The sequence below is a fragment of the Spinacia oleracea genome, chromosome 1 (genome assembly GCF_020520425.1).
Source record: "Spinacia oleracea cultivar Varoflay chromosome 1, BTI_SOV_V1, whole genome shotgun sequence".
Lineage (NCBI taxonomy): Eukaryota > Viridiplantae > Streptophyta > Magnoliopsida > Caryophyllales > Amaranthaceae > Spinacia > Spinacia oleracea.
The window spans coordinates 44843131-44915219 of record NC_079487.1 but is presented as its reverse complement, the minus strand read 5'-3'; the positions used below and the strand labels follow the sequence as shown (position 1 = coordinate 44915219).

Genomic DNA, 72089 nt, shown 5'->3' with positions numbered 1-72089 from the left:
CGTATTTAAATTAATTCATGATTTTAATTTTAGTAAAATAATTAGAATAAATAAAATTTATTATAATTACAATATTCAAAATTAAAATCCAAGAAAATAATTTAAATTATTAATTTTTAAATTAATTAAAATTACGTAAACTGAAAATTTCAAATTAAAATTTCAAAACGATCTAATCGCAACGCAACAATCCCACGCATCGCACGCCCATGGGCCACACGCACACAGCCATCGCTGGCCATGTGCGCGCAGCCCATGCGCTGCGTCGCATCGCTGCTGCTCACCATCGCAAGGCATCACGCGAGCTAGTGCTCGCTGCGCGCACCAGCGCTCGACGCAACAAGCATGCTGTCGCAGCCCATCGCTGGGCGCAGCGCTCGTCGCACGTCGCAATAAGCAAGCTGCTTGCCATCGCTGGGCGCAGCGCTCGTCGCACGTCGCAACAAGCACGCTGCACGCCATCGCTGGGCGCAGCGCTTGTCGCACGCACAATAGCGCTCGCTGCGCGCGAGCGACCGATGCTGGGCGTAGAACTCGTGGCACGCGAGCTTGCGCTCGCTGCGCGCGAGGCTCCGCACGCTTGCGCGAGGCAGTGCGCGCTGTGGCGCAGCTCGCTTGCTGCCCACACGCGACTGCTCGTGCCTTGCTCTCGCCCTCGCCTATTCGCCCATTGCACACAGCCCACGACACAAGGCAGGGCTGCTGCCTTGTGCTCGTGCACCATGGCCTTGCTCATTGCATTCGTACCGCATGGGCGACGAGCTCCCTTGCTCGTCGTCACATGCCCGCACTATACAACACCCCTTAAGGGTAACACGTAGCGTCCATTGCTTTGTGCGTGCAAGTTATATGAGCGAATCGCATAAAATTTAAAATTTATATTCAAATTTAATGACAAATTAATAAATAATATTAATTTCATAATTTTAGGGCGAAAAATCGAAAATTTATTATTTAATTGATTTCCGATTAACATGGATTCAAGTCTAGGTCATAAAAATTTAAAATTTAACATTAATTTACAATTTTTATGGTGGTTTTTAATCATAGGTGTCTAATTAAATTATAACTAATTATGAAAATCAAATTAATTCTAAATTATTCCAATTTTCAACAAATTAATTATAATTACAAATTAGATTGCATAATTAACAAGGCTAGGCATTCAAACTTGTCAAACATATACAGTAGGTCAATCAAAAATTCAAGATCTATCAACAAGAATCGCAAATATTTAATTTAACATCTTAAATTTACGAAATTTTGCATTCGAAAAACTAAAACCTCCGAAAAGTCATAGTTAGGCTTCGAATTTGAGAATTCTGGGTTCGGCCGAAAATTACTATTTTTGTCAAAATTTTAGAATGCCTTTTACATGCGGAATTGACACAAAAATCACTCGATTTGGATGAGCAACGAAGAAACTGCCGAAAAACTGCGTACGTATAATTAAATAAACGCAATTTGCAATTAATTAACAATTACGAAAATTAATCACCCCTTTTAATTCTTGCAAATTTGTAATATTTAACCATGTTTATGCAATTTAGATTATGAAAATAATAAGAGGCTCGTGATACCACTGTTAGGTTATGATACATATGACAATTCATAAATCATGCGGAAAAAACCATAAAGCCAGGAAAGCATATTATTTACACATAATCATTTAGCATAGTTTAGATGCATATACTTTGTTGCGTGCCTTCCCTAGCTGCGCCCGAACCGAACAAGAACAAGTCTTTAGGACTCCAAGTGTCGTCCCTCCGTAGATAATCCACAGCACGTCCGGATCCGCCTTAAGCTTGACCAACTAGGATCGCCCTTAAGGTACTTAGAATTTTCGGCTAGTATAGGCAATTGTATGACTGAATTTTTGCTCTCAAAAATCACTTTGAATACTTGAATACTCTATACAAAATAATGACCCTAGGCCTTTATTTATAGAGGTATGGAAAGGGAATCGTAATCCTATTAGGATACGAATTAATTAAACTAGAATCCTAATAGAATTCTTATTTAATTAATTCATCCTTTTAGGTTTAGGAATTTAATCATTAGTCGAAACCTGATAGCTTTAGGATTCGTATAGCACACCAACACACACACGCACGCACAGCAGCCCACGAGGGGCGCCATGCGCGCGCGCGCAGCCCGCGAGCTCGCAGCCCATTGCCACGAGGCCCACACGCTGCCGCAGCGTTGGCGCGCGCTGGGCCTGCCTTGCGGTGGGCCTGGAGCAGCCTTGGCTAGTGCGTTGTGGTTCGCTGGCTTGTTTGGCGATGGCCCGGCTTCGTGCTGGGCCTTCGTCTGGCAGGCCTCGTCCGATGCTAATTCGTACGATACGCTTCCGATTAATTTCCCGATTCCGGAATTCATTTCCGATACGAACAATATTTAATATTTCCGATTCCCGGAATTAATTTCCGTTTCGAACAAATATTTAATATTTCCGTTTCCGGAATTATTTTCCGATTCCGATAATATTTCCGATTCTGACAATATTTCCGTTTCCGGCAATATTTCCGATTCCGGCAATATTTCCATTTCCGATAATATTTTCCGATACGTACCATGTTTCCGTTTCCGCCAACATCTACGACTTGGATAATATTTATATTTCCGATACGATCCATATTTCCGTTTCCGGTAATATCATCGTTTCCGGAGCATTCATTACTTGCCTGTGACGATCTCAGCTCCCACTGAAACCAAGATCCGTCGATTTCGAATATCCATAGATGGAGTATTTAATGCCATTAAATACTTGATCCGTTTACGTACTATTTGTGTGACCCTACGGGTTCAGTCAAGAGTAAGCTGTGGATTAATATCATTAATTCCACTTGAACTGAAGCGGCCTCTAGCTAGGCATTCAGCTCACTTGATCTCACTGAATTATTAACTTGTTAATTAATACTGAACCGCACTTATTAGACTTAACATAGAATGCATACTTGGACCAAGGGCATTATTTCCTTCAATTAATCCACAGCTTACTCTTGACTGAACCCGTAGGGTCACACAAATAGTACGTAAACGGATCAAGTATTTAATGGCATTAAGTACTCCATCTATGGATATTCGGAATCGACGGATCTTGGTTTCAGTGGGAGCTGAGATCGTCACAAGCAAGAAATGAATACTCCGGAAACGATGATATTACCGGAAACGGAAATATGGATCGTATCGGAAATATAAATATTATCCAAGTCGTAAATGTTGCCGGAAACGGAAACATGGTACGTATCGGAAAATATTAATGGAAATGGAAATATTGCTGGAATCGGAAATATTGCCGGAAACGGAAATATTGTCAGAATCGGAAATATTATCGGAATCGGAAAATAATTCCGGAAACGGAAATATTAAATATTTGTTCGAAACTGAAATTAATTCCGGAATCGGAAATATTGAATATTGTTCGTATCGGAAATAAATTCCGGAATCGGGAATTTAATCGGAAGCGTATCGTACGAATTAGCATCGGACGAGGCCTGCCAGACGAAGGCCCACAACGAAGCCACAACGCACCAGCCAAGGCTGCGCCAGGCCCACCGCAAGGCAGGCCCAGCGCGCGCCAAGGCTGCGGCAGCGTGTGGGCCTCGTGGCAATGGGCTGCGAGTGCTCGCGGGCTGCGCGCGCGCGCATGGCCCCCCTCGTGGGCTGCTGTGCGTGCGTGTGTGTGTTTGTGTTCATATACGAATCCTAAAGCTATCAGGATTCGATATATGATTAAATTCCTAATCCTAAAAGGATAAATTAATTAAATAAGAGTTCTACTAGGATTCTAGTTTAATTAATTCGTATCCTAGTAGGATTCCAGTTCCTTTTCCATACCTCTATAAATAGGTGCCTAGGGTCATAATTTATAGACACAATTGAAGTATTCTAAAGGTAAGATTTTGAAGAAAAAATCAGCCATACACTTGCACCTAATAGCCGAAATTCCTAAGCAACCTTAAGGGCGATTCTAGTTGGTCAAGCTTAAGGCGGATCTGGACGTGCTGTGGACTATCTACGGAGGGACGACACTTGGAGTCCTAAAGACTTGTTCTTGTTCGGTTCGGGCGCAACTAGGGAGGGCACGCAACAAAGTGTATGCATCTAAACTATGCTAAATGATTATGTGTAAATAATATGCTTTCCTGGCTTTATGGTTTTTCCGCATGATTTATGTTTTGTCATATGAATCATCACCTAACAGTCCCAACGAGTTATAAAAGGCTTTTTGGGAATCTCTAACCTAATGCAAGAATTTATTAAGGATGTTTCGCAGAGAAGAGATGAGTTTGAGGCTATATTGCCACCTATGATGCATGACATTGAGGAGTTGAGTATTGGAGAGTTTGTTCCTACTCGTTCCTCTTTGAGTGAATTCCTTGATGATGGTGATGAAAATCTATTTTCTCCCTTTTGCCTTGAAGTTCTTAAGTCGATTCAAATTGAGGATGAAAGTACGTGAATGTGCCAACCAAAAACAATTTCCTCAAGGTATTGCGAGAATTGAGGATGTGGAAATCCCATCTTTGAATGAAGGATCCTATGTTGAGATTTCTTATGCTCTTTGTGATGTGGGTGAAGTTGTTTGTGAAACTTTTGTTCCCACTCCCTTCCCTCATTCCCCATTCCGAAAGAAGAAACTAAACATTTATCCTTCATTTCCCATCTCTTTTCCCTTTTTATCCCAACTCCCACCGCTTGAGGATTCTTTTTCCTCTATTGATCCTAATGATTCTCCTTCCTGAAAGGAGCAAGAAGAAGGGAGTATTTCTTTTGTTTTTCCTTTTGATTTTTCTTATTTTTGGCTCCCCATACCCCGTAGGCATAGAGTTGCTTTTAACTTTGTGCATGCTTCTCAAGAGACTCTTGGGTACTTAATATTCTTAGATATGTTTGCCATTGCATATGACAAACTATTGCGATCGTTGTTGGGGTACTTACTAGAGGTAAAAGTCGTCAAGCAAATGACGTAAAAAGAGCGTTTCTCCGGAGGCAACCCGTGGGTTTTGGCCATTTGGCCCATGTATACTAATTTTTCTTGATTTTTGAGTTTTTGTGCCTCTAGCTTTCTTGATGTGGAAATCTTTGCATCCATCTTTGCCATGTCCGGCTATTCTTATTGGTGAGTTCGTTCGTTATTACGGTTCTTTGCGGGACTTGCTCCCACGACATCTCCAGTAATATCCTTCTAACTCACATGCATTCTTTGGGATCGGGCACTTTTCTTGTGGGGCATTGGTTGGATGGCTAGCTGTGCCCCTCCTAGTTTCATTTTAGGCCTTGTGGACATGGCCTAATTCAAGCTTGGGGGGAGATTCTATTGTTTGGGTTGCTACTTTGATCTCCATGTGATGGATTGCTTGATTTTGTGAATATTTTGTGATTTTGTGCATATTTCTTGATTAGTTTCATTGATTTTCTTTATTTTCCTTTTCTTTTTACTTCCTTTTCTTTTCCTTATTTTCTTTTTCATTTTCTTTTTCTTTCTTTTTCCTTTTCGATCTTAGTCAAGGCAAGTTTTTCTAGTTTTTAGGATTTATTCTTGATTCGGGCATAATAAAATTGGTACTTGTAGGTTAGAATGCTTTTATTCCTAATTGGTAGATGTGTGCACGGTTTTCAATGTCTTGGTTCGAGTCTAAGATTTGGATGTTAAGGTAGTCGGCTAGAACTTTGGGTAGCATGAGTCTTGAACCCTTGGTTTGTGGTAAGACGGTATCGTTCTCTCTAGTGACTTGAAACCGAAGAGGGTAGTATTTGCTCCCATTTGTGAGGGTCATGTTAATTTTAGCCAAAACACATGTATACATATATTGAGTGGCATGGATCCTTGGCTTGACTTTCTTATATCCCGAATTTGACTTTTTTCTTCTCGAGACCGCGACCAAACTACTTTAGGGGACGATAGAGGCATTTCTTTCGGTGACTATTTTCCTTTTAGTTTAGGACTTTATTTTCCATTTTTCTCATATATTTTTGTTTGTACTTTCCCCCTTGCTAGCCATTTGAGCCTTGCCCCTTCATTTCTTATAAGCTCATTACAAGCCTATTAGCCTTTGTTTTATTTTCACCCTTAGAAGTGATAGTGAAGCTTTGTGTTATTGTGCTTGATGGTTTTGAATGATTATACCAATGATGAGGAATGATTGTACTTGGTTGGAATGACAAGTTTTGGAAATGTGATGTATATAGTGAATAAAAAAGGCAAAAGGAGAAAGGAAAGTTTTGAAAAAGCCAAAAATAGAGAAAAACAAGGCAATGAGAAAAGTTTCAATTGAAACACAAAAAAAGGAGAAAATCAAATCAAGAAAAGTTTAAAAAGTGTTTTAGTTTTAGTTTTGTTGTTGAATAATCTTGGGGGTGCCCCAAACAAGTGGTATGAGTTTGTTTTGGTTCTATTTGCTTGAGTAAAATTCATTTTGCGTTTCACTTTAGGATTGAGCACCCATTTCCAAATTTGTTCCACGACCTTACCCCTAGCCTATACGTTACACCATAAAAGCCCTCTTGACCCTTTTAAGTTGAGTCATTATCGGTGGAGGGAGGATTTGGTCAAATTTATGGAATGGGATTGTCATGCTAAGATGTCGAGTAACCTTCTCTCCTCTCTTGCAATTCTTGTCTTTTCCGGCGCCTTCGCGGCGTCACGAGAAGCTATCTTTGAGGGTGAATAGGATCTAGAGAGTTGGCGCGGTAAGATCAGAAGGGGGATAGGCAAGTGCAAATCCTTAGTTCTCTTTGCTTCACACTTGAATCCTTCACTCGACTTAGGAAATTGGTTAGCGTGCATTCGTTTATTGGTTAGTAATATTAGCATTCTTTTGTGCCCGTTCCATAATAAAGGCCCTTTTCTTGAATATTGTAGTTTTATTTTACTTTCTTTTCTATTCTTTTCTTTTGTTTTCTTTTTCTTTTCTGCCCTTTTTCTTGGTTTGTTTTTCCTTTTAGGTCTTGCGTTGATTGTGTTTTTGGAAGAGTTATGGGTTGAACTCTTTGGAAATCCTTGCGAGATCCCACTCGCCCTCATGAGCGATTGTGGGGTTTAAAGAGCTTGTTGCGTATGCTTAAATGCAATCGTGATTCCTACGAAAGTGAGTTAGTGTGCATTCTTGTAGTTCTTATTTTCGTAATTTTGATTTTGAATAATTATGCTCATTCTCCTCCCCGTTTCTCATTCTAGCTTTGCTTGAGGACAAGCAAAGGTTTAGCTTGGGGGAGTTTGATGAGCGACATTTATGTCGCTCTTAGCTTAGGATTTTAGTTCATTTTATTAGCATTTTATTATTATTTTTGCTTAGTTTTATCGTTTTTAGTTCGTTTATCGCATTTTTGCATTAATCTTAACATTTTCTCGTCTTGCGTAGATTTTAGTCGTTTTTGCTTTGAACGTGCCTTTTTTTCGCATTCTCATTGCGTAAGGGTCGTTTTGAGCATTGACGTGTAATGTGTCATTATGCTTGACGATGTTTAAAATGATTTTACGATTTGGAAAATTGCGATGCGAATTAATAATACGATTTTCTATTCTTAATAACATGTATTGCGATTTGTAGCGACGTTACGTTGCTTATTAATTTGCAGCGACGAGATTCTAATGTGCAGCAATACGCGGAGCCACAGCTGCAACTCAAAGAGCTAGCAAGGCAGAACTGCAGCCCCGCAACATCACAAGATTAGCAGCACTCGAGCAGCCAAACACGAGCATTTGTTACATCTTCTTCCCTTGCAGTCCCTTGTAGCAGCTACAGCCTTGCAGTCACACGCGTAAACAGCTCCAAACATCACGCAGCTACACAACAGCAGCAATCGAGCAAGAAAAGCGCATCAGAACAACAGCCACAACTTAGCAACAACACGAGCAGAACTGCCACACTTCAGTGCTGTGCGATCGAACAGTCAGGTTGTGCGGTTGCACATGCCTGTTGTGCGATCGTGGTACAGTTAATTAAAAAAACTCACAAAATTTAAGGAAAAAAGGTGAGAGGAATGACAGATTGGAAAGTACGATAGTGAAAATCTACAACAAAGCTAATGGGAACTCGAGGAAGACAAAAGCAAACTTTACAGATACAACAAGGTTTAAGGCTCAAGCTTGATCAATCATGCTAATTATGTAATTCAAATTTTGAAAATATACGTGTTATAAAATGAATATATAGATATAAGTAAATGAACAAAATAATTTTACTCATTTGTTTTGTGTTTATGTTTTTGAAGGAGTTGGATGAAGTGTAAAGTCATGAACAATCCAATTGACTTGCGAAAAAATCATAAATTGCCAGAATCAACCCAATCTCTGCTTGAAACAAAGGTTTTATCAACCTCCAATCCTTCGAATAAAGTGTTGGAAGGTCCTCATTACTTGAGACATAGCGGGGCCTAAGATTCGAACGGGTAAGATGCTTACAAAGGGAAGCATCCTCTACATGGATAATAGACTAGTATGTCCTCCACCACACCCAGCTGGATGATTTCCCTACCACCGTCTTGAAGCCCTTCCGGCTATAAAGGGAAAACTATCCCTGCGAAGAAATGGTAGAAGGAACAATATCCACCAGCCTAACAAAGGCGAGAAAGAAGGGGAAATGCCATTGAATTCCCACTTGGCTATAAAACCAAAAATGTTGGCCCATGAATTAGGTGTTAGTTGAGTCAAACCAATGTCACACCCCCTCAAAACGTCAAGGACAAAGGGATGAAGGGGAAACCTAAGTCCTAGCCTAAACGCCGCAATATAGACTGCGACTTCACCAGAGGGTAAACGGTCCACAGTGCTTCGTGCATTAGGACACTTGAAGCTGAAGCCGCGGGGCCAAAAAGGGAACCGCGCAAAGTCGTGCCCCTGCTTGGCTAAATACCGAAGCCACTTCCCACTAGGGAGGGTTTTGGACGGTAGAAGATTTGAGTCTTTCCTCCCAGGAATTATGGGAGAGGCTGCCTAGGTACCTCGCTATCAGAGGAGCTTGGCGGAGTCATCTTCAAAGTCCTCTCTTGAAATCGGAATGCGGCGTGCCACGCTCTTTCCTCTTCTTGGAGGATCGGACATCCTATCACTTCCTCTCTCTGGGCTCCTAGAAGATTTAGGCTCTCTCATGGTGTGAGGGAGATTTGAAAAGGGAAGACGAACCTCGCTAGAAGTCCCCATGCACCCACATTGGTCGTATGCTTAATCTGAGCCATGACTTCCTGCATAAGGAACAGGAAGTCTAACTTAAAAGAGTAGGTAGACAACGGAGACCTCGCAAATAAGGAGAGAGCCGAGGAGCACTCCCATGGAAAAAAAAACGTCGCTCCCCAGATTCCAAAGTAAGGAAGCTCGAGAATGTGAAAACAAAATAGAGAAAAAAAGAAGCAATGATAGAAGAATACCTGTGAATATAAAAAGGGTAGGAGTACTGCTGATCTTGGCTTCGAGCAAAATAACAAGAAAAAAAATTAAGAAGAAGCTAAGAACTCACAAAGAACACTTTGATCTTTGAAAAAACAGAAGAATCCTCTCAAAAATCTCTCTAGCTCTTTGAAGTTATCAAAATGAAATGAAAGAGAAAAATGAATTGAAACCCTGGTTTATAAAGAAAAACCAAAGTCTGGTCAAGGCCGACACGTAGCGCCCAAACCCATGCAAACTCTACAAATAAATCAAGAAAAACGCACTGAAGACACAGAGCATCCTTCTTGAGGGGCAAATAATGTGGCATAAAACACTTGTCCACCCTGAGCTAATCGTAACGCGACATGTGGCACCAACTACGCCTAGGTGTCATGTATTCCGTATAAATTACAAACCATGAAGTTAAACTATGAGCCAGAATGTGGTAATGAAGGCCCAACCTCAAGAGGCTCACTAAGTCCTCTATCCAAATACCTAATAAGGACACATGTCCTCATCTAGGAAGTTAACCAATCAGATAGCTAGGTTTTGGGAACAAATCCCAAAACCCTAGCCTTATAAATAGCCCAAATCCCAAGGTGAAAAGACATTGAATTCATTATCACCTACCTTAACTATTTTGCTCTACCTTCTCTCTAGAAATACTTTCTCTCTCTAGCAAATACTTACTTAGGCATCGGAGGAAATATTCCTACGGAATATTCATGTTTTGTAGGTTGTAAGAAGATCGTGCTAGCGCATACCTGTTACCTCCGTTGAAAGGGTGACACGTCAGTATCAACAAAACTTCCCACATCATACGTCATGAAAAGTCTTCTTCGGGGTCGTTAACTATTTTCTGGTATCGTTACATTTTATTATTAGACCTTGTGTAATCATAATTATATAAATATGTTATTAAGTACAAAAAATTTATATTTTCAAGTATATCATTTTTATAATGGGGACAATAAATATTTTGATAGTCTCATAACAGTAACGCGTTGCCATAAAATCATAGTTAAAATTGACCATTGTCGCAAGGGGGTATCTACACATTAATTTTTGCAACATGAATTCCTCTAATCTTTTTTAAATGAGTTTTTTTAATTTGTTCAAGTATGATGTCTTTATAGGTGAAACGATCTTATATATTCATATATTTTCAAGTTAATGAAAAAAAAATGCAAATAGATTAGAAGCTCAAGCAAAGTAATTTTAGTTTTATCATGGTGGTGAATCATAATTTTTGTGCTTTAAAAGATGTAAACAACTTAGATTATTAACACACCCATAAACATGTTAGGTGTTACACGTCTCATTTAGAAAAGTACACACTAAGTGCGATCTACAAATTCATTTTTGATGTTCCGATCTAAACAATTTATATATTTACAACATATTAATTTTGGAGTGCAGTAAAAAAAAATCTACATGTTATGAAGGGTTAAAGTTAAGCGTACGTCATGAAAAAAATCATGTTCGAGATCGTGAACTATTTTTTGGTATTGTTAAGTTCTATTATTAGCCCGTGTGTGTTTATCATAAATTATCAATATATTATAAATTTAACCAATTTTATAATTTCTAATATATCCCTTTGATAATGGGGACAATAAATATTTTGTTAGTCCCCGTAAAAGTAACAAATTTTCATAAAATCTTAGTTAAAGTTGAAAAAGTATATCCAATGTTTAGATTTCGTTATAAAGGAAATGCTTTCATAAAATCTTAGTTAAAAGTTAAAAAATGGTTTTTAGCTCTTGTCAGATTCAAACATAGGTACACACAAGTAGGATAGAAGTTCAAGCAGTGTAGTGACCATTATGACAAGCGAGTATAATTGTATCAATACATCACAAGAAGTATAATTTGCAAAAGAACTTTTTATAATCTTTTCTAATTGAGTTGTATTTTATGTAAGTATGATTTCATTAAAGTTTAAATGATCCTACATACATAATCATTGTCAAATTAAGCTAATAAAAAAATTGTTTCGCGAATAGATTAGAAGGTCAAGGAAAATATTTGTTCTATCTTGGAGGAGGATCGTAACTTCGCGCAACAAAAAATGTAAACAATTTAGATTACTAACACACCCATAGAAATTTGTGTAAACAATTTCCTGCCATAGTTAAGTTTTACTCTAAACATTTGTGTAATCGTAAAAGAAATTATAATGTAATTTAAAAATTAAAATCAATTTGATGTTTCCAAAAACCAACTCATTTTGGACACCAAAGACAAATAATTACTTGATAGTCCCTATAAAGACAACGATTTGACAAAAAATCATATTTTAAATGTTAAAAGAACATCCAATATTTTGATATTTTCATGACAAAAGGATCCTCTAAAATTATTTTTTAAAAAAAGTTTTGGTAATTTAAGTCTTGATAAGAATCGAACCATACTTCCTTTCTACATCCTTCGATAAAGTATTGATTCTTTTTTTAACTTTGGATCATATTTTAATGGATTAGCTACGATTTTACAGGATCATTTTAATTTTAAGAATATCACAAAGTGAAATAAAATCACACACAATCTAAATAGATTAAATCTATTTTAGTTGCAAATATTGTGTATTGATACCCCTTTGCCATAATAGTCACTGCTATGCTTTTTGAGCTTCTAATAATTTACGCGCACCCGTGTCAAATCCAAACAACAAAAGCATTATTTTAACTTTCACGATGAATTTATGGGATAATTTTAAGTTTTTGGAGAGAAAAAATAATTTTCTAATTGTGGAGTACTTTGACTATGAAGCTATGAGATCAATTAATTACGGAGTACTTTGACAACGTATTAATTTTCTAAGTTACTAACAATTTATTTACAACATACTAGAATGTGGTCGTGCATAAGCACGGGAAATATAGAGTGTAGCATATAAAATAATGGTACACAATCAATTTTAAATCGATAATAAATTAATAATTACAAATAAACCCTCCTAAAACCATATTAATAGATTATTGTACAAATATGATATGGTTTTTAAATGTAAGAAAATAAGTAACTTAGGAATAGCAAATAGTACACCATTGTACTTAAAGTAATTAAAGTCCAAAAATAAACGGAACATGGCATCAAATATCAATTTCTTTAAAATGTTTCAATATGGTATGTTCAAAAGCATATAAATTAAAATAGATACACTTTTTAGGAAAATGGTTTTCGGCGGGAAAAAATTGCACTAAGAAATTATACGTGTAATATATTTACTTTATTTTATTAATTTAGCGCAATTGGAATATAGGTATGTTTTTATTTTGTGATAGTAGGCAAATCGACCTTTTTGACCTTTTAAATTTAGTTTTCATGTTTCGAGTAAAACTTTTATAGTTATATTGTACCGGCTAAAACTTTATATTTTTTATTATTTTTTTATGACGGAAAAAAAATTATGGTACTTTTCTTTTTAATATGACACACTTTATTTTGACACAAATATTAAGAAAACGTGACAAAAGAAGGTACTCCCTCCGTATTTATTTAAGAGATACACTTGGTCGGGCACGGGTATTAAGAAAAATAATTGAATGAAATAAAGTAATAAAACAAGTGGGTTGGGTAGATATTTTAATAAGAAAAATAAGTGGGGACCATGTCATTTTAGGGAGTGGGGGTGGGGGTGGGGTGTATATATATTATTTAATTAGATGGTGGGGTTGATAAGTTATTAAAAATGGCAAGTGTATCTCTTAAATAAATACGGCCGGAAAAGGCAAATGTATCCCTTAAATAAATACAGAAGGAGTAATAGATAATAACTAGTATAATGTGAAGGAAATAATGCCCTTGGTCCAAGTATGCATTCTATGTTAAGTCTAATAAATGCGGTTCAGTATTAATTAACAAGTTAATAATTCAGTGAGATCAAGTGAGCTGAATGCCTAGCTAGAGGCCGCTTCAGTTCAAGTGGAATTAATGATATTAATCCACAGCTTACTCTTGACTGAACCCGTAGGGTCACACAAATAGTACGTAAATGGATCAAGTATTTAATGGCATTAGATACTCCATCTATGGATATTCGGAATCGACGGATCTTGGTTTTAGTGGGAGCTGAGATCGTCACAGGCAAGAAATGAATACTCCGGAAACGATGATATTGCCGGAAACGGAAATATGGATCGTATCGGAAATATAAATATTATCCAAGTCGTAGATGTTGCCGGAAACGGAAACATGGTACGTATCGGAAAATATTATCGGAAATGGAAATATTGCCAGAATCGGAAATATTGCCGGAAACGGAAATATTGTCAGAATCGGAAATATTATCGGAATCGGAAAATAATTCCGGAAACGGAAATATTAAATATTTGTTCGAAATGGAAATTGATTCCGGAATCGGAAATATTAAATATTGTTCGTATCGGAAATGAATTCCGGAACCGGGAATTTAATCGGAAGCGTATCGTACGAATTAGCATCGGACGAGACCTGCCGGACGAAGGCCCAGCACGAAGTCGGGCCATCGCCCAGCAAGCCAAACGCGCGCCCAGCCAAGGCAGCGCCCAGGCCCACCGCAAGGCAGGCCCAGCGCGCGCCAAGGCCATGGCCTCGCTGCGTGGGCTGCTGCTCGCACGCACACGCATGGGCGGCCCTCGTGGCTGCCGTGTGTGTGTGAGTTTGTGTTCATGCATGATTCCTAAAACTATTAGAATTAGTATATGATTAAATTCCTATTCCTAAAAGGATAAATTAATTAATTAGAGTTCTTGTAGGATTCTAAGTTTAATTAATTCGTATCCTACTAGGATTCCAATTCCCTTTCCATAACTCTATAAATACGTGCCTAGGGTCACATATTTTAAGAGATTAATTCAAGTATTCAAAGTGAGTTTTGAGAGAAAAATTCAGTCATATTTCTTACCTAAGAGTGCCGAAAATTTTAATACCTTAAGGGCGATTCTAGTTGGTCAATCTTAAGGCGGATCCGGACGTGCTGTGGACTATCTATGGAGGGACGACACTTGGAGTCCTAAAGACTTGTTCTTGTTCGGTTCGGGCCCAGCTAGGGAAGACACGCAACAAAGAGTATGCATCTAAACTATGCTATATGATTATGTGTAAATAATATGTATTCCTGGCTAAATGGTTTTTCCGCATGATTTATGAATTGTCATATGTATCATAACCTAACAGTGGTATCACGAGCCCCTTATTATTTTCATAATCTAAATTGCATGAACATGGTTGAATATTACAAATTTGCAAGAATTAAAAGGGGTGATTAATTTTCGTAATTGTTAATTAATTGCAAATTGCGTTTATTTAATTATACGTACGCAGTTTTTCGGCAGTTTCTTCGTTACTCATCCAAATCAAGTGATTTTTGTGTCAATTCCGCATGTAAAAGGCATTCTAAAATTTTGACTTTTCAAATTCTCAAATTCGAAGCCTAACTATGACTTTTCAAAGGTTTTAGTTTTTCGAATGCAAAATTTCGTAAATTTAAGATGTTAAATTAAATATTTGCGATTCTTGTTGATAAATCTTGAATTTTTGATTGACCTACTGTATATGTTTAACAAGTTTGAATGCCTAGCCTTGTTAATTATGCAATCTAATTTGTAATTATGATTAATTTGTTGAAAATTAGAATAATTTAGAATTAATTTGATTTTCATAATTAATTATAATTTAATTAGAAACCTATGATTAAAAACCACCATAAAAATTGTAAATTTATGATAAATTTTAAATTTTTATGACCTAGACTTGAATCCATAATAATCGGAAATCAATTGGATAATAAATTTTCGATTTTTCGCCCTAAAATTATGAAATTAATATTATTTATTAATTTGTCATTAATTTTAAATATAAATTTTAAATTTGTATGCGATTCGTTCATATAACTTGCACGCACAAAGCAATGGACGCTTCGTGTTACCCTTAAGGGGTGTTGTATAGTGCGGGCATGCGACGACGAGCAAGGGAGCTCGTCGCCCGTGCGGCACGAATGCAATGAGCAAGGGCATGGTGCACGAGCACAAGGCAGCAGCCCTGCCTTGTGTCGTGGGCCACGAGCTATGAACAAATGGGCATGGGCGAAAGGCAAGCCAAGGCAGTCGCGTGTGGGCAGCAAGCGAGCTGCGCCACGACGCGCACTGCCTCGCGCAAGCGCGCGCAGCCTCGCGCGCAGCGAGCGCAAGCTCGTGTGCCACGAGCGCTGCGCCCAGCGATTGATCGCGCGTAAATTGCTCGCGCGCACAGCGAGCGATGGCTCGCGCGCACAGCGAGCGATGGCTCGCGCGCACAGCGAGCGCTGGCGAGCGCGCACAGCGAGCGATGGCTCGCGTGCGTCGAGCGCTGGCGCGCGCGCAGCGAGCACCATAGCGTGCGATGGCTTGCGATGGAAGATGCAGCAGCTATGCGACGAGCGCATGGGCTGCGCGCACATGGCCAGCGATGGCTGTGTGCGTGCGGCCCATGGGCGTGCGATGCGTAGGGTGTTTGCGTTGCGATTAGATCGTTTTGAATGTTTAATTTGAAATTTTTCAGTTTACGTAATTTTAATTAATTTTAAAATTAATAATTTAAATTATTTTCTTGGATTTTAATTTTGAATATTGTAATTATAATAAATTTTATTTATTCTAATTATTTTACTAAAATTAAAATCATGAATTAATTTAAATACGACTGAAATTAAATTAAACTTTTTGGATTCAATTATAAATTTATATGAGCTTTAAATTTTAATTAAATTTGTATGTTTCCGGTTAGACTTGAAATACATTTTTATGTTTAAAATTAGTAAAGCATATGAATTTATTGGTTTAAGTGGGAGCCCTTTTAGTCATAAAACTCTTGATTAGGTCTACAAATCCTTAAGGTTAAAACAACTTGATTAGAATTAATAAGGACTGAATAATTGGTAGATTATTGGTGCCCTTGATTAATTGCTGCAAATGTTTACGTGATGCATAATGTGTTTTACTAACCAGCTATGTGGGCCATTCATGATAATGAATGGGTGAATGGTATATATTGTATATGTACTGTTTTGCAGGTTATGAAGTGACTAGTATGGTCCAAATAGGATAGAAAATATGGTCTGCGTACCATTAATTTGAATGTAATTGGTCTAAAGTACCAAAGTTATTTTTCAATTCAAATATGGTCTGCGTACCATCAAATAGTTGTAATTAGTTATAGCTTATCCTATTTGAAGAAAATGGTGCCTCCCACGGAGATTATCAAGACGGACTTTGAAGTCAAAGCTTCAAGATGAAGTCGGGCCATACTAGATCACATTTATCTTATGCATGTTTTAAGTTATTTATTGCTTTTAAATATGTCTTAAAATGCATGAGATCAAAAGCTTGATTATGTTGCATGATTAAGGATTTTAGTTCACTTAAAATCTAACCAACATAGTAAGAGCCTTAAGTTCCAAACTTAAAAATTGAGTTAAAAGGTGTCATGCCAAAATATACACTTGCTTGGATATCCTTTACATCAATCTAGTAATAGTTTTCGCTCAGCGAGGTGTTACTTATTGGTCCTAAAGGGGCAAGGTACACAAATAATTGTGAGTACATGTTAGTTTTGGTGAAACTCAACGATATAAGTAAGGAGTCCTTTTATGTCGTGGCAAAATCGATAGGTTTACCTAATAAGTTCTTAGACGTACCTATCAACCAAGAATAGTTTCTAGACTATTAGCAAAAGGCTTTTGCTTACCTAAGATGTTTTAGGATTAAGTCGACAAACTGTGCTTAGTTCTTCAATGATTTTAGGATCTTGGAATCATTTTATTCACACCTGCCGGAACACATAACTTGAATAAAATGCTTAATAAACATTGAATTATGCATGTATGCTAGAATTTAAGTTTATTAAGAGAAAATGTGAATGGTTATTTATTTGTTTATTCTTTTCAATTGTAGTTTTAATATGGCAAACAACAATCAAAACATCATCATGGGTTCTGAGCTTATGGTCAAGCTGAACCTGGCAAATTTTCTTGAATGGGAAGCTAAGCTAGTTGAAATAGTCAAACTCAATGGACTTGAGTATGTACTGTCACATCCCATGCCAAGCTACTATGCCAGAGACATGACCCCTGAGAGATTTTACGCCTGGGATGCGGATCTCAAAAAGGTTATGAGTCTCATGCTGAACAATATCCCTGATGATTGGGCTAAAAGGTTTGTAGCTTATGAACCTTTTACGCTCAGCAAGAATCTGAGGGATATCTGTCGTGGAAGTACGGAGGACAGGGACCTGAACGTCCATGAGTTGATTGAATCAACATCTGGTCTAAAGGTTGGTTCTCCCAACAGGTGTTATAGGATGGAGGTCCAAGAAACACATGTTCAGCTCCTTCGCACTAAACAGAGGGTAGGCGTCCCACTGAGGTTCCATGTGGATCTTATGTGTTCATACTTTGATCGCCTAAGTCTACTAGGAACACCAATAAGCGAAAGGATGGCAGTCTCTATCTTGCTCAATTCACTACACAGTGGGTTTGGTCGCTTCAAGCAACTATACCTAAGTGAACCAAGAGAAGAAACAGTTGCAGAATTTGTTCACCTTGTCAGAAAGGCTGAAATAATACTGGACTGTGAAGCCAAAGATTTACTCAAGGCTAGAAGGAGACCGTTCAAGAAAGGTGGAAAGTCCAAGGGCAATGCTAAATCAAAGCAGGACAAGTCCACATAAAGCTGTCTTTATTGTGATGGAATAGGCCATTACAAAAGAGAATGTCCAAAGCTAAAGGAAGATCAAAAGAACGGAACAGTCGTTCCATCTTCAGGTATTTTCGTTATAGACTGTATACTTGCTAATTCAACTTCTTGGGTATTAGATACAGGTTGTGGCTCACACTTATGTTCCAATCCACAGGGACTAAGAAGAAGTAGAAAGTTAAGCAAGGGTGAAGTCGACCTACGAGTGGGAAATGGAGCACGGATTGCTGCATTAGCTGTAGGAACTTACTATTTGTCGTTGCCCTCCGGGCTAGTTTTGGAACTGGAAGATTGTTTCCATGTTCCAAGTCTTACTAAAAACATCATTTCAGTTTCTTGCTTAGATGCTAAGGGATTTTCTTTTTTAATAAAAGACAATAGTTGTTCGTTTTATTTTAAAGAGATGTTTTATGGATCTGCTAGATTAGTCAATGGACTTTATTTATTAGATCATGACAAACAAGTATATAACATAAATACCAAAAAGGCCAAAAAGGATGATTCAGATCTCACCTATCTGTGGCATTGTCGATTAGGCCATATAAACTTGAAACGCTTAGAAAGACTTCAAAAGGAAGGAATTCTAGAACCATTTGACTTAGAGGATTATGGTAAATGCGAATCATGTTTACTTGGCAAAATCACAAAGCAACCTTTCTCTAAAGTTGGAGAAAGAGCAAATGAACTATTGGGTTTAATCCATACAGATGTATGTGGACCAATGAGTACAAATGCTAGAGGTGGTTTCAGCTACTTTATCACTTTCACTGATGACTTCAGTAGGTATGGTTATGTCTACCTAATGAAGCATAAGTCTGAATCCTTTGACAAATTCAAGGAATTTCGGAGTGAAGTAGAGAATCAATTAGGCAAGAAGATTAAGGCACTGCGGTCTGATAGAGGCGGTGAATATCTGAGCTATGAATTTGATGACCATCTGAAAGAATGTGGAATTCTATCAGAATTGACTCCTCCTGGAACACCACAATGGAACGGTGTGTCGGAACGGAGGAACAGAACCTTGCTAGACATGGTCAGGTCAATGATGGGTCAGGCCGAACTTCCATTAGAATTTTGGGGACATGCACTAAATACAGCTGCACTCACTATAAATAGAGCTCCGTCTAAAGCTGTCGAAAAGACTCCATACGAATTATGGTTTGGAAAGCCTCCAAATGTGTCTTTTCTTAAGATTTGGGGATGTGAAGTATACGTCAAACGATTAATTTCAGACAAACTTCATCCAAAATCTGACAAATGTATCCTTGTGGGCTATCCAAAGGAAACAAAGGGGTATTACTTCTACAATACATCTGAGAACAAAGTGTTTGTTGCTCGAGATGGTGTCTTTTTGGAGAAAGATCACATTTCCAAAATGACAAGTGGGAGAAAAATAGACCTCGAAGAAATTCGAGTCGAACAACAAACTCTAGAGAATGCTCAAGATGACATTCAGGATGAAACTCAGAGATCTTTAGAAGAATCTGGTGAGAATCATGGTCAATCTACAAATGTTACCCCGCGTAGATCGCAAAGATATAGATCTCAACCGGAAAGGTACTTAGGTATTTTGACGAACGAGAGCTATGACGTTCTATTACTTGAAAGTGATGAACCTGCGACTTACAAACAAGCTATGACGAGCCCTAGCTCCAAGCAATGGCAAGAAGCCATGCAATCTGAATTGGACTCCATGTCTGAAAATCAAGTATGGGATTTGGTCGATTTGCCAGATGGCTACCAAGCCATTGGAAGCAAATGGGTTTTCAAACTGAAAAAGGACAAGGATGGGAAACTTGAAGTTTTCAAAGCTAGATTGGTTGCAAAAGGTTACAGGCAAGTCCACGGTGTGGACTACGATGAAACCTTTTCACCAGTTGCAATGCTAAAGTCTATTCGGATAATGTTAGCAATCGCTGCATATTACGATTACGAAATATGGCACATGGATGTCAAAACTGCTTTCTTAAACGGCGTTTTAACAGAAACTGTGTTTATGACACAGCCTGAAGGTTTTGAGGATCCAAAGAATGCTAAAAAGGTATGCAAGCTAAAGAAATCAATCTACGGATTGAAGCAGGCATCCAGGAGCTGGAATATACGTTTTGATGAAGCAGTCAAGGACTTTGGTTTCATCAAGAACGCGGACGAATCTTGTGTATACAAGAAGGTCAGTGGGAGCAAAATTGCTTTCCTAGTATTGTATGTCGACGACATATTACTTATCGGAAATGACATTCCTATGTTGAACTCTGTCAAGATTTGGCTTGGGAAATATTTTTCGATGAAGGATCTAGGAGAAGCACAGTACATATTGGGCATCAAGATTTACAGAGATATATCTAAAAGGATGATCGGACTTAGTCAAAGCACTTATATCAATAAGGTGCTTGATAGGTTCAAGATGGCGGACTCCAAGCGAGGCTACCTACCCATGTCTCATGGAATGACTCTAAGCAAGACTCAGTGCCCAAAAACACTTGATGAGCGTAGACGAATGAATGGGATTCCATATGCATCATTGATTGGTTCAATAATGTATGCTATGATATGTACACGCCCGGATGTTGCGTACGCACTCAGTGCTACGAGCAGATACCAGTCAGACCCAGGAGAGGCGCATTGGACTGCTGCCAAGAACATTCTGAAGTACCTGAAAAGGCACAAAGATGACTTCCTGGTCTATGGTGGAGATGATGAATTAATTGTTAAAGGCTATACGGACGCAAGTTTCCAAACCAACAAAGATGATTTCAGATCACAGTCTGGGTTTGTCTTCTGCCTCAACGGAGGAGCAGTAAGCTGGAAAAGTGCTAAGCAAAGCACCATTGCGGATTCTACAACTGAAGCGGAGTACATTGCTGCACATGAAGCAGCAAAGGAAGCTATATGGCTAAGGAAGTTCATAGGTGAACTTGGTGTATTCCTCTCCATTAAAGGACCAATAGCCCTGTATTGTGACAATAACGGAGCTATTGCACAGGCAAAAGAGCCTAGACACCACCAGAGAGTCAAGCATGTACTTCGTAGATTTCACCTTCTACGAGAGTTCGTTGAAAGAAAAGAAGTCGAGATAAGCAAGATTGGAACTGATGACAACATATCAGATCCATTAACTAAACCTCTGCCGCAGGCGAAGCACAACTCGCACACTGCAGCTATGGGAATCAAGCATATTGGAGAATGGCTTTGATGTCTCTATTTAATGTTTTAAAGTTTTAGAGTTTAAATCTTTGTAAAACATTATTGGTTAATCATTCACAATAAATGAAAAGAATTCATTTTTCCATTTAATTTGTGGTTTATTAAATGATGAGTCCCTTCAATTTGACGATATATTCAAGATAGACTGTCAGGACCAGTCCTGTGACTAAGAAATGTCTATCAAGTGAACTTGAATGTCAAAGGTTGAAAATGGTCCCTAGTCGGAGTTTTCTATAAAATTGGACGCATAGAAAACGTTAGACGATTAGAATGCAAGATGACTAGTAGTTCTGTTTCTTGAACTATGTGGACATGGCAATGTCATAATCATTTGCATAGATACTTACTTTGGGAAGACTAGTATCGGACAAGACCTATGAAACTTTACTGTAAGAGATGAAAGTCTGTCATAAGTAAATTTCATTAAATTATTAGACACTAAATCCTCAATACCTGAGTGATTTGAGATTACTTGTTTGAGAACTGGTTGCTTTGACGTTGACCAACCGTCGCACCGTAAAAGGAGGCTATAAAGGCAACGCTCAGGTAATCACCTATCAAACGAAGTCTAATCTCAAGATCGCAAGATTGGGATTGTCCTCCCATAAATCGGGATGAGATGCTTAAAAGTTGTACAAGGCCACTCGGAGAGCTAGAAACTGTGAAATGCATGGCCGTGCTCGGATGAATCATAGGCTATGATTATCTGTTTATTTGATCAGTTGAACTCTGAAACCGAGGAACACCTCTGGACATAATAAGGATGACAACTCTTACCTTATGTTCAAGAGCAAGCATCGAGCGACAAAGGAATTAGGAAATGCACACTTGTCCCTAAGGACAAGTGGGAGACTGAAGGAAATAATGCCCTTAGTCCAAGTATGCATTCTATGTTAAGTCTAATAAATGCGGTTCAGTATTAATTAACAAGTTAATAATTCAGTGAGATCAAGTGAGCTGAATGCCTAGCTAGAGGCCGCTTCAGTTCAAGTGGAATTAATGATATTAATCCACAGCTTACTCTTGACTGAACCCGTAGGGTCACACAAATAGTACGTAAACGGATCAAGTATTTAATGGCATTAGATACTCCATCTATGGATATTCGGAATCGACGGATCTTGGTTTCAGTGGGAGCTGAGATCGTCACAGGCAAGAAATGAATACTCCGGAAACGATGATATTGCCGGAAACGGAAATATGGATCGTATCGGAAATATAAATATTATCCAAGTCGTAGATGTTGCCAGAAACGGAAACATGGTACGTATCGGAAAATATTATCGGAAATGGAAATATTGCCAGAATCGGAAATATTGCCGGAAACGGAAATATTGTCAGAATCGGAAATATTATCGGAATCGGAAAATAATTCCGGAAACGGAAATATTAAATATTTGTTCGAAACGGAAATTGATTCCGGAATCGGAAATATTAAATATTGTTCGTATCGGAAATGAATTCCGGAACCGGGAATTTAATCGGAAGCGTATCGTACGAATTAGCATCGGACGAGGCCTGCCGGACGAAGGCCCGGCACGAAGTCGGGCCATCGCCCAGCAAGCCAAACGCGCGCCCAGCCAAGGTAGCGCCCAGGCCCACCGCAAGGCAGGCCCAGCGCGCGCCAAGGCCATGGCCTCGCTGCGTGGGCTGCTGCTCGCACGCACACGCATGGGCGGCCCTCGTGGCTGCCGTGTGTGTGTGAGTTTGTGTTCATGCATGATTCCTAAAACTATTAGAATTAGTATATGATTAAATTCCTATTCCTAAAAGGATAAATTAATTAATTAGAGTTCTTGTAGGATTCTAAGTTTAATTAATTCGTATCCTACTAGGATTCCAATTCCCTTTCCATAACTCTATAAATACGTGCCTAGGGTCACATATTTTAAGAGATTAATTCAAGTATTCAAAGTGAGTTTTGAGAGAAAAATTCAGTCATATTTCTTACCTAAGAGTGCCGAAAATTTTAGTACTTTAAGGGCGATTCTAGTTGGTCAATCTTAAGGCGGATCCGGACGTGCTGTGGACTATCTACGGAGGGACGACACTTGGAGTCCTAAAGACTTGTTCTTGTTCGGTTCGGGCGCAGCTAGGGAAGGCACGCAACAAAGAGTATGCATCTAAACTATGCTATATGATTATGTGTAAATAATATGTATTCCTGGCTAAATGGTTTTTCCGCATGATTTATGAATTGTCATATGTATCATAACCTAACATAATGCCCGTGCGATGCACGGTTTATAATCCTAATATTAAATTTGCATGAAATCTAAGTTGCAGTTGCAGACAATCTATAATAAAAAACAGAGCTTATAAATATTTTTCTATTTAAAAATTAATGATGAATAAAATATAATAAAATATTTTGTTGCCCCATTCGTACAATGTCTTATTTATTAAAAAAAATAATTAAAAATAAGGGTACAAAGATATGTTTGTTTTCGTCCCCTCTCATCACCTGTGCAAATAAAAAATTATTCTCATTCTCCCTATACTTCGGTAGTCATACTCCTCTAACACTCCCACCGTCCATCTATTTTATTCGACTATAAATGACTTTGAAGCGGGTGAAGCCTCCACAACCGTACAAGGGTAAATTTTTTATCCCCTCCACCAATTGTAGGTATAGTACCAAATCCAATCCCATTCCTGCTCGTATTAATTATGAGATACGAAATAAAATTCATCCTTATTAACTACCTCATTATCCGATCACTTAACACATACCCCCACCATTTACTTTATTCAAATATAGATGACTTTGAGGCGGGGAGGGGCCTCCACACTTGTAACCACCTAAGATCTTATCCCCCTCCTTGCCACCCACGATAGGAACAATATATAGTACCAATCGGGCCACCCCACCCACTCCCTTTCTTGAAGGGTAAACAATAAAATTCATCCCCGTTCAATCACCCTCCCGTGTATCTACACCGGCCTCAAACCCACCCCTAAAATCAACATTTTTTGTTTAGGTAAGAGAACTTTGAATTTTAAAACTCTGTTCTAGAGACTTCTACAATTTGGTTGTCTGGTTAGAGTAATTGAGTAAATAAACAACACATTATAATATGTAGGTTAGTATTTTTTTTTAAAAGATTCACAATAAATTAGTTGAAAGATAAGAGAAGCGGGCGGGGCTAATAAAAATTCATGCATCCTCTTCCCGTCACCCGCGGCGAGTACAACTTTTTAACCCCGTCACACCAAATTTCCTCCACCCTTCCCACCAAGTGCGAATACGCGGGCTTATCTCCCAAAAAAAAACTTGCCCCATTGACAATCTTTCGTCCTATATTCGTTAAATAAGTCACTTTGTCTTTCATCTATCTTTTGAATATATTGACATAAGTTTATTATTAAAATTATTTTTATTCGCTATAATATTGATGAAAATATCTGACATACATAATTAGAATTGGGTGAGGGTGAGGGTTCTCAATCCAATAATTTAAACTCGCCCCATCACCAAGGTGGCATGGTACATGTTATCCTCATATCTGTTCACTAACGCTAAATCTCCATTTATTAGTTAATATTAGTCAATAATTTATCTTTATTTTCTTCGTTAGAATAAATTAAGTCCGGACTCGCCCATATCAAGTGCATGTGATGCATGGTTTATATATCAAAATGTTAACTTTACACGAAATTTTATATATAAGTGATATTACAATGCTTTACATTAACATAGAAAACTTATTTTTGTCGTTGCAAACATATTAATAATAATTTTGTTATAATTTACGATACTACTACGTACAATATAAACCCTTAATTATAAAATATAACCATTATAAAGTCTATGTTGACTTATGGAGTTAGTAATTTCAAAATCATATTTGCCCCTTTACCCCAAGTATGATATAACATGATATATTATTAGTAGATCAAATAGGTTACATTATAATGCTCACTCACTTTATTCGACCAAATATTCATTAAAAAATGTCATACTCCACCCTCTTAACTCAATTGACCAATTTAAAAATTTATCTTATTCATCAACTTTAAATTGAACTTAATATAATAAAATACAAAATTAGAATTTTACTAAGTTATATGTATGTATATTCTCACCTATCTTATCTTGTTATATCACAAATTAATGTTTTCGTAATATCTAGTTTTGCATGTACAATTGCATGGACATAATATGAAGCAGATCAGTTGCGTTGACATATAATCTGTATGTCATAGTAATACCATTTCATGTTTACTAATTTACTAATACATAAATTATAAAAGATATTTTTTAGTTTAGCAACAATATCTTTTAAAAATATACCTTGTAATAAGGTATTGAACTGAAGTATATCCTCCGTATAATTGATTTGTTTAATTAGGAAGGGGAAAAGAGCCGGGAAATATTTTTAATATGTTTATTATCAACATAATATTTAAGATTTATAATGAAAATCAATAATATTTTTTCCCTTAATTTAAGTATTTTAATTATTTTGTTTAATAAAGATAGGCGAATCAATTAGTGACATTTGTCATCACTACATTGATTCCTCTCTTTCAGTATAATATATAGATATAGATTATGTGAAAAGTTAACATGTTTAGAGTATTACTGTATGAGTTATAAACTTTCTATCATGTTATGATTTCTAATTTTGTAATCTACAGAGTATTGCATTTTTATTATCTTTTATAGCTTTGTTAGAGTTTCTAATTATGTTAAAATTAAATATCAACATATATGACTTACATATTCTTTGACATATTTGGTCGAAATTTAGTTTAATGAATTCTAATTATGTAAGTCAGTCTCTTATGAAAGAGCTTACATGGCCACAATAAATATAATTTTAAGAACAATTATAAATTACCCTAGTAAAAAATGTGATGTATTAATTATTTATATTAAAAGAGAGGGAAATCAAAGAGTGGAAGTTGTCAGCTCCACATTAATCCTCTCTATTAAGCTATGTTCTATTCGATTTATTTGGTTTGAACTTATGTTATCTGAATTTATCTGAACTTATCCGAATTTAACCGAACTTATCTTAACTTATCTAAGCTTATTTTATCCGGGAAATAACTTATTTTTGTGTGAAAAAATGTGTGGAAAAAACTTAATTTTCTTAACTTATATTATCTAAATTAAACCTAACTGAATCTTTCTAAACTTATTTTGTGTGAAATAAGTCAAACAGCACAAAACCTTAATATAATCAAATATCTTCCAAATAATTTAGCCACAACATGATTGTTTGAAAATTGCAAAAGTAATTTTGTGGACAAACAAATACTATGTAACTTCCAAATAATATATTCCAAATATTTGGAAGATAATAACTGAGCAACTTTCCATATTAGTTATTCATATAATATCTTCAAAATGATACATGTTTTGTAAATAGTAATATCATCGCACATTATGGGAAATATACAGTAATATAGATTGTGCGATTTTTCCATATTCATTATTGTTACAATAAATAAAGTAAGTTAAATATGACAAAAATGTTATCTTATTAATTAATTTATATTAAAAGAGAGGACCAATCATGTGGTGACATTTTACTAAGTTATATGTATGTAAATTCTGACCTATCTTATCTTGTTATATCACAAATTAATGTTTTCGTAATATCTAGTTTTGCATGTACAATTGCATGGACATAATATGAAGCAGATCAGTTGCGTTGACATATAATCTGTATGTCATAGTAATACCATTTCATGTTTACTAATTTACTAATACATAAATTATAAAAGATATTTTTTAGTTTAGCAACAATATCTTTTAAAAATATACTTTGTAATAAGGTATTGAACTGAAGTATATCATCCGTATAATTGATTTGTTTAATTAGAAAGGGGAAAAAAGCCGGGAAATATTTTTAATATGTTTATTATCAACATAATATTTAAGATTTATAATGAAAATCAATAATATTTTTTCCTTAATTTAAGTATTTTAATTATTTTTGTTTAATAAAGAGAGGCGAATCAATAAGTGACATTTGTCATCACTACATTGATTTCCTCTATTTCAGTATAATATATAGATATAGATTATGTGAAAAGTTAACATGTTTGGAGTATTACTGTATGAGTTATAAACTTTCTATCATGTTATGATTTCTAATTTTGTAATCTACAGAGTATTGCATTTTTATTATCTTTTATAGCTTTGTTAGAGTTTCTAATTATGTTAAAATTAAATATCAACATATATGACTTAAATATTCTTTGACATATTTGGTCGAAATTTAGTTCAATGAATTCTAATTATGTAAGTTAGTCTCTTATGAAAGAGCGTACATGGCCACAATAAATATAATTTTAAGAACAATTATAAATTACCCTAGTTAAAAATGTGATGTATTAATTATTTATATTAAAAGAGAGGGAAATCAAAGAGTGGAAGTTGTCAGCTCCACATTAATCCTCTCTATTAAGCTATGTTCTATTCGATTTATTTGGTTTGAACTTATGTTATCTGAATTTATCTGAACTTATCCGAATTTAACCGAACTTATCTTAACTTATCTAAGCTTATTTTATCCGGGAAATAACTTATTTTTGTGTGAAAAAATGTGTGGAAAAAACTTAATTTTCTTAACTTATATTATCTAAATTAAACCTAACTGAATCTTTCTAAACTTATTTTGTCTGAAATAAGTCAAACATCACAAAACCTTAATATAATCAAATATTTCTTCCAAATAATTTAGCCACAACATGATTGTTTGAAAATTGCAAAAGTAATTTTGTGGACAAACAAATACTATGTAACTTCCAAATAATATATTCCAAATATTTGGAAGATAATAACTGAGCAACTTTCCATATTAGTTATTCATATAATATCTTCAAAATGATACATGTTTTGTAAATAGTAATATCATCGCACATTATGGGAAATATACAGTAATATAGATTGTGCGATTTTTCCATATTCATTATTGTTACAATAAATAAAGTAAGTTAAATATGACAAAAATGTTATCTTATTAATTAATTTATATTAAAAGAGAGGACCAATCATGTGGTGACATTTTACTAAGTTATATGTATGTATATTCTGACCTATCTTATCTTGTTATATCACAAATTAATGTTTTCGTAATATCTAGTTTTGCATGTACAATTGCATGGACATAATATGAAGCAGATCAGTTGCGTTGACATATAATCTGTATGTCATAGTAATACCATTTCATGTTTACTAATACATAAATTATAAAAGATATTTTTTAGTTTAGCAACAATATCTTTTAAAAATATACTTTGTAATAAGGTATTGAACTGAAGTATATCCTCCGTATAATTGATTTGTTTAATTAGAAAGGGGAAAAAAGCCGGGAAATATTTTTAATATGTTTATTATCAACATAATATTTAAGATTTATAATGAAAATCAATAATATTTTTTCCTTAATTTAAGTATTTTAATTATTTTTGTTTAATAAAGAGAGGCGAATCAATAAGTGACATTTGTCATCACTACATTGATTTCCTCTATTTCAGTATAATATATAGATATAGATTATGTGAAAAGTTAACATGTTTGGAGTATTACTGTATGAGTTATAAACTTTCTATCATGCTATGATTTCTAATTTTGTAATCTACAGAGTATTGCATTTTTATTATCTTTTATAGCTTTGTTAGAGTTTCTAATTATGTTAAAATTAAATATCAACATATATGACTTAAATATTCTTTGACATATTTGGTCGAAATTTAGTTCAATGAATTCTAATTATGTAAGTTAGTCTCTTATGAAAGAGCTTACATGGCCACAATAAATATAATTTTAAGAACAATTATAAATTACGGATATTTCATGAAATGCCCCGAGTTTTGCCATAATTCACCAAACGCCCATCAAGTTTCAATAATTCATAAAATACCCCTCACAATTCGTACAAATACCCAACATACCCTTACTAATAACGGACCGTTAGTCTGCCGTTAGCCAAGTTTCCAATTCACCCAAATGCCCCTATTCTGAAACTTATTTCACCAAATGCCCCTATTGTGAAACTTATTTCACCAAATGCCCCAAACTTAAATATAGCTATTTTGATGTTTCAGCGACTAGTTTTTGTGTTTGAAAGGTAGTTGTTGGTCATGGTTGACTATAAAAGCCCCTTTGCTGAATGGTTCTTGTAAGTTAGATGTTATTTTGATTTGCTTTGCTAATTTCATAAGATTTTTGTCATGAGTTTTCTTTCAAAATCATCATCCACACCCAATGATCGAGTCCACATATATTAGAGTACCTACCAAATTTTGTTATTGTGGTAGGAAATTTGTCATTCGAAGCTCTGATACAACACTCAATCCACAAAGGTTGTACTACAAGTGTGATCCTGAAACAATCTGAGATGGTGCAAGGGAGTAGTTGAGCAAGAAAACAAGGGGCAACAACACGAAGGAAAATGCGGGGGAAGCTTAGACGAAGGAGAAAGTATTGAAAACAGGCGAAACAGTAAGATGCAAGAAGAATTGAAGTAAATGAAGAAGAAGCTAAAACAACAACAAAAAGTAGTCAAAGTTGTAATACAAATGGGGATATTGATGTTTGTAATTTTACTGTTTGTAATCATGAAGTAAACACAAGTAATGAGAAACAAATTCACATTTCATAAATAATTGATGTTGCATAATCTGCACAAAATACCAAACTGGGAAGCATTTCTGTTTTTAGCTTCACTTACAAAACATCTTTGCACCAACTACATTTAATGTTATTTTCTACTCAATGAATATGTGCAAGATCAAAACAAATGTTCAAAAAACTACCCCAAAAAGCATTAGCAGTTATCCAGAAGAGCTTGTGGAACACCACTTCAACCTCCATTCCTACCACAATAACAAAATTTGTTAGGTACCTTAATATATGTGGACTCATTGGGTGTGGAAGATGATTTTGAAAGAAAACCCATGACACAAATCTTATGAAATTAGCAAAGTAAAGTAAAATAACATCAAAAATACAAGAACCATTCAGCAAAGGGGTTTTATAGCCAACCATGACCAAGAACCAGTTTTCAAACACAAAAACTAGCTGTCGGAACATCAGAATAGCTATATTTAAATTTGGGGCATTTGGTGAAATAAGTTTCATAATAGGGGCATTTGGTGAAATAAGTTTCAGAATAGGGGCATTTGGGTGAATTGGAAACTTGGCTAACGGCGGACTAACGACCCGTTATTAGAAAGGGTATGTTGAGTATTTGTACGAATTGTGAGGGGTATTTTATGAATTATTGAAACTTGATGGGCGTTTGGTGAATTATGGCAAAACTCGAGGGCATTTCATGAAATTTCCGTATAAATTACCCTAGTAAAAAATGTGATGTATTAATTATTTATATTAAAAGAGAGGGAAATCAAAGAGTGGAAGTTGTCAGCTCCACATTAATCCTCTCTATTAAGCTATGTTCTATTCGATTTATTTGGTTTGAACTTATGTTATCTGAATTTATCTGAACTTATCCGAATTTAACCGAACTTATCTTAACTTATCTAAGCTTATTTTATCCGGGAAATAACTTATTTTTGTGTGAAAAAATGTGTGGAAAAAACTTAATTTTCTTAACTTATATTATCTAAATTAAACCTAACTGAATCTTTCTAAACTTATTTTGTCTGAAATAAGTCAAACAGCACAAAACCTTAATATAATCAAATATTTCTTCCAAATAATTTAGCCACAACATGATTGTTTGAAAATTGCAAAAGTAATTTTGTGGACAAACAAATACTATGTAACTTCCAAATAATATATTCCAAATATTTGGAAGATAATAACTGAGCAACTTTCCATATTAGTTATTCATATAATATCTTCAAAATGATACATGTTTTGTAAATAGTAATATCATCGCACATTATGGGAAATATGCAGTAATATAGATTGTGCGATTTTTCCATATTCATTATTGTTACAATAAATAAAGTAAGTTAAATATGACAAAAATGTTATCTTATTAATTAATTTATATTAAAAGAGAGGACCAATCATGTGGTGACATTTTACTAAGTTATATGTATGTATATTCTGACCTATCTTATCTTGTTATATCACAAATTAATGTTTTCGTAATATCTAGTTTTGCATGTACAATTGCATGGACATAATATGAAGCAGATCAGTTGCGTTGACATATAATCTGTATGTCATAGTAATACCATTTCATGTTTACTAATACATAAATTATAAAAGATATTTTTTAGTTTAGCAACAATATCTTTTAAAAATATATTTTGTAATAAGGTATTGAACTGAAGTATATCCTCCGTATAATTGATTTGTTTAATTAGAAAGGGGAAAAAAGCCGGGAAATATTTTTAATATGTTTATTATCAACATAATATTTAAGATTTATAATGAAAATCAATAATATTTTTTCCTTAATTTAAGTATTTTAATTATTTTTGTTTAATAAAGAGAGGCGAATCAATAAGTGACATTTGTCATCACTACATTGATTTCCTCTATTTCAGTATAATATATAGATATAGATTATGTGAAAAGTTAACATGTTTGGAGTATTACTGTATGAGTTATAAACTTTCTATCATGTTATGATTTCTAATTTTGTAATCTACAGAGTATTGCATTTTTATTATCTTTTATAGCTTTGTTAGAGTTTCTAATTATGTTAAAATTAAATATCAACATATATGACTTAAATATTCTTTGACATATTTGGTCGAAATTTAGTTCAATGAATTCTAATTATGTAAGTTAGTCTCTTATGAAAGAGCGTACATGGCCACAATAAATATAATTTTAAGAACAATTATAAATTACCCTAGTAAAAAATGTGATGTATTAATTATTTATATTAAAAGAGAGGGAAATCAAAAAGTGGAAGTTGTCAGCTCCACATTAATCCTCTCTATTAAGCTATGTTCTATTCGATTTATTTGGTTTGAACTTATGTTATCTGAATTTACCTGAACTTATTCAAAATAATCAAGCCGAAGAACTTCACCGGACACAAAAAAGACAGATGGAGAACCGCATGTCAACTGTCACCGTAATCTATTCACATGAAAAATTGAAAATAAAATAAGGAAATATCTGCATAACAAAGAAAGCAGTGTAAGAAAACAAAGAAACATGCCTAAAATTCTATGCTACTCCATAGACTTGAGTACTTAATTTAATGCTTTGCTTCAAATTTAAAAACAAGAAAATGGAATACATGTTACCTCGAAAAACTAAAAATGACCACTAAACTTACCAATTGCTCAAAGTTTTTAGTTATGGGGTGTTTGGTTATGAGAGATTTAAGGGAAAAAGAGCTTTTTGGGGTGAATTAGAGGTTTGACTTTTAGAAAAAGCTAATTGGGAGTGTTTGGTTAGGAGAGGATTGGAAGAGAGTTTTGGGTGAAAAAGCTAATTTTGAAAAAGCTCAATATAGGAGCTTTTTTATATTAGAGGTTTGAGAAAGTGGATGAAAATGACTATTTTGTCCTACTATTGCCTATAATTAAAACCACTATCAACCTTGGTACCCTACATATTTTTCTCCTAAAAATATTGCCCGCACTTTATTTTTCATTTTACCCTATTTACTAGATTCGTTTTTTGTTATATTAAATTTTATATTAGTACTTTTAAGCAATTGAAGTATATTGCAATCATGCTTAAAATATTATTAGTTATTTATCTATTTAAAAATATATATTATTAAAAAATTAAACTAAGAATATTTTTTTTAAAATAAATTTATTTTATTTAGTCAATGTTTATTAGAAAAATGTAAAGAAAAAAAATTAACACAATAAACTATTTGTCTAATATTAATAAGAAACAAAGTATGTCAATGTCCTTAATGGTCATTTTACATATTAAACAACTAACAGCTATCAGCTAATCTACCAAACACTTTTACACAAACAACTAATGCAACCAGCTAGTCAAATCAGCTAATGTAAACAGCTAACCGCTAACAGCTAGTCAAACCAGCTATCAGCTAACAGCTAACAGCTCCTAACCAAACAGGGGTTAGCACATTTATCATCTAATGTTGCCAAGTGAGTTAAGTACATCAAATTTCATAACTACTATAACAAGAAAAAATTGTCAATTGTTTATAAAAATATGAAGCAAAAACTCTCATGAACTTACCTTAATGATGCCCTTTAAAAGATTAAGCCGTAAGCGTAAGTAGAATGTCATTTCTGTCAAATAGAGAATTGTAAGAAGTAGTAGTATAAGATTAAACGGGAAAATGGATTACCATAGTTCTTACAATTCTCGTATAAACATATTAGAGTTACCTTATGTGCGGCTTTCCTATACTCTAAATAACATACTCCATTGAGATTTTAGCAGAGCTATAACAAACCTATCTTGCCTCCAAAAAAAGAGTTAAAGGGAGTAGTTTCTTTTTATTTATTTATCTTATGAAGTGTATGAAGGAGAAGAGAACATGAATAAATATGAGAAAATTGTTTTGCAGTTAGTGCATTGAGAATTTGCAGTTAGTACGTTCATTGAGGATTTGAGGTGTTCCCCCCCTTTACGGTTAACTCCAATGGTGTGTGTCTTTTTTTTTTTTTATTGAATTTTGAAATTTTAAAAGAGATAATATTGGTTTTGGAGGGAGTGCATAGAATTTTTGATATTAGGGTATTTTGAGTGGTTTTGGCGGGATTGCATGAGAGTGTTTCATTTGTGTTTTGGAAGTCTCACATAAGCCACTGACATTTTTATTATTATATAGGATTTTAAAATTTTAAAAGAGATAATATTGGTTTTGGAGGGAGTGCATAGAATTTTGAATATTAGGGTATTTTGAGTGGTTTTGGCGGGATTGCATGAGAGTGTTTCATTTGTGTTTTGAAAGCCTCACATAAGCCACTGACATTTTTATTATCATATAGGATTGATAGGATTGATTTTGTATACCGTAAAAAGATTTTCAACATATTATAAAGAGTCAAGTCACAAAAAATCAACTTTGAGACCAGTAACCAGTTTAATGGTATCTTTATATTTGTTTGGGCCCATAAACATGGTCAGCCCAACTCGGTGTAAAAAGACAAAAATGCCCTTGAACCTTGGGAATCAAGGAGGACAGCTGTTCATTAGAAGTAGACGTAATTACATAATTACCCCCGTGTAATCATATAAATACTCTGCTGTAATCATTAAAAAAGAAGGCTATCTAATCATTACCTAAAAAAGCAAATCAGTCTCTCTCTCTCTAACTCTTCTCACTTAACAACAACTTATCTCATTTTAATACGAAGATTCCTCGGATACATTCGAGGACTATCTAAAAACGGAAACTCAGGTGGTCGGATATAAGGAAATCGCGGTCAAATACGTCATCGGTTAAGTTAATTCCCGAGTTATTACATTCACAGTTTCTCCGGCAGAAACAGTTTGGCGCCGTCTGTGGGGAACGCTTAACAAAAAGCCATGGTGAACACTAGACGTGCTCGACGACCGTCACCCATTCGACATACCTCACCTACCCAGTCACCCTCTCAAGGAAGGTCCTCGGCCCCCAGACATGTGGACGATCGGTCGCGTCATGGTCCAACGCTGTCCTCTCGACACGATCACGTGCTCGAGTCGATCCATGCCAGTGACCCGCAACCTCACGGAGAAGTCGAGGGACCTTTGCCCGTCACACAGGAAGACTTAAGGAGACTGGCTGAACAGTTCAACGACACTTTAGAGCGCAGCCTCAGGGCCGCCGTGTTGAACCTCCGGGATGGTAATGAAGGCCCATCTCGACCTAGGGGGCAACCAGGGTCATCAGAGGAGGTCTTAGCCCAACGGGAGACAAGGTCACGCCCCCGGCCCCCCAGAAGCACACTCTCTACGAGAGGCCCTCCTCGGTCCGAAAGAGACCATGAACCACTACTAAACCTTCCTCGACACCCAGGGGAACATCGGACTTCGAGAAGCCTCCCCCCGCCACCCCAGAGGCATGGCCGAAGCGATGCTCGAAATGTGATCGTCCAGCGAAGACTCAGTAGAGGTGAGCTCGACGCCCGCGAAATCATCAACTCTCGAAGAATCGAGGGGAGACAGGGAGATGCCGAGGGGATTTCTGCTCGCTCTCAACATGAGAGTTCGAGAAGATCCCTTGATCACCCTCGACATTCCCTCACCCCAGTGGAAACTCCAAGATCTCGGCACGGATCCTCTCGAGAACGAGATCAAGAAGAAAACTCAATCACATCTGGAAGAGGGGCTGATAGACACACCCGAACAGAGAGAGAACCTCCTCGGACTGGGAGACGAGAGCCAACTCCCCCTCGAGACGAGGTGCAGCTCGGCAACCTCAGCTTCCTAAGTCCTTTTAGCAGACAGATCATTGAAGCACCGACCCCGAACAAAGTCAAGGTGCCTTCCATCGACCCATATGATGGCACCTCTGACCCGAACGACCATATGGATGCCTACAAGGCCCGAATGACTGTCCAAACAGGAGATGAAGCGGCATGGTGCAGGTTTTTCCCGGCCACTCTCAAAGGGATGGCCCTCTCATGGTTCTCTGGGCTATCGGCTGGTGTCATCACAAGATTCTCAGTGCTCGAAGCTCTATTTAAGTCACAGTTCATTGCCGGACAAGTATACAAGAAGACCAGTATGCATCTCATGTCCGTCCGACAACAACCCAACGAAAGTCTCAAGGAATACATTAAGAGATTCAATGACGAGTCCCTGAACATACCGAACTTGCAAGATTCCGTTGCCTTCACCGCACTCATGACCGGGCTAAAGGCAGGAAGCCGATTTCGTTGGGTCTTGGCCGACGAGCAAATATCAACCCTGCCCCAAGCAATGGTCCGGGCACAAAGGTACATTCAGTCCGCGGAAATCTGCAATCCGTCGGTCGAAACTGACCTTAAGAGGAAAAAAGAGGTTGTTGGACGGGAAAAAGAAAAGAGACCCAAAGAGACTGATAACGGAAATGACCCTCGGTACAACAGTAACAGGAGGGAGATATACCTTGACATCAAGGAAAAGTCATTGTTGCCAAGTCCGACCCCGATCAGGACCCCCGCGTCCAAAAGAGACAAGAGCCTCTGGTGTGAGTTTCACAAAGAGTGCGGACACACTACCAAGGACTGTCGAGAATTGAAAAGGGCCTTGGACAGACTGGCCGACGAGGGAAAGTTGAACAAATTTTTAAAGGGCTCCTCCTCTGACAAGAAGGAAGATAACAAGGGATCAGATGTCCATAGTGATCACACCGAGGGATATGTTGGGGTGATAGCAGGGTGGTAAAGAAGCCGAACGGAACCTGGCACCTACAACCTCGTCGACACCAAAGGCAAGCAACTTCCTCGACCATGAAATGCCGACAACCTTAAGAAATTCTACATCTAAAGTGTCTGGTATGTATTTAAGTTTCAATGATGTAATAGGGGCATGGTAGGGGCATTGACGCCAAATGATAAGTAATTTCATCATTGTAATAAATAAAGTGTAAGGCTATGTTGAATGAAACGAAAGAAAATTTTGAGCCAAAATCTCGAAAAGTACTTAGATTTAGTTTCTTAACAAAGTTCCTCTACGAAGGATCAAATACAGTTCAATATCAATGTTCCTCTACTTCAAAGATTACATCATACTAGGCGCGAAAAGAAAGCAACAAAAGCAACACAAGAAAATAACAACCATCCGCCTAAGGGTCGACGACATCAACATGGCTACCAGCGTCGTCATCACCACTGCTGCTCGAATCAGAACCCGAAGTACTAGCAGAATCAGAATCAGACGAATCGCCCTCGCCTCCATCGACCTTGTCCTGAGCAACCAGCTGAGCTCTGAGATCCTCTCGCTCCTTGGCCAAGATAGAATCATACTTTCCTTGTATCTCATCCCAACCTACATTGGGCGCAAACTCAGCCAAAGCAAGCTGAACTCGACGCAATGTGTCGGAAGTAACAACAGAAGTCGCCTCAAGGCCTATCTCAACATTATGAGCCTCACCCTCCTCGGAATTCTTCCACTCTTCGATGATCCTCTCCTTCAGACGGTTCTGCGAACTCAAAAGCTCACCAATCCTAGCATTGGAAGTCTTAAGCCGACCCTTGACGGCCTCTAACTCAGCTTTCACATCTTCAGCGCCCGGTTAACGGAATCACGCTGGCTCGTGAGAATCGTCGAATCTTCCTTGGCTTTGGCAAGATCAACCTTGGCCCGTTGGAGCTCCCCCTCGTCATTCTTAATGCATCTCTTAGCACGATCCAACTCAGACTCAGTCCAATGAAGCTTCTTCTTCAGCTCACTCACCTCCGAGAGATGCATCTTCTCTTTCTCCTGAAGTTTCCCGATCTCATCCCTCAACCTCTCTACCTCATCTGAATCCCCACTGTAGCATCGGCGGGTGTAAGCCGTCATCCTGATGGAAAACTGAGAAACAATGTCTAGTTAGAAGGGAAGAAAATCATAAAATTCAAGCAAGAGAAAGAAGGAACTATATCAAATGACTCACCTCGGCCCAACTCTCATGGAGGGCATCGATCTCAGACTTCCCAAGGGAGGACAAGTGAGCATCGTCGGCAGGAGTAAACAACTCACCCATCGCCCTGCTCATACGCCGATTCTTCAGATTGGCAGGAAGCTCTGCAAAAGGCTTCGAACTCCCATCATCGGTCGAGAGACACATCAATGACCCCCGAGCCAGAGGAGCCTCCTCGGCGAGATACTCAGTAGACTGTTCACGACCATCCTCGGATACAGGGGCATGATGTCCCTCCTCCTCGTCAGAACAAACCCTAAGAGGGGTAGGAACCACTCTCTTGGCAGCTTTTGATCCTTTGGACCCCGAAGCAGCAGTCGTCGACACAGCGCGAGAAACCTTCTTCGGCGCATGTTCGGTCAGAGCGACCGTCGGAACCAGATCAGTAGGCGCCCTTTTCCTCTTCAGCTTTTTGGGATCCTGTCCAGGGAAAAATTAGCACGAAAGCGAAGAATGATGCTTATTCATCGGAAAATAAAACCCAACATACCTTCGGAGGTTCAGGAACCTTCATCGATCCAGCGGCCAGGTCCTTCCTTATCTGTGCGGCAAGAAGAGCACTAGCACTAATCCTCCCCGCCATTTCCTCGTCCAACTTCAACCGGGCAATATCTGCAAACCAACAAGCAATCAACAAAATTCACAAGGGAGAAAGAAAAGTTAGGAAAGCGAAGTAAAGATCCCTCGGCGCCTACCCTTAGGATAAGCCGAACTCAAACCAAATGATGACAAGAAGTGCTCGTCACTCAACTCCCGTGAACTCGGCAACCAGAATGGGGCAACCAGGAACCGCTGACCCTTTACCCGCTTCTCCACTTTCTGGAGATATATAGCAACTATCGCCTCATCTATCGACATCATCGGCACTTTCCTATTGAGGGAAAAGTTCGGACCCTCGGACCCCGGAACCAACGGGATGCCCCACTCTCCACCATAATACACAAAAACAAACTCGTGACGGAAACCCCTATGATTTGAAGGAACGGTGTCAACGACCTTATAACCACCTCGGCATTGGAATGACCACCAACCGGGACCATGCTCATAAGCCGATACTTCCACCAACTTCATCACCGACCGCCACAACGTCAAAGTACATCGAACCCTCAAAAGATCACAAATGGCCAACACCGAATTTATAGAAGCCCATGAGTTGGGCATCAACTGGCAGATAGACAAGTTATAGGCACTAAGCAATTCAACAATAAAGGGATGTAAGGGGAATCGAAGACCCAGCTGAAGACCCGACTTGTATACGGCCGTACAACCCGGAGACGGAGTCAAGATAGTGTGTAACACCCCCGGCCTATACAAGATATACTCACCCTTGAGCGAATACTTTTTATTCAGGTGATCGACATGTCTTTTCAAGGTTTTCCTCCACGAAGGCTTGAGATAAAAATTACCCGGACCCCCGGCGGGATCAGGCGCAGGATAATCATCGAAACTAGAAGACGTCTGGTCCTCTCCCTCGGACATTATTCGGACGGAACCACTGTTCAAATAAATATCTAAGTAACTATTATGTGCAGGTGGAAAGGCAACTGAAACCTCCCACGGATAAGGACAATGTTCCTCCTCCCCCGCTGAAATCGACTCATCTGATGAAGTGGGAAGGGATATGGCGTCGGGTATCGCCGAGGGATCTAAGCATGATGATACAACATTAACTACTACAACCCCCTCCGCTCTTATTTCCCGAGACAAGTCAAATTTCTCGGGGGAGGTAGGCGGGGTAACCGACCCGGACCGAATACCCTGTTTATTCATATTACAACGGTATTCGGCCCGAGAAAGAACCCTTATTTACAAGGAATTAAAACTACTCTTAAAAGGGGAACACAATTGCATACCTCTTGAAGCGTGCCTCCGTTGACGAAAATAGCAAAGAACCGTGGTGGAGAGAAATACACCACCAAATATCCCCTACGAAGCGTCACCGAAGATCTTATATCACCCGAAAAACGGAAGACCGTCGACAAGATACCACCCAATGACCTAGCACCAGCGAAATAGAAGGCTGTCGACTAGCTAACAGGTCGCTGGCAACACCGACAGGAGACCAAATGGATGGTCGGACGACACGTCGACGGTCTGTCGGTGATTCGTTGACAACTAGCTGACGGGCAGCAAAGTAACTCGTCGACGACACCCCCCGGACACAGAAAACGCGACTCCCTCGATGTATGAACCGAAGGCAACGTCGGCGCTTGAGGTGGGGCTTTTATGCGAACCCCTTCAACGCAAGAAAATATATTTCTTTTAAGGATGGATGGTCGACTACGGTCGACGGAAGACCGTTGGAAAACCGCCGAAGAACTTTGCCCCGACTTCCTCTACGTTACCAACAACCCAAAGAAAAAAAAATGGATAGAGAGAAGATGGAGGAATTTCTTAAGGAACGTTGAAATGTTGATGAGAAAGAACACCCCCCCCCCCCCCTTTTATATAGAGACGGCGGCTAGGTCAGAGGAAAGGGGGGAGCGGCGACCAACCTAAGAAAGGAGCAAAAGAAAGCGATAAAATTGTGGCTCATTATAAGGCTCAATGTTTTCCTCGCTCAAAACCCACAAGTGACAGATCCGCACTCGGACTTACGTTGTACGGGTTAAGGGAACCAATCCATCGGCTTCCGTTTTTGGGCCCACCATCCGAAATGCACAAGGCTCATTAGCCCTCTTCGGAGCCCCAAACTCGAAGGGAACACTTAAAGCTAAATTAAGTGCTTAAAGACCTTCTATCAAGGCGTACTTGGGCCTATCGTCCAAAGTATTTAAAAGACCTTCATTCAAAGGCACCCTCCTCTTGTTGAGGTCGGACTGTACTATACGCCTCGAACCTTGTTCTTGGGGCTCATTAATCCCTCAACTAACGGTTGGTCGACGTGGGACTAATGCTCGTCACCCGACCGACCAACATCACCCAAATCCGAAGGGAAACTCCTCGGATAAAGGGAGCCCCTCGACCAAGTGGATCCGCATTTGACGCGCACACCGACCAACCCCTATTAAAGACATGGGGCTGTTCGTCAACCTCGTGTGGTGTTTGGGCCCGTACACATTAAGTTCCTCGACAGGCGTTATGTCGGGCTCGAAAGCAAGGAGCTCCTCGACCACGGGGTCCCTCGGCCGAACGGCACCCCTTAAGCAAAACAGGTGTGTTCCTCGACCAAACAACATTAGACGGGTACATGGAGCTGTTCCTCGACAGAAGGAAGCTAACTAATCACTTAAAAATTTCAACGTGAAGAGCTAATTTGTTTCTTCACCTAAAATTAAGTCGAGTCGACAAATTCAGGAGGTTCCTCGACAAAGCCTCCTTAGCACTCCTATGACACACGATACAAATCCACAACGGTAGAAGGGACGACGATAGGTCCCTCAACCGGGGCCGAACGGTTCAAGTAAAGAAGCTCCTCGACCAAGGAAAAAAGGCCGAATGTCATTACCCAAGTAAAGAAGTTCCTCAATCGAGGCTCACTTACATACCTCAACCGAACGGCATTATCTGTGTGAGGGAGTTCCTTGACTTCGGATCCCTCGACCGAGGATGAGTCTCATCACTGGGAGGCGGCGTCATTAAGCCCCTCGATCAAACATTCAACGAAGAAAAGAGTTCCTCGGCCGAATGATACCCGCGAACAAGGTAGGCACGTTCCTCGACCAAATAGCATTAGACGAGTACATGCAGGCGTTCCTCGACAGACGAAAGTTCCTCGACCGCTTGGTGAGGCCCATCCCAGAAGACATGTTCCTCGACCAGGCCCATTCAATTCCCCGACCAAGCAATCACGCGAGGAGTGAAGGCCCTCGACCGAGCATTACTGCACCGACCTGGGACCTTCCTCGACGACGCAACTATGAGGCCTACCTGAAGCTGCTCCTCGACCGAACTCAAAGTCCCTCGACCTGCACGTGGATAAACTAAGAGTGACAACATACAATGACTGATACTGGACTCCGCTCAACATACGACATGCCGACGACGCCATTTCCTACGTCAAGCGTGGGGCTAATTGTTTGGGCCCATAAACATGGTCAGCCCAACTCGGTGTAAAAAGACAAAAATGCCCTTGAACCTTGGGAATCAAGGAGGACAGCTGTTCATTAGAAGTAGACGTAATTACATAATTACCCCCGTGTAATCATATAAATACTCTGCTGTAATCATTAAAAAAGAAGGCTATCTAATCATTACCTAAAAAAGCAAATCAGTCTCTCTCTCTCTAACTCTTCTCACTTAACAACAACTTATCTCATTTTAATACGAAGATTCCTCGGATACATTCGAGGACTATCTAAAAACGGAAACTCAGGTGGTCGGATATAAGGAAATCGCAGTCAAATACGTCATCGGTTAAGTTAATTCCCGAGTTATTACATTCACAGTTTCTCCGGCAGAAACAATATTTTATTATTATCCTTTATGTAATCATAAAAATATATTAACATACAACCAATTTCTCATTTCAATATATCCCATTTATAATATATATACAGACAATACATAATAGTCCTCGTAAAAGTAACAAGTTGTCATAAAATCATAGTAAAAGTTGGAAAAATCCAATATTTCGATTTTCTTATAATGATATGATCTCATAAAATCTTACTTAATTTTTTTTCCCCCTTTTTGCCTCTTGTAAGGATTCGGATACGGGTGTGCACAAACAGGGTAGCAGTTCGAGCAGTGTAGTAGTGAACAATGTGGCAAGGGGGTATCATCATATCATCATTTGCATAAAAGTTCCTTTATTCTATTTTAATTTCACTATCTTTTTATTTAAGTATAATTTTTTAAAGGTGTAATGATATTATAAAATCATATATTGTCAATGTTAGTAAAAAAAAAAGAACGTTTTGCAAATAGATAAAAACTCAAGCACAGTATAAGTTAAAAAAGTCATGGTCTGGTCTGGTCTAATCTAATCTGACAATGTCAGATCCAATAAGTAACAAGTATAATGTGAAGAGAACATGGCCTAAACAACCTAGTTGTATATCTCATCAATTACACGTCAAATACGATCTACATAATTTATGCACTACATAATAATTTTCTACATAATTTATGCACTACATAATAATTTTCGAAGTTACTATCTAAACAAATTATTTATATCATGTTAATTTTTGGAGATCGTAAAAAATGTTTCTACATATATTATAAAGGGTTAAACATACATAATGAAAACTCATCTTCGCGATCTTTAACTATTTTCCGGTATCGTTAGCTATATAGTTAAAAAAAAATGTTTAAACTCTTTTTACGATCCGTACATGGATGTATTTGTGAATTTAGTGCAACAACAAGCTCCAAACAGATACGCTTCTGCCAGCAAACCCCCTACCCCCTATCCTTCACCACATGACCACACCCTCTCTTATCATACACCACAACAAGAGCAGCCCCCCTTCTCCTTGTTGTTGTCATCCCACCATCTCAAATCCACCGCAAGCACAACCCATCTCCAATCCATTCTCTCCCTCAAAAGCCATCTACAAAACAAAAAAAAAAAAAATTAAAAAAAACATACAAAACTTGTACAGTACTACTAATATTGTCTCCATTGTCAGTCAGCAAGCTAACATGAAATACTTATCGGGTTAGATAACAAAACCAAAATATTGAAGGATCAAACCAAGCAAAACCACATTGGATGCTTTTATAAATTACAAAGTCATCTTCAGTTGTGTCAAATAGATGGTAGTTAGACAGTTAGCACAGTTATATGAGAACCTGCAAACCAATGAAAAGATCCATAAAGTTCAAGGAAAGGACCGAATAAAGAAGAAATAAGATATAAAAAGATGAGAGAGATAACAGTAGGGCCATACAGAATTGAATCACACTTAACATGAATCACCGTCAGAAAAATTCCTCATCGTACGATCTTCAACTTGTTCGACTTCTCAAGCAACAAAATGGAGATATAAATTCGAATAACTCTCTTGTTAATTTCATCAAACAGGTTACGTCCATTACCTATATTAACATGTCATTGCCCCTAAAGAAGACACACAGAAGAGGAGTCATAAATACTTAAAACCAACTTAATTACGAACGAAACTACCCTGTTCTGAATTCAAAGATTCAAAAAAGGACCTAATTTAATTAATGTAAATTGGAATGAACATTTCTCCATTAGTATCCAACAATAACATAATGCAGAGTATTAAGGAATCTATTTAACATTTATCAATCTATGATACGATGGCGTTGCGATAATGTTGCATGGGCAAGTTAAGCCATTGACATTTGACATGAGAAAATAGAATTACCAACCAAACGTAGATTAATCACACGGTTTATCACAATCCGGAAATCATTTCTCAAATTATCATGTAAATGTGGATAAAATAGAATTGCATCAGATTTATTTCGTGCAAAAAGACTAACCGGCCTGTAGAATTGTCAAAGAAAGTTTCTCTAGTCTTTAATGGAAGAAAGATAACGTCCAGAAGATGAAAGCAAAAAGATTCACTTGGCGCTAAACAACAAAGGCACAATTCACCGAAAATAGTCCCGCTACTTTACAAGGAAGGGGCCCCTTCCTTTTTTTTAGTGGGAAATGCTGATGTGTCAATTTTTTTACTGGTGGTATGGTGTATAAGATTTCTTGTACATCTAATGTATATGTAGCATTTTCCTATCTATTACAGTAAAGATGATATGAAGAAGTGTGGAGACCACAAAAAAGATAGAAATATTAATATAACCGGAAGTGGGAATCAAGACATGTCAAAAAAAAAGGAAAATATATCTCTTTTTAAAATATAGAGGGAGTATTTAATTATTGTTTTCTCAGATTCACTTTAAGCACTGTGCAAACTTCCACTTCAACTACTGTAAAAATAAATTGAGGAAATTAATTAGGCAACAAAATGAACATTATTGTAATAAAATTGAAAATTATTAAATTAAACATTAATTGACCTATGAAAACTTTAAATTATATAATCGAGATTTTGTTTCTGTTGTTGAGTGCCAATTACAGGCATTAAATAGTGCGTTTCCTGTGAGACCAGTTACACCATCAACTTGATGGTGTGACGAGCGCGAAACCAATAGCGTATCTCCCCTAAAACTATAAAAAAAAATTAACAGATCTAAATTATAGAAGTAACATACCTAAACTAAAAAAGTACCTCCTCTAAAATTATATATATATAAAAAAGTAATATGTCTAAACTATAGAAGTAACATACCTAAACTAAAAATGTACCTCCCCAAAACTATTCCGTATAAAAAAAGTAACATGTCTAAACTATAGAAGTAACATACCTAAACTAAAAAAGTACCTCATCTAAAATTATAAAAAAAGTAACATGTCTAAACTATAGAAGTAACATACAGACCTAAACTAAAAATGTACCTCCCCTAAAACTATTCCGTATAAAAAAAAAAAGTAACATGTCTAAACTATAGAAGTAACATACCTAAACTAAAAAAGTACCTCATCTAAAATTATAAAAAAATTTAACATGTCTAAACTATAGAAGTAACATACCTAAACTAAAAAAAATACCTCATTTAAAATTATTAAAAAAAAGTAACATGTGTAAACTATAGAAGTAACATACCTAAACTAAGAAGGTATCTCTCCTAAAACTACTCCGTATAAAAAAAGTAACATGTATAAACTATAGAAGTAACATACCTAAACTAAAAAAAGTATATCCTCTAAAATTATAAAAAAAGTAACATGTCTAACCTATAGAAGTAACATACCTAAATTCGCAAGTGTGAACTGGTCTCACCATCAGTTGATGGTGAGGACAGTCTCATATAAAAATTTGGGGCATTAAATTGTTACTTTCGACATTGGAGCAAAAAAATCAAAAGTTAAGGTTTGAAAAGGTAATGAAAGAATTTTTAAAAAACCTTAGTAAGACATTTTTATGTCAAATAAAATTAACAATCTACATGCATGCAAGAATATTAATCAGAAATCAATCACGCTAGATCTGTATTCTCCTTCGATTTCGCAATTTCAGAAGAAGATTGTAAAATTCTAAAAATGGCAAAATTAAACAAAATTAGGTTTAGCTTTTAGTTCTGGAAACACAAATTCTTATTTACAATGGGTGTACGATAAATATTGTACACCGAAGTTAAAGTTAACGTAAAATGCATAAAAGTTACCCTTATATACGTAAAAGTTATCTATTTTTTACTAATAAAAATTTTCATTTTAATTAAAAGTATTTCTTCAAAATCACTAATAATGTATAAAATTTATCATTTAGCCCTTTTAAATGATTATCTATCAACTTATTTTTTAATAGTATAAAAGTTAGAGAAAATTGGGTAAAAGTTATAGAAAACTGGGTAAAAGTTATGTTGGTGTACAATAAATTTATTGTACAACTTGTGCATACAAGACCTTTTGTTCTAGAAAAAGTAAAGACGAAGTAGAAAAAGTAAAGACGAAGTCACTTGTAATCACTTGCTTTTTCCCTTTTGTGTGGATCTTCAAGCTTCTTCATATCAATTTCTTCGCGAATATCCAAACGCAAAAAGCCTATTGTAGCCTGTATCAAATTTATGAGTTTGGACATGACCTTTTATGTTGAAGCTCAACCCAACCCAACCCGAATTTGATCACCTCTATTTTATGATATTGTATTTTTTAAGTATATTAGATTTAATACATCGTACAAGTAATGGAGTAATTTTCTTTTGGTCGCGTTAATTGTACAACAATTAATCTCGTTACGTAGTTAATACTATGTTGACTTTTTGCAAAGCCTGTAGAGATCAACCACGACAATTGCCAAATGTTCATGTTGTGTTATATACCAATCCGCAAACCAATTGAGGTTGGCATGAGCGGTTAAGGGCCTCTTGCTCCTTAACCAACGTCTCGGGTTCGAGACTTGGGAATGGAAAAAATCTCAAATGGGAGGGATGCTGCCCATCGAGGTACCCATGCAAACTCCCGCAGGAGATTAGTCCACTCGCCGAAGGCGGTGGAAACTCCTCGTAGTAGAACCAAAAAAAAATATACCAATCCGCAAAACAAATGGCAGTAAAATTTGACATTGAAGCAGAAATGAAACTGATATATTCCTGTGATACATAATACGGGTCATGTATGATAATCCAATAATCCATATTAAGTTATTAACTACTCCGTATATAAAAAAGAAGTCTCAGTAACAAGATTAACACCCGTGCCCTGCGAAAGAGTCACAGGGACTACAACTGAGCAGCCCATACTGGCATACTACTAGTACCGACAGGAAACCTTGATGGGTTTACAAGTTAAAAATTAACCCAAAATGCTTGTCATAGGCACAGATGGAAGATGTAATCATCAACAACCTCAGAGCTCGGCATTGAGGCTGCCTCTTGATCCTTTTTGCAAGGTTTGACAAAAGGTGCATATTATCTTACTCATGCAAAGACCATCAGCTCTGCAATACACAGAACCATTAAAATGAGTGAGATACTCAAGAAAAAAGCAAATTCCAACACCCAAATCCCATTGAAACAGAACATATTACGCCGTACATTGTTACCTGCCTAATTGAACTTCGTATTCTTACATGGTTCGGGGTAGTTTACAACCATCACTGAGTCTTAACTCCCCAAGTTCCCTTTGACCAGGCTAGACTACAAAGCTACAATTTGTACTATGATTTTCAAAACCCCCCTTCATTGACAGACTAACCCAACTGAAACCCGGAACCCAAAAGCCGGATAAAGCAGAGAAGCCAAGAAAGAAGAGGTCCCAACATACAATACATTCTTAGTAACACATTTTCATCACTTGGTTGCTAGCCCAACCCCTTGCACTGTTACACCTAAAAAAGAAACTTCATCTTCAGTCCAACAACTAAGATCCAACTCCAACGGCTTTGACGTTTAACACATTATGACCAAACATAAATCAACCACATTCCTATGCAACAACAAGCCTATTCAAGCCTAACATGCCCCCAACAGTCCAACACCGATAACATTGGTATTGTAAACGATCTCCCAATCAACAAAATAAGAGTTATTTTCCTGTACTCAAAGTAATTCTCATAAGCTCAAGGACACATAATCACCGGGTACCCCCATACATCTAGCTTAGGTCACATCATTTTGGTCAGACAAGATAGCCTCCCATTGTCCATGAGTTTCTCAAATATAAATACATACTATGTATAAGCAGATCCTCTTGTGGCGTGGAAAAAATCTGAAGTTATTTTCCCACCATCTCATGTAATGCAGTTTATGATGGTCGTAGTTCTCACAAAATTTACTCTCCATGATCACGTCCGTTTTTTTATCAGACTTGTGTTCCAAACCTCTGGTGCATCAAGCAAAACTTGCGTCAATAAAATTAATAGTGTGCAATATGATAAGCCATTTATGTACAAGAAGTTATTAAACAGAAACTAATAACTCCTTAAATTCTTCTTATAGATAGAACAATGGAACAAACAAGAAAGACAGATCCTCCACCTAGATCTCACTCAATGACAGCAACCCGGAGAACCACAGCCCTATCTAATTCATCCTATGGAAGAAGTAAAAAGTATCCGATAAAACGGCAAAGAGTAGATACTAGATAGATATCGGATAATCAACCATTCTGACATATTTTTAACTCTTTTTCTGTAGTTACATACTCATCAATTATATGTGACTAAATACAACAGAAGTTGCAAAATGCATAGTTTATCAAATGCATTTGAAACAATGGTAAGTCGGACATTTTCTCAATTCACCTATTTTGGTGTCTAAGGCCCATTTACTTCCTGCTCAAGTTCTGCCAAGGCTGATCAGAAAAAGGACTTAATAATTACAATCAGTTAGAGCCCCAATAAATGGAAAAAACAAATATGAAGTAAAACACTTAACATGTAATTTATATCAAATAAGGTTACAAATTCAAACCTGCTTTATTGAGATTGAAATCCTCAGAGTCGTTGATTGTCAAGGAAAATTTCGTGAACATGTTGTATGTAAGAAAAGTCTTCTCCACACGGTTTTGCACATCTAGTTGTCAAATGGGAGCAATTTCGGATCCTCAAAGTCTCCAAAGAATGAAGATGTCCAAATCCCTCTGGCAAAGCCAACAAATTATGGCAACTGTAAATGTGAAGTCTACGAAGACGAGTGAAATGTTGCAGCCAATGAGGAAGCTGAGTTATACTTGTACAACATCCGAGTGAGAGATTTATAAGAGAGGATGCAGCAGATTGGATACCATCTGGTAAAGAACCCAACTTCGGAACCCCTACAATCTCTAATGTTTGAAGGTTGTGAAGACCATGCAGGCCCTTCCCAACCTCCAAATCCAACTCTTCACAATAAGATATAACTAATCTCTCAAGGACAACAAGTTGATTCATGCTATTCGGAAGGCTAGCCAATTTAGAACAGTTATTTATCTGCAGCTCTCGGAGAGATGTGATGCATAAAACAGAAGCACCATCCCACAAGGATGTTAGCCCCTTACAGGAATAGAGCACCAAACGCCGTAAAGAACTCAGACCATTAATTTTAGAATCTGCTAAACACATTTGGCTGGTAGTCACACTTAAATCCCCAAGGCTTACCAACCTGTTCATGTCTTTGGGCAGCTCTTTCAACTGCTTACAACCATAAATATGAAACGTTTGCAGGTTTAGTAACTGGCATATCGTACTAGGGAGCTTTTTAAGCATATAATTATTCCCCAAGTCAAGATACCTCAAATGCTTCAAATTTCCAATCAGTTCAGGCAACTCCTCGAAGTAACTATTCCCAAGATCCAAGATACGTAAGCGTTCTAAACTGGTTATAATGTCTCTAAGAAAGGATTTGCTTATCTGACCCATCTTATAACCAAATCTGAATGTTAGAACATTCTTTGCCTTGACTAGTTCCTTCGGGAATTCCTTTTCCAATAGCCCATCCCGTGCCTCGTATCCCCATACTAAATGCCTAGACATCTCAGAAACTTTGAGCTCATTACATGTTACAACAGCTAACTCTTCTCCTATTATATTTGTTGCTAGATCGTGTAAGAGATCATGCATTTGACAGCAGAATACAGTTCCGTCAAAGAAAACCCACAGTTCTTGAAGAAGGGATCTTGCTATCAAATCTGTCAAGTAATTGTATCCATTTACTTCATTCTTGTGATCTTTATCACTTTGCTGCAGCAATCCTAAGGCACTCCAATAATTTGATAAAACTCTTGGATAAATTCCAGAAGCCTTCACATACAATGAACAGTAAACAAAGCATGGCTTTAAGTGAGAGGGAAGTTTGTCATAGCTAAGTTTTAAAACTCGCATAACGTCAGTGCTCTGAGTTTGCACCTCTACGAGGCTGCCTTTCTTATTGACCTGTTGCCATTCTTTCTTGTCTCTCACGCCTCGTAAAAAACTCGCTAAAGTTTTAATAAGAAGTGGAACTCCAACGCATTTCTCCACAATAGACCTTCCTATATGAACAAGATCTGGATATCTTTTTTCGTCTCCTTCCATGAATGCTAATTGTTTGAAGATAGACCAAGAATTTTGATCTGAAAGACCAACCAAATTGTAAGGTTCTACAGTTCCAACGACAGAAGCAACATTTGCATGCCTTGTAGTGACCAAAAGCACACTTCCTGCTTTACCAACCGCAAGTATGTTCTTAAACTCTGCCCACACCGCAATGTCATGTACCCATATATCATCTAGCACAAGAAAATACTTCTTCCCCCTCAATAACTTTTGAAGTTTTTCAACAGTTCGACCTAAGCTAAGGCCGGATAAATTGTCATCAACAGCAGATTTTACAACGTCCTCCATGATTTTCTGCATGTCAAACTTGTGAGAGATACATGCCCAAAGCTTGATATCAAATGCACGTACAACCCATTCATCATGGTACACTAACTTAGCCAATGCAGTTTTCCCAACTCCTCCCAACCCCACTATAGGAATCACAGGTAGATGATTAAGAGCATCAATGGCTAATAACATGCTTACAATACCCACTCTATCGTCATTTCTTCCGATAATATCCGACATATTCACATAAGCACATGCATCTAAGGGATTCCTCTCTACCGGTTTGATTTCAACTGGATGCTCAGTCAATCCAAATTCATTTTTCTTAGCAACTATGTCCTCTATTTTTTCGCGGAGGTCTTTTATTTTGTGGCTCAACTCTAAGCGGAAAATGAAAGGATTTGAGGAGGAAAAATAGTACCTCAACTGGATTAGCACATGACCTTTATTGGCACTACACTGCAAAGCATAAGTTGCGACTTCATCCAAAAGATCATCTATGTCATAAACAACGTCCTTGAGATCCCTTAACCAAATCTTGATCGACTCATTTGTGTACAACCTCTGCTCTGCATCGTGAAGAACAGCACAAATGGCAGACAGTTTGCTCGCTATTATCTTAAGATCCTTTTTAGCTGATTTGGCGGTTCGGATCTCTTCTGTAGCCGAGGTCAAAGCAATATCACCAGTGAAGGAAGCAAGCTTTCCAAGAACAGATTTTGTGACTGCCATGAGAATTGCTTCTGCCATTGCATCAAAAGGCTTAAGAAAGGCTGAAAATATGTTGGCCCTCTTGGATAAGAAAGGTATTCTACTTGACATACAGATCGCCAAATTTTCAGTAACATAATATGGAAGGTGCAAGTTGACAGTACACTGGCACGATACTCAAATTTGCTAAACCTGATTCATTCATTCAAAGGCATAACTTCAAAATTCTTTTGACCATATCAGATGAATTATGCAAAAGCTACAATTTATACTATCATTTGTTCCCCCAAATACCAACATAATCAAGGTCTTAAAGGGATATAACACGTCTTTATTTTTCCTTTGTTACATAAGTCACATGTTTTCCTAATATATCCTAGACAAGGTGGGCGAGGAAGAATGTTGCTAGCCCTTAATGACTAACAAAGAAACTTCATTCTCAATCGATCCGCTTTCTTTTTAATATAATAACCGCCGATCGTAAATCAACCACTATCCTACCCCACAAGTGTATTCAAGACTAACATCCCCACAACAAAAACTTAAGCAGTTTAAAGGATCTCCAATAAACATCATATCCCTATCAGCAATTCATCCCTTTTGAAAAGTTCCAGGTTCCACTCGTAAGTGTAAACCTACTGTAATTAAATGTTTTAATTCTCATAACCGCATGCATAAATTACTAACTTGATATCACATGTTATCTTGGTCTGGAGAAATACGTCCCTTGTCAGTTGTCATTGATAACTCCAGTAAAAACATCGTACATGCAAGCAAAAGACCGTTTCTAGTACGAAGTAGTAGTTAATTAGCAGATCCTAACATAAACCTACAATGTTAGTAATGACAAACCCCTCAAATTATTAGCTCAACATTGACATCCATCCACACAGCTTTTATCATAAACCAAAATTAAGCTATCATCTTTCCCTCCATCCCTCGGACAACCTCCTATATAAAAAATAAACCCTGCTTCCCCACCTCCACTATCTCCTCCCCTCCAGGCAAAATCCTCTTACTCCTCCTCCTACACCACATCATCCCTTAGTCCCATACTTCCCCCAACCCCCTTCAAGAAACGCTCCCACCCATCTGATCCGTTCCCCCACAACCACCTCCTTGACCTAGCCTTCCCCCTTGCAGTTTTGCTTACAAGCAAAGGATGGACAATAGATTTTATCATAATCCGAAAAATCACCCTTCAAATCCTAGCTAAGTCTTCGAAATAAAAAAGAACTAGCTTCGAAACTCTTGTCATTTTATTCCGAATTCCAACCACTTTTATCACTAGTGTACCATCATCAATTTCTTGTAGAAAACAGGAGCCTTTATACACCGCGTAAATACATGTGCATCGTAGAATTTACCGGTTAATTCTCGCCCTCAAAGCTACAAACACCATTAGAAGTTTGAAGCCCTACAATAAGTTCAATAACCAGTAGAAACCAAATATTTCTTAATTCGGCCAGTAAAACAAATTAACGAAACAATCCAAAACCAATCGAGGTTATCCAACCAAATTAAACGTTTGAGATCAATAAAAACCCTAAAAATTCATTTAATTGCTATTAAGAAATGATCAAATTCCAAAAAATGAAAGTCAACCATATAATAATGTGATTCATGAAATTAAGTAAATGTAAAAACTCACCAAAATCAAAATGTTATATGAAATCAACCGACATGAAAGGCGCCAATATCACCGGTGCGAATAGAGCCGGCGATGTCATCAGCGACGATCAAGCAAGAGGTGATCCAACCAGCAAGCGCCAACCACACTATCTTTGATATCCACAGCGTCATGCTCCACGGCATCGCCATTCTTTGATTATAAAAAACTCAGTAAGTATTTAAGGGATCGGATTGAACTCAAACAACTGGTATTTTGGAGAAATTCCGAGTTAATCTCAGTGCCCAAATCATTTTTTCACAGTTTATAAAGGCATTAAAGGCAAATTTGCGAAAGACAACCTTTATAATCATTTTTTTGCGAAATACAACCTTTTATAATTTTTTTTGCGAAAACAGACCTAAAACTAAATAAAATTTGCGAAAGACAACCTGAATGCATCTTCAGGCGTTGACCCACATTTTTCCGGTTTGACTTGGCATGTGGCGGTCACGTGAGGCCTAATTTTCTTATTTCCACCCTTTTCCCTCATTTTGTCCTCCCATATAAAAGCTACTTCCTTAAAACCTAAAAGAAAAAGAACCTCGATCTGGGAAGACAAAAAGAAGGTGAACGAACGCCATTAATGAAGCTCTGCAAACAACAAACTTCCATTGAATCTTGTAAGTCATTCAATTCCAAACGTCACTTTCTTCAACTACTTCAAATTATGTTTATTTTTCATTTTTAGGTAAAAAAATATGAACTTTTTGCACTCTTTTTGGGTAAAAACCTAACTTTTCTTCATCAAAATTACACAAAATTAATGAACAAAACTTACCGAAATTAAGTTGTAGAGTGTCGAAAAGTGGTTAATTGAGAAGCAATTGAAGCAATTTACTCAGAATGAATCAGCAACAAGATTGGGGGATTCGAAAATTTGGGGGAAGGAAGAACATAAAAGAAGAAAAATAAAGTTTGGGGGTGTTTTTTAATTTTTGGCTCCAACTAAGTTTTAAGGGAGTAAAAGAGGGTGTACTTAGTAAAACCGGCCAAGTCAAACCGAAAAAATATAGGTCAATGCCTGAAAATGCTTTCAGGTTGTATTTCGCAAATTTTATTTAGTTTTAGGTGTGTTTTCGCAAAATTTTTTATAAAAGGTTGTCTTTCGCAAAAAAGTGGTTATAAACGATTGTATTTCGCAAATTTGCCTGCAGAAAATAATTTCTATATGTAAAACTTAAAAAGTCTATTCTACCCCTGATTTTATTTTTTATAAAAAACCCCTATTTCGTTGACCTTCTTCGATCCTTCTCATCTTCAATTCCTTACTATCTAGCCTCCATTTTTGCAAAAAATCATCTACCCGTGACTTTAATATATTCATTCATTTAAACTAAGAAGTAATATTAATTATTTTCTTTTTCTTTAAAGAAGGGTAAACAAACTTCAAAAATATTATTCTAATCCAGATTAGACTTCAACTAAAATAAATTTCTTAATCTTGATTGTGGAGAAATAAGCTAAGTTTAATCAAATCAGTTGATTAGCTATGAGCCTATTAACAAAGCTAAAAAATGGTTGGTTGGATTGTCAGATTTGTCATCAATATGACCCAGTGACTTAGCTTACGTTATGGACATAAAAATTGATTGTTGGAGTGTTGGACGATTGATATGTACTGCTTGTACCTGCAAAAATGGTCGACCATCTCGTAAAACAAAAATTGTTGAGAGGGAAGCTAGGGTTGAGTTATTTTTCCTATTTTGGGTAGTTTTGTCATTTTAAGTTTTGCATAAAGATATTATTTTCTGCATTTAGCAACACCCTTTTTTTAGGGAACTACTTAAAAGAAATTGAAGGAACAGTATATAGATAAATTGTTCTTATTCGCCCTTTCTCGAATTCTCCCTCAAAACACCGAGCTTTTCCGAGTTAATCTCGTTAATTGGGAAAATTGTTCCAATCAAATGGCATTTTCGTAAATAAATGAATATTTTATTACGAAAATACCATTAAAAGTGGGCCCAACTACAGCCACATGCTATTTGATGTGGGTCCATATACAATCAACATTATAATTTTGGAATACATCAACAATCCTGTAATATACAGTCAACGACTAGCAATATACAATAAACATTCATTAATATGCCATCAACAACTATAAATGTACAGTCAATCACTTACAATGAACATTATTGAATTTTAGTAATACATAATCACTCATAGAATATACAGTCAACGACTAAACAATCAACACCAATTAATATACAATCAAGAACTACTAATATACAGTCAACATACAAAATTATACAACCTATACTTTTCCAACAAAATATTTACGAATTCGCCATTTGATTGGAAAGTATTCCCAATCACTGAGATTAACTCGGAATTTCTCAGTGATTTTATCTCCATCATATAAGCCAAAAGGGGTAGGTAAATACATTTTTTGTGTCCCCCTTATAAAAGACTAAATTACCCTATTACATTCAATCCTTAATTTCTCTCTCCCCTCAGTCCTCACCAACTAACCCGCGTGATTCTCCATCCTTCACGCCGCTTCTCCTCACCAAACCAAAGCAATTAAACCAGAGAAATCGAGAGAGGAGAGAGAAAACGGAAAAAACCTAAGTATAAAGTTTATACTAATTCAATCATTTTCTCTCTCCTTGAATACCGACAACTACGAAAATGTGAGATTTTCAGCAATGAACCATACCCGTTGAAGAAGATGATTATGATTTCATTCCGAGTCTCCCACGACGTGACGACGGCCGCGGAATTCGGGTAAAAGAAAAACAAAACCCAGACAAATTCAAATTTTATGATTCTGTGTGTGAAATTTAATGTATTGAAGATTTTGATTGTTTTTTGCTAGAATTTGTTGAGTTCTATGGGTTTTTTCCTGGTTATTTTGTTATAGTTGGTGAATTCCGAAAATCTCTTAGGGTTTATCTATTATGGTGGTGTTAATATCAAGTTCAGTCTCTTTACTTAGGGCCCATAACAAGTTTGATGATTTGTTTCTTTTAAATTCTTTGTGTTAATATGTTGAATCTTTGATAGGGATTTTCCGGAAATTTTATGGGTTTTTTTTGATAAAATTGGACTTTTAATTGGGGGGGGGGGGGGGGTTCATGGGTTTTTTTGCTAGAATATGTAAAGAATTGAGTGATAAAGATTTATGGTGTTGAGAGTTTCGTTGATTGCTTGTTTTTTGATACGAGTGAGTGGTGGTTTTGTTTCTTTAACCCAGAACAACTACTTAGAAGAGGTAAAGATAGCATACTTATCAAATTGAGGTAAAGATGGTGTTGAGTGATGATTAGATGATGATTATGATGATGATGGGAGAATTGTTAATGATGTTACTGATTTTGCATTTTTAGGAACTTAGCAACAATCAATTATTTAGATTAGTAGTTATTACACTAAATCAGAAGTAAATTGATAAAGGAACAATAAATAAATTGTTGGGGATTAAATAAGAAGAAACAATCTGGGAGTCGGGACATTGCAAATGGCGAGTGAAGCTGAGAAGAGCGTGAAGAGGATGAGCACAACTCTGCAACGGTGGTACTCAGTCAAAGAAGAAATAGCCGACAGTCGCATTTTCCTATTAGCGGCTAAAGAAGACGAGGGATGGGGAAGAGTCAAAGAAGGGGGTTGGGAAACAACTCATAGACCACAGAGAAATCTTGGAATGAAGGGGGTTCTCCTGTTCCCCATTTTCTAATTTGTTTCTCTTTCTCGGTGAAACACCAAGGTGTCCACCTTTTACGACCGTGTAATTATTCGGGTGATTCCAATTTCTAAATCAATAACAGTTATTGGATAAATGGTATAAACAAAAGGCATAATCGTAAATAAAAAACTTTCAAGATATATATTTAAAACTCAATTTTTTTTCCATTTAACCTTAAATTCTATTTATAAGGTTTAATGTGGTAAATTTTTATAAGTTTGCCTTTGTGTAATTTATTATGAGGCATGTTTGTTTTTATTTTTCCCTTAATTTTAATTTTTTTAGTTTTAAATTTGAGGAATTAATTTGATTTTAATCAATCATTTTATTATGCAGTAATACTTCAGAGATGAACGATTTGAAAGCTGGGGCGGAGTTGTTTGAAATTATTCTTTCAAAGGTTAATTATTTATGTTAATCTTTATTTATTTCCTTTATTTTATGTGTGACTATTTTTAAAATATTGATAATTATTAAAATATTGTGTTTTGCTATGATTATTATGGAAATTGTATGATCCGATTCAATGCAATTTTAAATGCTTTGATTTTTGCTATTTTGAGAAGAAGACTACTTTTTCTTTGAATTGCTAATTAGAATTATAACTGAATACTCCATATGAATTGTGGCTGAGGATTGTACACAGGTGGGTCTATGTAGTGCTTGATGGTCTATGGGGCTCAAGATTGAGCAGCTTAAGGCTGAGCTTCAACAATTGGATGATTGATTACAATTAAATTATCTAAGGTTCGAGTTTTTTTTTTTTTTGTCTTCAGTGGTTAGTTGTTGATTAATTTCATTTATATAATGATGATACAGAGTAGTTAAGTTGGAGACTGTAATCATGGAACTATTATTGCACTACAGCATGTGTTTGGTTGATCCATATAGTACGAGTGTGCAACAAAAGTTGATCATCATGATTGATTTTATTGCACACTATATACAAGATAAAGTTTTACATGTCCTCAATCCTTCTCCTATTGCTTATGACTTTCGGAAACATCGTTTTTAACCTTTCACGAAGGACTCAATCTGATCGATGTCTTCCATTGTGTCTGTGCCACTATTAACACCCAGGGTTATGGGGATGACAACTTTGGCACCTTAAGAGGCCGGCTTTTTGTTGTGTCTTGGATATTAAGCAGCACTATATGTTTAGCTCAATTCTTTTTCTACCTTACTTAAATGAATACAGAAGGAGGCAGAAATCCTTCTTGGATTGGGTTCTTACCAGGAAGCTTACACATGCTGACATTGAGCCAGCTGATCTTGATGATGATAACGTTGTAAGGAGAGTTCTGCATGAAATTCAAGAGCATTGATGATCGATGTAACACCCTATGAATTCCTTGATTTTTATAAAACATTTTCCAACTTAAAATGAAGGAATTACCAAGATATTACCGCCACCGTGATCACAACTAAGGCTATTTACCAGAATTACGCAACGGAATTTAACTAACTTTCAAATATAATAAATAGTTAATGGTCGTTTAATAACTTGGAATCATTAAGGCCCAAAAACCAAACATTAAATAGTTTAAAATCCATTAACTAAAGTTTAAATAAATATTGTAGTCATGACTAGAAAATAGATGTAGAGTTTATAAATACGGAAGAGAAAATTATCTCTCAAACTCAATCCCATGATAACTTCTCCCGCAAGTTATCTCTACAAACTTGTTTATTAAAATCTACTCCCCAACAACGCAAATGCAATGATGGATCATCATAGGGTCATTAAGGCAAAGGCCATGACCGAAAGACATGAAGCACGAAGTCAGCGAAAGATGAGTACGAACAAGTTAGAATGAAATTCTAGTCTAGCATGCTTCATTCAACAATATAATAATCCACATGCAAAAGCCATTTAATAACAAGTAATCATGGAGACAAGACTAGGCGCTTAACACGACTCTTGACTCACAGATTAATAAGAATTAGCTTCGAACGGGTAAAAGAAAATATCCATAAAAGGAAAGAAAAGGTGTTGGAAGCCAACCACACACCAAAATAAGTAAAGGTCGGGCCATACCGACGGAATTCCCACGCATAAAAGAAAGAATGAAACAACGTCTTGTATCATTCAAGGAGTACAAGTTTTTCGGCAAGACTCCCCCCATTGCTCATACTCAAGGTATATACGTTCCAAGAGTTTTGAAGCACATTCGGGTTACACTTTACGTTAGTCAATATTTTATGCACAAGGTGAACTCAAGACACAACAACGAGACATAACATACAAGCAACCAAACAATGACACTTCATTTTAATCCTTTAGGACATGTGATCAAACATAGGACTCAAGTGATATTATTCCCATTGTTCCTTCTCAATATGATATTAAGATAACCCGACATTGCCAGTTAACAAGCGAGGTGTGCACAAGGCACGGATATTCCTTAGTTCAATTCACATCATATTCTACTCGGCGGTAGAACACCTACAGCACAACGACACTATTACTTGACTTAAAGTATGCTAGACATCCCGTACAATAGCATAAACATAATCCTTGCGTGTGAAACACTCATACATTCATATAAACGTGAACAACATGCTTGCCATAATTCAACGATTATAAATGGTCACAACATGACTGTTCACATAGGCTTCATAATTCATCAATAAACCATAACATGCTTGTTCACAACATCAAATATGAATTCAATAATACTTCAAGTCACATGATTCACAAATAATAATCATCACATAGTTCTCATGTAATTGGTGGTCACCCTAGACATGTACGTACCTCGAATATCTAAGTATGGGGGCCACTTTGCAAATCACAATCAAGGCTAGAAATCACCTCTTATAATTAAAATAATAAAACTTAGTTATTATCCATGCTTACTAAATTTTTAGAAACTTTTAAGAGTTTTAAAACCTTTGAATTAATTAGAAATTAGTTGCTCATAATTAAAATTATAGTCTCAATTGGCCGATTAAAGCCCTAGTATAAAAACATTGATATTTGGCCTTTAAAACCATTAAAATCGACACTTTAAAACCTTGGGTTAAATCTGAAAATTTACATTTGATTTCCCTAAATTAAATCACCATTAAATTACGTAAATAAGTTATTTATTAAATTAGGATTAAAACCCTAGTATTAAATAATCATTAAAATCACTTTAGGACATCAAAAAGAAACACTTTATTAATTTATTAAATCTGAAAATAATAACTCTTTTAATTAAAATCATCCTCATGAATTCAAACACGTAAAACATCACAATACGATGTTCATAACCGTTCCCAGCAGTTTAATAAATCAAAACCAATAATAATAATATAATTTTAAAATACGGAATTGAAATAGAATAGGCAAGGAAGAAGATAATTATACCAAACCGGCCTAAGCACGCTACAATCACGAATTTGATGTGATTGGGCGCAAAAAGAATTATTCAGAACACAAAAAACACACAACCCACACAACCGTGTGCGTGTGTGCGGACAACAAGGGAAGAAGCGACGCAGCAGGGGCGACGAGCACGAGCAGCGCGACACAAGGTTCGCGTGCACGGCGTGGGCGAGTGTGTGAGGGACTGGCTGGGCGCAGCACACCCGACAACAACCACAACACGCATCAACAACACGCGGGCTATGATGCTGCGCGATGAGAGAGGGGCAAAGGGAGTGTGCGAGAGGCACGAGAGAGAGACGAGTGTGTTGTGCGAGAGGCAGCAGCGACACAACACAAGGGAGAGGTGTTGTGCTCGAAGGCAAGGCACGAGGAGAGGGGCGAGGGTGCAACAACGCAGCACACGAGCAAGTGCTCATTGTGTGCGGCGAGAGAGAGAGCCGGACGAAGGAGAGAGCAAATAGGAGAGAGAGAGAGGGTTATGAAATTGTAAGGGAATCATTAATGAGAGGGGTCTTATTTATAGGTTTCTAGTCCCTAGTGGGTTCAGTTTAGGGTTTTGCATTGGGCTTTGCAATTGGGTTTAAGTTAGAATTAAATATTTAAAAGCTTTGTTTGGTTCACCAACTGAATTGGATTGTGCTCGGAATTTAATTTAAATAGTTTTGAAATACGAACCAATAAATTCCCGACTTAAATAATAAAATAATAATTCGTTTAATTTATTTCAGAATTAAATAAAACTAATAAATATTTTATTTAATTAAAAACCACACTTAAATGCATATTAACTGCAATTTAAATTCTATAATTCGTAAAAATACTTTATAAATACATTAAAATATATTTATAAATTCAGAAAAATACGAGGTATTACAGTCTACCCTCCTTAAAAGAAGTTTCGTCTTGGGCACGGAAACTATAATTTGGAATTAAAACTTGAGACTTTATGAGACTTTATGGCGTTTTCTTTGCAAAAATTTTTAGTTGTTGTACTCTTTAAGTAATTCAACCTGACAATATGAAGGGCACTTCCGATAGAAAGCACTAAATTAGGCATAAAATGAGGGAAAATAAGGTAAAAAGCGCGAAATTTTCCCGCACTCTACCCCCTTAAAAGAAACGAGTTACGGCCCCGTAACTTAACTAACCTCGGGAAAAAGCTTGGGATATTTCTTTCTCATTTCTTCCTCGGGTTCTAAGGTAGCTTCTTCAGATTCTTGGTTAGAACCATAACACTTTGACAATCTTAACATCCTTACTCCGTGTACTACGTGCTTTACTATCAAGGATTTTAACTGGTCTTTCCTCAAAGGTCAGACTTTGGTCTAATTCTATGGTCTCCTGTTGCAACACATGCGATTTTTCCGGACATACTTCCTTAATTGAGATATGTGGAATACATTGTGTACTCTATGTAAGTCCATGGGCAAGGCTAGTATATACGCTACCTTTCCTATCCGTTCCAGGATTTCATATGGACCTATATACTTTGGGATAAGCTTTCCTTTCTTCCCAAATCTCATTACACCCTTCATTGGTGAAACTTTGAGTAGCACTTTGTCACCTATTTGGAACTCTTCGTCCCTATGCTTCAAGTCTGCATAACTCTTTTGACGATCCTGTGCGGCTTGAATCTTGGATCGAATGGTTCTAACTTAGTTCATTGTGTCCTCCATCAATTGAGGTCCCAACACAACGGTCTCACTAATGTCACTCCAACATAAAGGACTTCTACATTTTTGTCCATATAAGGCCTCAATTGGTGCCATTCCTATACTGGCATGATAGCTATTATTGTATGAAAATTCTATAAGATCTAGACTATCTTCCCATCCTCCTTGGAAATCTATGACACAAGCTCTAAGCATATCCTTAAGTGTCTGAATAGTCCTTTCCATTTGTCCATCTGTTGCTGGGTGAAACGCTGTACTCAGTTTCAATGTTGTACCAAAGTTCTTATGCACACTTTTCCAGAAGTTTAAAAGAAATCTTGAGTCTCTATCTGATACTATATCCTTAGGAACTCCATGTAATCTCACAACATTTAATGTAATATTTGGCAAGTTGTTCCATCTTCCAGGTTTCCTTTATTGGTATAAACAATGCTGACTTAGTCAATCTGTCTACCACTACCCAAATGGTATCATTTCTGGTTCTTGACTTGAGTAAACAAGTGACAAAGTTCATTGAAATATAGTCCCACTTCCAGGTTGGAATTTCTAATGGTTGGACCTTTCCTTGAGGTCTCTTATGTTCTATATTTACTTTCTGACAAGTCAGTATCTTACTACAAATTCAGCTACTTCATTCTTTATCCTTGGCCACCAATATACCTTTTTCAGATCCTTATACAACTTGTCACCACCCGGGTGAACATAGTACGGTGTATTATGGCCTTCTTTCATCAACCATTCCTTCAATTCACCACACTTTTGAGGCACACACCACCTTCCTTTGTACCTCAAACTTCCATCCTCATGGATCTTGAAATCCGTTTCTTTCCCTTGCGGAATCTTTTCCTTGATTAGCTCTAACTTAACATCTCAAGCATGATTCTCTTTGATTTCATCAAACACTGACAGTTGGATAGTTAATGCATTCATCATTCCTTCTAAACATTCACCACTCACGATTTCCAAATTCAACCTTTGCATATCCTTGCACAATTCGTTAGCAACTACTAACGCATTTACACTAAGGCTTGATTTCCTACTCAAGCATCTGCAGCTACATTTGCTTTTCCTTCGTGATATTGGATGTCCAAATCATAATCCTGAATCAATTCCAACCACCTTCTTTGGCGCATATTCAGATCCTTCTGTGTGAAAATGTACTTCAAACTCTTATGATCCGTGAATATCTTACATTTCACACCATATAAATAGTGTCTCCATATCTTCAATGAAAACACTATGGTAGCTAATTCTAAGTCATGGGTAGGATAATTGGATTCATACGGTTTCAATTGTCTTGACGCATACGCAACCACCTTCCCGTTCTGCATCAAAACGCAACCTAGACCATTCTTAGATGCATCAATGTACACATCATAAATACCACTTTCATCTGACAGAGTTAGCACTGGCGCGGTTGTCAATCGCGTCTTCAGAGCTTGGAATGCTTCTTCACACTTATCATTCCACTCAAACTTAGCTTCTTTCTTCATCAAAGTAGTCATTGGTTTGGCTATCCTAGAAAAATCTTGCATGAAACGCCTATAATATCCAGATTAACCAAGAAAGCTTCGAATTTCCGAGACACTCTTAGGTGTAGGCCATTTACTAACTGCTTTGATCTTTGCAGGATCCACTGCAACTCCTTCCTTATACACAAAATGTCCCAAAAATGCAACCTTCTCCAGCCAGAATTCACACTTCGAGAATTTGGCATACAACTGGTTGTCTCTCAACGTACTCAACACAGACCTTAAGTGTTCAACATGATCTTCTTCACTCTTTGAATGCACAAGGATATCATCTATTAAAACCACTACAAACTTGTCCAAGAATGCATGGAATACTCGGTTCATTAAGTCCATAAAGATAGCAAGTGCATTGTTAACTCAAACGGCATAACAATGAACTCATAATGACCATATCGAGTCCTAAATAGGGGTGAAAGTTTGGTAGCAAAAAACCGAAAACCGAACCAAACCAAACCGAATAAGAAATTTGGTTCATTTTTTTTCTATTCGGTTCGGTTTGGATTGAGATTTTTTTTAAAAATTGGTTTTATGGTTTGGATTGGACTGAAAATTCTAAAATCGAACTAAAACCGAATAAACCGAACTTGGCTAAAAAGTATAATAAAGGCCCAAAAATTTGTTAAAAACAGGTATAATATAGTCCCAAAAACAGACCCAAATGAAAGACCTATGAAAATTCGGTTTTATGGTTTGGGTTGGACTCAAAATAAAAAATCCAGTTTGGTTTGGTTTGGATTAAAAGGTTATGTGGTTTGGATTCAGTTTCACAAAATGAAAACCGAATTAGTTTGGTTTGGATTCGGTTTGGGCCTTAATCCAAACCGAAAACCGAACTTTCACCCCTAGTCCTAAATGCAGTCTTTGGTATATCGTGATCCGCGATTCTCAACCGATGATAACTTGATCTCAAGTAAATCTTTGAAAAGATTCCTGCTCCTTTCAATTGGTCAAACAGATCATCTATCATAGGCAAATGATACTTATTCTTGATTGTGACTTTATTGAGCTCCCTGTAGTCTATACAGAGTCTCATACTTCCGTCCTTCTTCTTCACAAACAAGACTGGCGCTACCCAAGGCGACGCACTTGGTCTGATATAACCTTTCCCTAAAATTTCTTCCAATTGACCTTTCAACTCACTCATTTCTGCTGGAGCCATTCGGTATGGAGCTTTCGAAATAGGTGCAGTCCCAGGTGCTAAGTCTATGGTAAAGTCAATAGGTCGATTAGGCGACATTCCCGAGATATCCTCCGTAAATACATCCAGAAACTCATTCACTATTGCAATGTCCTCAGGTTGTTCCTTAATAACATGTTCAAGGTCTCTCACATTGCACAAGAACACATGGTTTCTTTTACTGACTAGCTTCACGAGTTCCATTGCCGTGATGATTCCTACACTTCTAGGCTTACCAAAACGACGACAGGACACTACTTTCCTTAGACTAGACCTCAAATGGATCTTCTGCTTCTCATAATCGATCTTGGATTTGAATAACTCTAACCAATCCATACCTAAAATTACATCTAATTCTCCCAATTCAAACTCGATTAGGCTAGATAAAAACACGATTTTGGCTATGGTCAAAGGCACATCCCTATGGATCTTGGTACACTTTACTATACTACCTGTTGGTATAACTATGGGTACCTCAATTGCTGTGGGTTCCTTTAATCCCAGTGTCTCCAAAACACTCACTGATATAAACGAATAAGTCGCACCAGAATCAAATAGTGCTTTAACTAAAATGGGGTTAATAGAAAAACTACCGGCTATGACGTCGGATGAAGTTTCTGCTTCTTGCCTAGTGATCACATTCGGCTTTCCTTGGGAAACTCCTTTGTTATAGCCACCTACATTAGCATTTCCATTATTGTTTCGGTTCCCATTTTGCTGATAGTTTCCTCCAGACTTTCCATTTTTCTGGCCATAGTTGTTATTTTTACCGCCTTGGTAACCTCGCTGGTTTCCACCATTATTTTCATTATTCCCTCCATTCCGATTTTGGTTATTCCGGCTGTTGTTCTGCTTAGGTTTCCCATTCTTGGCCCAACATTCAAATTCCCTATGGCCAGACTTCTCACAGAACCTACATATCACTGGATTTCCATCACAATCTTTCCCTGGGTGATTACTGTGGCAACGTTTGCACTCAAAAATTCTTGTTCCATTTCTGTTGCCTCCAGACTGGTTCCTATTGCCATTATTGTTGTGGAAGTTGTTATTTTGATTTCCATTGCCATTCCCCTTTAACTGAAACTGGTTGTTTCCCTTATTCTTCTTAAAATTATTTTGGTTTTGTTGGTTACCACCCTGATTCTGGTTCCCAACATCTTTCCATTTATCACCAATTCCATTCTTCCTTTGTTGGAGTCCATACAGATGGGAAGATTTTCCGTATAGGGTATCTCGACTAGGAAAAGTCTCTCCAGCAAGCATCATTTGTAGATCCATAGTTAATCCACTCTCAAATCTCTGAGCCTTAAGTTCTTCCGTTGCCACCACTTCCGGTGCAAACCTAGACAGTTCTATGAATCTAGAATAGTACTCAGTTACAGACATCCCATCCATCTTCAATTCGATGAATTCCTGAGCTTTCTGCCTTTTCAGATACGGCGGATAAAACTTATTTTTCAATGCAACATTAAACGATTCCCACCCGAATCCAGGTGTAGCTCTCAAATCATTTTCACATATTTGCCACCATAGGCCAGCTTCTCCCCTAAGGTAATATACAACACTATTTACCCTAAGGTTTTCTAGACAGTTCACCGCTACTATTAGCTTATCAAATTCCCTTAACCAATTATCAAGTATTCTTGGGTCAATCTCCCCTTGGTACAGAGGAGGCTTACTTTGAGCCACCTTCTTAAACATCTCCCTAGCCGGATAAGGCACTGGGTTGTTTCTATTATGTGCTAAGTTTTGCACTACTTCAGCTAATTGCCTAACCACATCCGCAATCTCTTGGTTAGCCATTTCACTTCTCCTGAATAAAATAAAAGACTAACTTTAAAGATTGGGTTGGACACGACCTTACTAAAGTATTGCACTAACAAAACAAGTCAAACCAATAGCACAAATGGTCACAAAATTTCGGACCCTAATGGGAAAAGTGGCTCCTACTTTGGACCAATTCCCGCTTTCGTTCGCATCACAAAATTTAAGTGGTAGAGAGTTCAACCACCCTACATGTAAAATTTCATTGAAGAAATAACATTAAATCCCTTTGCGATTATCACTCAACTTAAATTCAAAACTTAGAATTAAGGGTAACGAAAAGAATCTAAAGCTTTTATTACTTCAATGATAGCATACTACATCCTTTGGATAGTACTTTATTCGCTAAACCATAAAAATGAATTACTAAAACCATAAATAGTAGCTTGCTACTTTATTATTCAACCAAAAATAAGTACTAGCTATTACAATACTCAAATACTAAAGGCATCACGACGATCATTCCTTTCGTTGTAGTGCTCTGGGGTGAAATCTTGATCTTCAGGATCATCTATGTCTTCTTCAGGATCAGAATCATACTCCATGTCTTTATTATTTTGTTGTAGCACACTATTCACTTCATCATTGGCTTCAGGCTCATCCTCAGTATCACTAGAAATCTCAATAGTGGGTTCAGGAATGATAGGGTTAGGGTTCTCAATCTCAACAACATCGTCATCACTATCCTCATTCATAGGATTCTCCACATCACTATCAAATTCCATGTGATTGATATTTTCTACCATTTTACCATCCTCAAAACATTGCTCTACAAGCTCTAAAATAGTGGTCATGACCTCCATGTCATACCTCCATATACCATCAGGAGTACGTACTTAAAGTAATTAGGAGTACGTACCACTGTCGGAATTATATCATGGAATCGATTCTTAAGCTTTATATATGTATGGATTCTTATGAGGCAAACAATGAATAACCATCTCAGACATAACATCCTTATTCCTTAGTTGAGGAAAATTTTGGACCGTAGCAAAATAATTATAAGCGAACTCAATCTTCTTCATATATATGTGTGGGGTCTCACAGTCTAACTTCTCTAGGTGTCCTAGATAAGCGAACTTTGAAATCAACATCTTAAATCCTGAAAACACACAACTTAAGAGTCTTACTAATGCATTCCCAAACAAAATAATTCCCGCAAAATAATTAAGCTTTAACACGTTCAATGCACAAATATATGCTTAATCATGGATTATGATGCAATTAATCACATAAAGCAAAATAAAACATGATCAAACTTTAAATACAAGATCACATAATCAAATCACATAAACACTTGATTAAAATGCATTCTTAAATTAAATGCATACTTAGTGTTGTGGGATCTTTTACGGTGCTGACGTGGCACGCGTTCCTCGGAGATATCAAGTATGACCTGGCACGAACTTCTGGCAACCTGCAAAACAAGAATATTCCCGTAGGAATATTCCCTCTGATGCTTAAGTAAGTATAAGCTAGAGAGATAAGTAACTTGTAGAGAGAAGGCAGAGCAAAGATAGTTTTTGTTGGTGGGAATGAATTGATTGCCCCTTTTCCTTGGGATCTGAACCCTATTTATAGGGTTAGGGTTTTTTGGGAGCTGATCCCGCTTTAATCGGACAGTTTCTTAAGATCATGACACGTGTCTTGTGTAAATACTGGGGCTGGAGTTGAGTCTCGCGGGCTTATTAAGTGCGTTGGGCTTTTTGTAATCAGTGAAGATGGGTCCCTTCAGAGTAAGAGGGACTAAAGGCCTTCTGGAAGGTCCTTTATTGGGCCATTATGGTTTAGCTTAGGTGGCGTTTGTTTTAGGCCACATCATTTTCCCCTCAAGGAGGATGCCCCTCGCCCATGTGGGGTAGGCTGCTTGTCCTGGGATCATGCCACGTGTGAGGGCTTTTCAGAGCTCAGTTTTTCCTTTAAAACCTTCAGAACTTCTTTCATTTTTCTTTTGTTACTTCAGAGCAATTTTATTTAGAGAGAGAAAGCGAATTTCGTTTTGCCAAAGACCTGCTTGTGTTTGCGTTTGAGTGTTCTTGGATTCTTTGTTCAGTGTTCTTGAGGATTTAGAAGATTTGTCAAGACTTCTCATCAGTTTGATCATTTTCTGGTAAGTTTTCTATCAAAACTCTTGTTTTCTGCATGCTGATGGCCCCCCTCTTTTTTATCGTTTATAGTGTCCTGTGGAGGCGTCCTGGGGGTTATGACGCCCATCTCTTTCTTTCTTTTGCTAAAGTCAGACGTCCTGTTCCTTATGTAGGACGACATGGCTCGAATTAGACAAACAGCCAATGTGCATGCATGGGCTGCACCGCGAGAGGGGGACGATAGGGTTCCTTTTTCGAACCCGTCCCAAGGAAGTAGGAGTGGAGTCCGTTCCTCTCATAATACAGGAGACGCGGCCATAAGAACGGCACATTCTCCTAGAAGAAGGAAGAATGTGGCTTGCCGTCCCCGTGTTCCACGCGAGGATTTTGAAGATGACTCCTCTAGCTCTTCGGACGAGGAGTTTGCAAAAAACCTTCCTCCTATGGTCCGGGAGAAGGAGGATGTCAATTTGTTTCCTTCGGACATCTTTCCCAGCATGAAATGGCTGAGGTACCTGAGGGAGCAGGGACGTGACTTTGAGCGTTTTCTGCTTCTGCCCCCAGGTTTTAGTCTTAGGAGCCCTCGACCCCATGATTCCGTGGACCAACTCTCTCAGGGAGAGGTAGCTGTCTATACTGCTACCTTTAGATTGGGTCTTAGATTTCCTTTGCATCCCTTTGTGATGGACGTCTTGGAGGGGTATGATATTGGCCTTGCTCAATTGACGCCTAACTCTTGGGCAAACATTTTTGGATTTATTGCCAAATGCGCTTTGAGCGGCATCACCCCTTCCTTTCCTTCTTTCCTTCGTCTTGTAGTTATTGCCCCTTCCTCTCGTTCTCCCCAGGGATGGTTCACCCTTTACAGCCGTCGGGGATATAAGACGGTGGTGGGTAAGACTTCTAGTTGGGTTTGGTGGAGGAAGAAGTGGTCTATTGTTCGAATGGAAGACCTCTCTCTTTCAAGGCGTCTTTCTAGGTGGAACCGTCGGCCCCGCTATTTATCTAAAGATGACGCCTTCCCTCGCCTTTCGTCAAGGGAATGGGGACTAGTAAAGCCCTTGTTCCAGGCCGAGATGTATCGGCTGTCGGCAAAGAGCCATGCCTGGGTGCCTAATGCTTGGCTTCCCCATGTAGGCCAGTTCATCAATATAGTCTTTCTTTCGGCCGTTGGTCTTTGTTCCTATTTGAGTAGAGGTAGTTTTCCATAGACTTTCACTCAACATCGCTCTTCTTTTTCTTCTACTAACCCTTGACTTTGTAGATTCTGCCATGGATCGTCTTCGGTAGGGCGTAGTGGACGTACCCGCTTGGCTGTCCGAGGTATACACTGAGGACATTCTCAAGGCCGTGGAGGCCAAGAAAAAGGACTCCTCCAAGAAGTCCGGCGAGGGTGCCTCTGGTGACGTCGCCAAGGTATTTATTTATTTATTTTTATTCTTTTTTATTTTTTTATTTTTACTATGCCTCTGTAATCTTTTCTGATTTCGATTTGGTCGTTGACTTCTTACATTTTTTAGGAGCCCACTTCGTCAGCTACGAAGAAGCGTCCTGCATCTTCGACGGAGGCTCCTAAGCCAAAACGACCCTTCTTTAAGAACATGGGTACGACCGATGCTGCAGCAAAGCCGTCGGTACCAAAACCGTCTGCTCCCCTAGCTGGGGGAGAGGTTCTTCTTAACCAGGCGTCCATTCCTGCACCTGAGCAAAAGGAGGTCTCTCCCCAGGTGGACACCGAAGGGGATTCCGCTGCCGGAGCGGCTGCTGACAAAGTAGCAGCTGAACAGGCTGAGGCTGCTGACGCCACCACCTCGTCCAAGGAGGACAAGGGTAAAGGCAAGGAAGCTGAAGCTCCTTCTACTGATAATGCCTCCATGCCTCCTGCAGCTTCGCCAATTGGTTAATGTTTCTATACTTTTAATCTGTTGTGTCAAGTCGGTATTTGCATGATGTTTGATAACTTGACGTTTGGTTCAGTTGAGATGTTCAAGCGGATGCGGCGGGCCCAGGTGGCGAGCATCCCCCCTTCTGACGGTTTTAGCTCAGAGGCGAAGGATAAGATCCTTTCGGACGTGTATGCGGCCATTCCTGAGGAGTATGTGAGGTCACTCCCCGGAATTGACTTGGGGTTCTTTGGGTCCATCCAGTCCCTCGTCCTTGATGTGAGACACTTACCCCTGGTTCTCTTTATTTATTATATATACCTTTTTTTTTAACTCTATTTTGTCTTCGGCAGCTCTTCATCCGCTGTGCCGAGAGTAGGAACTACCGCTTTGATATGCATAATGATATGCTCAAGCATAAGGACCAGATTGAGAATCATGAGCAGTATGCTGAGAAGACACCCAGATTGATCAACTTGGACGCGGACAAGAAGATTAAGTCCGAAACGGAAGCTCTGAGGAAGGCTGAGGAGGACGCCCAGAATTATAAAGAGAAATTGCTTGAGCATGAGGAGAGGCTGGCCATGCTGAGAAAGGAGTACTCCTCCGTCTCGGAGCGGGTGACTAATTTCTCTTCCAAGGTGAACGTCCTTGAGGGTCAGCTCAAGGCCATGCAGGGGAAGATTGAAGCCGTGCGCAAGGAGGCTGCGAGCTCTTTCAAGTTGGGCGAGGAGTCCATTTTGGAGAGTGCCCAAAGGGCGTGGGATCAGCCTATGGATGGGAAAGACTTTTCCTGGTTCAAACGCCGTATCTCCTACCAGATGGCCGTTTCGACGGCTAGACGCCTACGCTTAGATCCCCCTGAGTTCGTTAGTGACGGGGAGGAGGACATGGAGGAGGACGAGGTGAACTCCCCTGAAGGCCAAGACGTCCAGGACGGGAGTTCTATCGCCCCTCATCCTTGAGCAGCTTTTCATGTGGTTGGTTTGAATGACGCCGTGGGTGTTTGTAATAACTTTGGTGCCTTTTGGCATTTATTTGATTTGGTTTGTTTGCGCCTTGAGCGCTATGTATAAATATTTTGTGCCTTCTTGCACTTATTTTATTTTAATTCCATTTCAGTTCGTTACTGATTTCTTGGGAATTCTTTTTGGGTCCATTTGATGGACGGGAACCTTAGTGTTTTAGGTGATCAGCCTAATTTGAGGCGCTAATCTAGGCTACTTCTCAGGCCGTCAATCGATTAGTCTTTTTAGACACCATCCAAGGAGGAGGTCTTATGTCTGAATGTTTGCTCTTGTTGAGTCTTCTTTCTCTCTTTTTTGGGCGCCTTCCGAGGAGAAGGCGTCATGTTGGATGTCTGAACCCTTTGTGTTTATTAGCACTGGGTATTGTTTATTTAGTAGATATTGACGCCACTATTTAGGGATTGTTTTCTTATGAGTTTCTTCACCCCTTAGTGTTTTTTAAAGGGTTTCACTGAGACTTGTATTCGTCAGATAAGAAAATATTCATTTACTAAATTGCACGCTAAATTCACCGCGTCTTAGGCGGGCATTTACAGGCCGTTTTGTGGGCTCTAGTACAATAGCTAGGCCGTTTTGTAGGCTCTGAGTACAATAGCTAGGCCGTTTTGTAGGCTCTGAGTACAATAGTTAACCTAATGATATTCTATTTTTAGCCACTTTCTTCAATCTTGACCGTTTCTATTTGGAGGGGTTGAGTTTCTTTGGCGACTTGAGGTTCATCTTCATGCTTTCGTTTGCCTCTGACTTCGGCAGAATCTTGCTTCCATGCTGACGGGTTGAGGGTCGTCAGATAACAGTCCCTAGCCTGTTGTTGATCTCCATGTATGGTGCCTATCACTCCATCATTGCACACAAACTTCAAAAGCATCAGATGGGTGACGACTACAGCTTTAATCTTGTTC

General features: G+C 37.7%; 2 protein-coding genes and 1 long non-coding RNA gene across 12 annotated transcripts; all 3 read right to left on the bottom strand.

Moving 5' to 3' along the window:
- Positions 1 to 36454: 36454 nt before the first annotated feature.
- Positions 36455 to 38014, bottom strand: LOC130465851 (uncharacterized). Its single transcript, XM_056834680.1, has 2 exons — positions 37746 to 38014; positions 36455 to 37663 (listed from the first exon to the last, which is right to left on the bottom strand). The coding sequence occupies exons 1-2, from the start codon at positions 37917 to 37919 to the stop codon at positions 37364 to 37366; spliced, it is 474 nt and encodes a 157-aa protein (XP_056690658.1). The 5' UTR covers positions 37920 to 38014; the 3' UTR covers positions 36455 to 37363.
- A 4830-nt stretch (positions 38015 to 42844) lies between these two features.
- On the bottom strand, positions 42845 to 44329 carry LOC110778671 (uncharacterized). Its single transcript, XR_002530899.2, has 3 exons — positions 44172 to 44329; positions 43610 to 43779; positions 42845 to 43270 (listed from the first exon to the last, which is right to left on the bottom strand). It is a non-coding gene; the product is annotated as an uncharacterized lncRNA (long non-coding RNA).
- A 2487-nt stretch (positions 44330 to 46816) lies between these two features.
- Positions 46817 to 53203, bottom strand: LOC110778672 (putative disease resistance protein RGA3). Of its 10 annotated transcripts, none has more exons than XR_008924072.1 (4): positions 52899 to 53199; positions 48666 to 51279; positions 47297 to 48075; positions 46817 to 47191 (listed from the first exon to the last, which is right to left on the bottom strand). XR_008924072.1 is itself a non-coding variant. In XM_056832137.1 (3 exons), the coding sequence occupies exon 2, from the start codon at positions 51356 to 51358 to the stop codon at positions 48689 to 48691; it is 2670 nt and encodes an 889-aa protein (XP_056688115.1). In that variant the 5' UTR covers positions 51359 to 51439; positions 52899 to 53154; the 3' UTR covers positions 46817 to 47191; positions 48666 to 48688. The 10 variants fall into 10 exon arrangements, 3 of the variants coding, with proteins under 3 accessions (XP_056688115.1, XP_056688668.1, XP_021838925.1); XR_008923953.1 differs by having other exon boundaries at positions 47925 to 48075; positions 48666 to 51439; positions 52899 to 53190; XR_002530901.2 differs by having other exon boundaries at positions 47925 to 48075; positions 48666 to 51439; positions 52899 to 53073.
- Positions 53204 to 72089: the final 18886 nt, after the last annotated feature.

Bases quoted from the DNA above. Each gene is read 5' to 3' on its own strand.
- LOC130465851 (XM_056834680.1), bottom strand. From the start codon at position 37,919: ATGTGTCTCTCGACCGATGATGGGAGTTCGAAGCCTTTTGCAGAGCTT. The intron at 37,664-37,745 runs GTGAGTCATTTG...ATTGTTTCTCAG, and splicing joins TCCATGAGAGTTGGGCCGAG to TTTTCCATCAGGATGACGGC.
- LOC110778672 (XM_056832137.1), bottom strand. From the start codon at position 51,358: ATGTCAAGTAGAATACCTTTCTTATCCAAGAGGGCCAACATATTTTCA.